This window comes from Patagioenas fasciata, chromosome 1 (genome assembly GCF_037038585.1).
Source record: "Patagioenas fasciata isolate bPatFas1 chromosome 1, bPatFas1.hap1, whole genome shotgun sequence".
Taxonomy (NCBI): Eukaryota; Metazoa; Chordata; class Aves; order Columbiformes; family Columbidae; genus Patagioenas; species Patagioenas fasciata.
Window position 1 is genome coordinate 175,818,991 of NC_092520.1, and position 64,024 is coordinate 175,883,014.

Here is a 64,024-nt window from a genome sequence, read left to right on the forward strand (position 1 = left end):
CTGTAGGAGAGGGTAGATGAGACAATGCCTTCTCCTGAATTAAAAGCAAAACTGGCACAACATGAAAGGTTTGATTTCATCAAATGACCCTAATTCTAGGCTCCAGAGCAAGATGAACAACATCAAATCCCCAGGACATAAGCTGAGAGGGACCTGCTCCATTGTGGTGATTATCTCTGCAACATTATCTTTTTTCAGTTCTATCTGAAGCATACTACATACCGATTCTCCCCTCATCAGGGGCAATATGCCCTTCCATGTACACAATGCTACCAGGGAGGAATTTTCTAGGTCTAGAGGCAGCTGATGTATTTTCTTTTCGGTTGCTGAGGTACAAAACACAGCATCTCTTCCAGCATTGTTCAGCTGTAGAGATGTTATATAAGCACTTGATGAAGGGAATAGATCTAATTAGCTCTCATCTTAGAGGCGAGGAAACTGAGTCCCAGAGAAAGAAGGTGATCCAGCCAAGATCCCCCTGCAGATGGGGTGGGAAGCCAGGTCTGCCCAGCCCCAGCTCAACACCCACACCCTGGGTCATCCTGTACCAGCACCCAGCTGGGGATCCTCTGGATATCAAATCTCATCAAATAGAACCCAAATCTGACACATCGAGGTGTGCACTGCCACGAGGAGGGTGAGGGAGGTGTTTCTCACCAAACCTCCCATCACACAGCTGTATTTTTCACTGGGATGGATGGTTTAATTTTCTGTAGAGGTGGAGTATGGGCAGAAAGGAAGATCTTGGATTATATCAACTGATCCAATGTGGCATCCTCTGTGTTTCTAACTCTTTCCAAATCCCACAGTCCTCCTGGGTATATTTTCTAAATAAGAAAGAAAATAGAAGAGACAGAAAGATACAAATTTGGAGACTAAATTTCAGCTACAGCAGTGCCTTGAGGCAGAATTAAAGAAAAAATAAACAAAGCAAACAAACAATAAAAAAGATTAAAAAATTCAGAGAACAGTTTATCGGATGCAAGGTTAGGAAGGGACAGGTGTTATGGTTAATAACAAGCCAGTTTGCTGTTCTGCTCCCAGGCTACAGACCAGTCTCCCTCTCCCCTCCCCCAGCTCCTCAATCGCTCCCATCCTGCCTCCCGCCCCCCGTCGCTCACTCTTTCTGCTCCGTCACTTCGTGTCAGGCTGGGAATTTGATGTACGGCGCCTGCCTCTTCCCATGGCTCCACACGACAGACCCAGTGGTGTCAGCACAGGCACACCTGCACCCCAGGAGCACTCGTTCCTGCCAGACACCCCACTGCAGGGTGGGCAGGGGGTGCTTGGAGCACACCAAACCTGCATGGGAAAGAGCTGCCATGGTACAGCCAGAGCGGAAGCAGACACATGGAGCCACCGTGCTCAGCCACACTAGTTTGTCCTGCTGATAGAGCTACACTGCTGGTTGTACCCAGAGAGTATCTGCAGGGTGCTGGAGGGTGCCTTATGCATCCCCAAGGGCTGCTCAGGAGGCCTGGGCAAGGAGAGCAGGGTTATTCCCAGCACAAGCAGGTTCCATGTCACCCCATCACAACCCCTCTTCCTACCCTGCCTGCAGCCCACTGAGACACATGGGGTCAGACCCAGCAATGTGCAGTGCAGGCAGGTGCTGGTGGGTTGGACAGTGAGGAAACAACTCCAGCTTTTACAACTGGGAGATGAAGAGGAGGAAGAGACTGATGTGCAACCTGTCAGAGAGGGTCCAGAGGAGGCCACCAAGATGATCTGGGGGATAGAACACCTCTTCCGTGAGGACAGGCTGAAAGAGTTGGGGTTGTTCAGCCTGGAGAGGAGAAGGCTCCGGGGAGACCCTGTTGCAACCTTTCAGTACTTAAAAGGGGCCAATAACAAAGATGGGGACAGACATTTTAGCAGGGCCTGTTATGACAGGACAAGGGGACATGGTTTTAAACTAAAGGAGGGGAGATTCAGGCTGGAGATGAGGAAGAATTTTTTTACAGTCAGGGTGGTGAAACACTGGCACAGGTTGCCCAGAGAGGTGGTAGATGCACCATCCCTGGAAACTTTCAAAGCCGGGCTGGACGGGGCTCTGAGCAACCTGATCTAGTTGAAGATCTCCCTGCTCATTGCAGGGGGTTGGACTAGATGACCTTTGAAGGTCCCTTCTAACCTAAACTATTCTATGATTCTATAAACAGCTCCCCACAACAACACACCAAGAAGAAACCCACAAAATACTCTGTCCATGGGAGGGCAGAAAAGACACGTGGCTTCTTGTCACCATCAGTACTCCAGAGCCACCATTTCAAAGAGGAGCTGCCTTGAGGTCAACTGAGGAGCAGGGTTCAGGCAACTGCCCCAGCTTGGCCACAAGCATTTCAGAAGTGCTCCCTCGCATCTGCAAATCAGGCCAACGCGATGCCAACCTCTCTGGGAAAAACGTTGTCGCACGAAGCTCCTGGGACAAGACTGCTTGTCTAAGGCACATGGCTACTAAGTGGACTGCCTGCCAAGTGAACCAGGGGTGCTACAAGCCGAACACAGATCAGTCAGAGGTTGGCACCGAGATGGGACAGAGCCATCATTTGCTGGGGAGATGCTGCAGCACAGCAGGCACAGTCCTCGTCTCCTATCCCTTCCAGCCACACTGCTGGCACCAGCTCAAATGACCCCCCACATCCTCCCTATTGGCCTCTGCGGGAGTGTGAAAAGTAGCCAGGCAGAAAGCCCAGCTGCTGTGAAAGCCACCAGGGCCAGGAGGCCTCTGTGTGTGTCTGCAAATGCCCTCCAGCGCTCGCACATCTGCCTGCTCACGCGTTAACACCCAAAACAAGGACAGCCTGTGCCCAGACATCTGCATCGTCACAGAGACAGGCCACACGTGTACACCTCCGGTGGTGGGATGTCTCTCAGGCAAACACATACAGAGACAGGCAGGACTGTCTGCTCCAGCAGAAGCATCAGGCAGGGATGAAGCTGCCTGTATTTTCCTCCCAGCTCAGGCACGGGCAGGCTGGGCAGCCCTGTGTGAGTCACCTCCCCCCTCTGCACAGAAAGGGTAACATCTCCATCTTTTTGCTGAAGTGTGTTGGAGCCCAAGGCTGAAGAGCAGCCTGGAGGAGCCGAGTGCTTAATATGTCTTAAGCACACGCTCCGTGTTTCTGCGTGCGTCATTGCATACAAGTTGAGATTTCAGCAGAGAGGGAAACAAGAACACAGGGGAGAGGGGACAGGTGCCATTTCAGCAGGACAGGTGCCATTTCAGCAGGAGCAGGAGAGGTGAAGAGGTGCAGGAAGGCAGCTCCCCAAACACGGGTGGCAGTGAGGGCTCTCGCAGCCGCTGCAGTGAGGTCACAAGGAAGCAAAGCAACAGGAGGAAAAGCAAGCAGGAAAGGAAATATTTTTAAAGGAGAGAGGGTGAATGGAAGCTACAGCAGCCAGGAGGAGAGGAAACCAAGTCTGAGGAGACTTCAGGTAGGGTGGAGCGGAGGCAGGGATACACCAAGGCAATGTCTCAGCTGTTGCAGAAGGCAGATGATAGGCAGAGCCTGCTGCCCCAAGTACTGGAGTCCTCTGTTCAGCCCTGTGGGCCACAGCATATGAAAGACAAAGACCTGCTGGAGCGAGTCCAGAGGAGCCCACAAAGATTATCAGGGGCTGGAGCAGTTTCCCTATGCAGATAGACTGGAAGAGTGGGGGTTGTTTACCCTAGAGATGAGGAGGCTCTGGGCAGACCTTATAGCAATCTTCCAGTACCTAAACGGGACCTACAAAAGAGATGGGGAGGGATTCTTTATCACGGAGGGCAGTGATAGGAGGAGGGGTGCTGGTTTTAAACTGAAAGAGGGTAGATTTAGATTAGATATTCAGAAGAAATTATTTACTGTGAGGGTGGTGAGACACTGGAACAGGTTACCCAGAGAAATTGTGGATGTTCCATCCCTGGAAGTGTTCATGGCTGGGTTGGATGAGGCTTTGAGCAACCTCATCTAGTAGAAAGTGTCCTTGCCCATGGCAGAAGAGTTGGAGTAGATGATCTTTAAGGTCCCTTCTAACCCAAACCATTCTATGATTCTGTAAGTGAGAAGAAAGAGGATCTGAAGGTTAAAGGTGAAGACAGGTCACAGGTACTGGAAGCAAATAAGAAATCAGAGAAGAATGAGTTTCTGCTAACTCATATGACAGGCAGGCTTCCCAGTCTTCTAGCTGCAGGGGATAAAAACAGGGGAAGGGCGAGAATGGCAGAATCTTGGTAAATCCTTTTCAGGCACTGTTTTGCATCCTGGAAGAAACAAAATCACAACCCCTCAGGTGTGCTGGCTGAGGGGACCTGAAGGCTGGTTTCAAAGGCAACCGCCCAGGGAAAGCTCATCTGCTTGCTGACAGCAAAACTCCCCAAGCAGCAGAGCTGGTTTCCACTGCTGAGATGGTTTTCCAAGCAGCATGGGTGCTATGCGGAACAAATTGAAAGGTTCTCCGCCCCTCAGATCAACACTACAGAGCCTTTCCAAAGGAGACACACACACACACAAAATCAGTTTTCCTTTAGACACCTTTTTGGCTCAGATCTAAGCCAAGATTCAGCTAGAATTAATTGCCTTAGCGAACAGCAATGCACTCCAATCCAATTCTTGTGAGGAAAATCTGATGAATGACTTCAGTTGTCTAGAAAAATGACACGCAGTCAAAGCCATATTTGAGGACTGAAGGATAGTGTGCGTCTCTGTACGGATGTATGGTTCCAGGGGTGATGGGGAGGTTTTCTTCCATCAGTCTAAGAGTGATGGGGGAGGAGAGCACAGCACTCCTCCAAATAGTTAGGAGAATCATGCCGCCATGATCAGAGATGCAGAAAGCATGACCTACCAGGAAGGTACTGGGCAAAATGAAGCTGTTTAGGCTACAGAAGACTGAGAAGGGGCACAGTAACAGTCTTCAAATACATACAAGTTTGCTACAAAAGGAGGAGAGTTCTCGACTCTTAGCGCCTACAGTGGACAGAAGAAGCAACAACAGGACATTTAGTGGTAAGCAGAGCAAGGTGTACAATGCAGAGACTGCTCGAGGGTGCGGGGGAATGTCCTGTACTTCAGGTCTTCAAAATCAGGTCAGTCAAAACCTCTGGGGAATGATGCATGTATTGATCATCCTGAGATGGATATGAAGTCAGTGACATCCCAAGGACCCTGCCAGGCCTTTCTTCTGTGGTTGTCTAATCCCAAATGGTTGTGGCCATCACCGCAATCAAGCATTGTTATTGTAGTGCTTTTTGTGGAGAAACAGCAGCTGTCTCTCCCCTGGCCATTCCTTCCCCAGCATTGCCCGTTTATTTTGTCTTCCCGAGAGTCTCACAGAGCCCAGCGTGTGTTTGCAACACGTTGTGAATAATAACACTCTTATATCTCCAGCAAAATAAAAAACTGGGTCAGCTAAGGCACATGTCTATGTATATCAGGGGCAGCCAATGCATCTGCCAATGAACACTACAGTGCCACAAAATCCAACCCACCAAGCACACAGGCAAGGTATTTCCATGGGGGGAAGAGGGGAGAGTTCAGATATAACTGGCAAAACACAAACATTTTGGTGACATTTCATAGGCGAAAGCATGAATAAAACAGGACCTGAGAGAGGGTTCTAACAAATTGCTCAAACTAATGTCCTGGCCGCTGGGAGAGAGAGAGTGAATGCACAATCACCCCAGCTCCACAAGCTGCCTCCAGTGCCTCCGACCTGCCTGGATGCATATCAGAAAGGGCTGGATGCAAATAAAGCAAGAGATGCATACTTACCTGCTGTAGTCTGCAGAGGGGGGGCTGAGAAGGGACATTCAAGAGGAAAAAGTGAGCCAAAAGCTCTGGCAAAGAGCAGAGACAAGATGAAAGCACAGCATGCTGCAAAACAGAGACTCTTTTAACTGTGGGGAGTTTAGAAATAAAGGAGAGCCTTGTCTCACAAGCTGGAGCAGGTTCCACAGCTGGTAGGAAGGTCTCAGGCCACCGAACCTATAGGCTCTCAACTGGTTGTAGCACATGTATACAGATGTCAAAGCAACCACACTGCATTTAAGAAAAGCCAAGCTTGGGATGCTGGCCAAGAGACCAAGATGAAGCATGTTGATTTGTCTCTCCCTAGCGAGCAGGACCTGGAGTCACCACACGTGCACTTGTGTCCACATCCCTCTGCTGGGCCAAAATCCAAACTGAAATCAGACCCTCTGTCACAGACAAAGCTGTTTGCCACAGCAAGGCAGCCAAAAGGGAGAGAGAAAAAAAGCCTCAGCAGTGGGACACACAGGCAGGAACTGCCCAGCTGTTTCATCTGGCCATTTCTCTTGCCATATTTCACAAAGGCTCAGTGACCAGCAGCAGGTTCCCTGAAAATGCTGTCCTGTGTTATCTCAGCATGAACCCATGTCCTGGCCATTAAGGTACAGCCCCCAGAAGATAGAGACCTGTCTGATGTTACCCATCACTCCTCGATCACCCCTGATCACCTCAGTGTAACAGGCCAGTTCCCCCTGAGGAGTGGATGGGAGACAGGAGAGAGCAGTTGCCAATTTTAATGTGCCCAGCAATAATCAGGCTGGCAAGGATGCACAGAGCACAAAATCAGGCAGCAGAAGTACACAGGCAGGGAGCTGGAAATAATTACCATGATACTGTAACCAGAAAACATGAGGCCAAGCTATTTACCATACTAATTACTGTTTATCCCTGTTTATGGCTCCACATGGCAGTGGGACTGGTGGCCTGATTTGAGGCGTAACTGCTTAAAGGAACAAGCTCTGGGTGCGAGAACTATATGCCAGGTGGAGGGAAAGCCTCTGCTGAGCTGAGGACAGGGATGGACGAGCCACACATCCTTCTTTTCCTCTGCTGGAGAGCTCGAGTTGGTGAAGGGAAGGCCCAGTTGGCTCTCCTGGAGCACAGTTATGGGGAAGTGCCCAGAGCCTGCTACATGCCATGTATCTGGTAATGCATCTCCATGTCTTCATCTCCCTCAGGTCTTTTTCTCCTATGCTATTTCTCTTGGATGTCACGACCAGATTAAAGATTTCCCCATAGTGTTCCTTAATGTTCCTCCTTATAAACTCCATCTGTTCCAACAAAATAAGATTTTTTCCTATATTAAAGCAGAGTTACTTTTCCGAGGCCATTTTCCCACATCCTTCCTCCCTCAACACCTTTTTCTTTTGTTTTTTATTTCCATACAGACTCAGAGCAGAGACATGGGAAAAAGGGAGGGATCTGCCACAGACTGCCCAGTTGCCACCAGCAAAGGTGAGCATTAGGATGAAGATTCAGAAGCTCATAGCAGGAGTCCCTGCTCCAAACCCTGGCCCACCACTCCCTTCTGCGCAATCTCCTGCTGGGGCATTCTGCCCAGTAGAGGCCAGGCCGCCTGTGCTGCCTCTCCTTACCACCACAAAGCTGCCTTCACAGCAGCCAGATGTATCTGAAATTCTTCCCTAACCTTTTCTTTTTTTACTTTTTTTTTTTAATACTGTAGGCTATGCTCTGGGTGCCATCCCACCCTTGCCAGTGGAAGGAAGACAGAAGCAGTAACCATGAACAGGAACTTATTATGTCATGGGGATATATGTCTCTGGAGGTGCTGCTGAATCAGAGCGTCCAGGCACGGGGCACTGTTGATCTCTCCGAAGTCTGAGTCCATCACCCCTTTGTGCAGGGCTGATTCACTCTTCCCTCACACTGCTTGTCACTCCGCAGTCTCCCCTCCAGAAGCCATGCAGCTGGTGGACCTTGTCTCTGCTCTTTGCACCTTATTCTTCACCCCAGGAATTAAAACAGCATCTACTTCTCACGAAGCTCTCTCCCAAAATAAAATCAGAAAGCTCTGTTGGTCCCAGCCTGTCCCTGTATCCTTCCTCCATGCTACATTACCAGATGCTCCCATGGAGCTGGGCATGTCCTATTTGCTTCCATCACGGATGTGATATCTGAAAACCCCTGGGAGACAATGGCTTTCCAGTCTGGAGGATTTGCCTCCCCCACTGCATCAGATGTGTCAGAACAGCATTTCATTTACCTTTTCCAGTTATTTTTATCTGTCTGGTTATTAATGAGGAAGTTTAACCCACTCGTGGGCAAATCCCAGAAAGTCAAACAGGCCACAGCGAGGGGGAACCAGTCTGTAAGGGAAACAATCATAAAATGAGACAGACTCCAAGCAGGGTCTGACCCTTCAGCAGATGAAGAATGACTCCCCCGTGGCTGCTCCTGCCCCCTACAAAGGCCCATGGGCACCCTGCCTGCCACCGGCACAGGGAGCTGAGCACCAGTCACATCGCTCTCCCCAGCTCTTCCAGTATCAAGCACCCTGCACCACTGAAATGAGAAGCCAAACCAGCTACAGCCACCACAAAACAATTTCTAAACACATCCATGACTAAGTCATCATTGCCTATCTGGGAAAGACATTTAATATCCTTCAGATAAAAATGTACTCATAAAATCCATTTGAGTCTGTTCCTCTGATAACCTGCTCCTCTCCTCAGTCCTCCTCCTCCAGGATGACATCTGTGTTTGCCCAGCACGCAGACATTCACTCCTCTCATGTATTGCCCCCACCATCACACAGAAAGATGCCACCACACACCCTTCATAACCCCAACAACTGGGAAAGTGTCATCATGAAAGCAAAATAATTTTCTTGAGGGGAAAAAAAACACCATATCAAGACCTCACTCTCACCCTCCTCCCCCTTCAAAGGAAGCTGCTCTAAGCTGTCCAAATTTCAGTGTTTCTAAACTTCCCACCCTCCATGCCCTCATCACTGTGACAGACAGAGTCATCACTCTCTACCACTACGTGAAAGGAGGTTGTAGCATGGAAGGGGTCGGTCTCTTCTTCCAAGTAGCAAGTGATAGGATGAGAGGAAATGGCCTCAAGTTGCACCAGGGGAGGTTTAAATCGGATATTGGGAAAAATTTCTTCATGGAAAGGGTTATCAGGCATTGGAACAGGTTGCCCAGGGGAAGTGGTGGTGGAGTCACCATCCCTGGAAGTGCTTAAAAAAAACCAAACATGCAAATGAGGTTTTCAGGGACATGGTTAGGTTAATGGTTGGACTCAATGATCTTGAGAGTCTCTTCTAACCAAAATGATTCTATGATTCTACTATATACCCATAGTGCTCCCTCTACACCACTGCTCTCAGCCCTTCTAACCATTGCTGCCACACTGCCAGACAATACCACAAGTACATCTGCATTTACATTTTGGCTACAGGTGGGCGTCACCCAGAGCTGCTCACACAGTTTTTATGCTGGGCCTGGACCTACCCTGCTCTCATACAACTGCATGTTGTACAACTCCGTTCCCACTAGTCTGTATGTAACTTATACTGTCATGGTGTGGCTGTTTGCCCCATGAACCATATAGGAAACTCACGTGTCCCTGTGTTGACAGGTCAAGCAGTACAGACCTATACCTTGGCTTGCAGGATGCAAGGGAACAAGGAGATTCGCACCGCCCTGTTGCTGCAACAGAGACAAGTTCCAAAAAATGTCATTTGTTCCTAATGCCTGTGCGCATCTTGCAGCTTCAACACAGTTGGCTTAATAGTCAATCTCAGCTGGGAGGCAGTTTAGGGAGAGAGAAAGAGGAGTGAAGAGGAAAGGAAGCAAAAGGAAAACAAAGTAAGGTGAACAGGAACCCACAGAACAGAAAATAACACTGCCAGGCAGAGCAGCAGCTGAATTGGCTGTGACAGGCAGACCCTCTGTGCACCTGAGATTCAAACACAAGCTTATTTTCCTGGTTTCTTCGAGAGACAATGAGTCCTGACTACCCGTCAGCGTGCACCCAGGAGATGTCACCGGCAGAAAAGGGGCCCCAGGTGCTCCCAGCCTGCATGGCTGACACAGGTATGATGGCTGAGGTCACAGGTTGCATTTTCCAGAGACGAGCAGTGATGAACAGAAGGGGAAAAAAGAAAAATTGAGCAACGGCAGAAACCAGAGACCTGAGGCAACACTCTTGTCAGGACTCCTGGAGTTTCCAGAGGATGCAGGACGGCTTTGCTGCCTGCACAGCTCCTGTCCTGCTCGTATGAGGGGCAGGGGAGAAGCCGAACGGTGTGTGCCTTCAGGCAGACATGCTTCTCCTCCAAGTCCCAGCAGACACACAATTGAAGACATTCACTGTCTTTCCTCAGCTTGCTGAGGGGCTGTGAAGGTCATACTCCCAGAGAAGTTAAGGTCAGGCAGTGCCAGTCTCCTAATAAGCAAGCTACACCCTCGGTATTCCATCAGAACAAAGGTATTCAAACCAGCTGGCCATGTTCGACCATGAGGGATCCACAGGCCATCGCCTGAAGATCAATTTCACCCTTTAGCACAGCCCCTCTTCCCCAGGACTGACAGCTGATGGGCAACCCCAAAGTTGAGGGTCCACCAGTTAATATTTTTAGTTTCCCTTCTTGGGAAGGAGCAGAGCAGGTCACGCCACATCTCCTGGGGAGGCATCCAGCCAGGAACCTGCCCCTGTGTCCTCCTGCATGTCCAGGCAAAGGTGTCACCTGTGACTTGCCTCCTCCTCCTCCTCCTCCTCCTCCTCAAACCACCTGCACACCCCTCCCCGCTGCAACAGGCCAAGTACCTGCTGCCAATTAAAAGCTGCTGTTTTCACTGATTTTTAATAAGAAAAAAGTAATTGAAATTTAATTTAGTCAATGACCGAGCGACAGGGGAGGGTGTGTGAAAATGAGCTGGCGCTGACTCAGGTTCCAGCAAGGAAGGACTTGAATGGAGTGCCGTGTGAGGGCACTGGGAGGATGCCTGGGGCAGCTGAGGGGGACCTGGACAGGAGGTTTCAAATCAGGGGCTCTCAAATCAACAGACCTCCCAAACAGATTTCTCCCCCATCCCAGCACCAGCATTACATGCAAAACCTCCAGGCACCCTCCTTCAATTATTCAGATACCCCAGTGGAAACCTCCCTTCCCACCCCATCCCTGCAGCCTGCAAGGAGCAGGACACCTCTCTCCTGCCCTCTTCCCCTCTGCCACCAGCCATGAGGACTGCTGCAACCTCAGCCCCGTCAGATTTGGCATCGACCGGCTCATCAGCACAAGCTGCTGGCAGAGAGAAAGGGAGAGAAGCAGAGGAGTCTTTGGGACCTACAAACAAGATGGGGCTTGTGAGTCATCCCCTCGGCAAGCACGATCCCACAACCCCCGCTAGCTACAGCCACACTCTGGGAAGATGCTGAATAATCAATTAAAGGGTTGTGTTTTGGTTTTTTTTCAGATCTGCTGAAAATGGCAAGGGAAACTCCACCGACAGCTTAAAAAAAAAAAAAAAAAAGAGAGAGAGAAAGATCACAATCTCATCACCACAGCCAGTCTTACATCTTTACATCTTTCCCAAGGATGTGTTAGAACAGCCAAGGGTGCGAGAGGAAAGCTGCCTGGGATCTGTTTCTGGAAGGCTGGGGGGAAGACATGGGAACGGCCATGGGAGGGAGCATGTGTTGCCATCTCCACCAGCCCGAATGGGTGCGGGTGCACAGGCAGCCTGGGTTTGCAGGTGAAGGAATAGAGCCAATGCCATACTGGGGGAAAGTATCACCTGAGTCCGACACCTCTGCAAGAGAATTTAGCATCTCTGCTGTGACTGCAGCTGGAGGACATCGTTTGGGAAAGGCGAGCCCTGATATGAGATTCTGTGATGCCAACCTGTGGGGCAAGGACAAGGCTCGCTGGCTGTTTTCACACAGTGTCGCATGAATCAGTGCAGAAGTATGAGGTGACAAGGGACTGTGTGGGGTCAGCTAGTCTGTCTGCTCTTCCGCCATTCACTAAGACAGATGCCACCTTTTGCTGATGTTAGCAAAGCAGGACTTTACTCCTTAGTTTGGAAAGCCCCTTCATGACAGCAGACACAGAGTTAAATCTCGACGGTCAGTAAAACCTCAGCTCAGTAAGAGAGGAAACCTCTGTTGCATGCCAGTGTGATGCACAGAAGGAGATGTGGCGCAAGCTTTCTGTCCCAAAGCAGAGGGCTTGGGCTGGGGAGGTGGAGGGAAGGGCAGGAGCCAGCAATTGCAGGCAGGGATGTGGGGCACAGGCTCTGAACCACCCTCATGATTATTTTTTTCTTTATGTAGAGTTGGAGTTTCCCTTGCTCCAACTTGTCTCTGCTGCCTGTTGTCCTTGGTGCACACCTCTTAGAAGAGTCCAGCTCCATTTTCTCTACAACAACCCCCCCCCATTACTTAGTGGAAAACAGTAGACAGTCGTCCATTACATTTTTCCCCTCCAGGCTAGACACAGCCAGTGCCATCAGCATCTTCTCAAATGTTATGTGCTCCAACTCCCTGACCATCTTCATAGCCCTCCACTAAACTTACTCCAGTTTGCCACTGTCTGTTGTGTACTGAGGGGGGGCAATGACTGACTCTACCTCTCCTTGCTTGGGACCTCCCTAAGCTGAACTCAAGCCTGATCTGAATGGTTCCGCTTTTCCTTATTTCACTATTAAACTGATGGTAAACAGTCTCCAGGCTACTCAAGTCAATGATATTCAACAGAAACCACAGTTTGGACCACCAGGTTCAGAAGGCTATATCTAGATTTTACTATCAGCAAATCATATTCCCAGTTCAGAGGAAAAAACAAGTCCCTGGCAACACCAGGATGATGAATCAGATGATTTTGTGAACTTCTTAATATGGGTGGGGAACCAGAAAACAGACTCAGTCCTGTCTTCCCTGGCCAGCTGTCAGTGTGGTTTGGGAATTAACTCATCACACTTTATTTATCATCAAAATTTCAGCTGACAGCCAAAAGAGAGAGGCACATTCTTCCCCTGTTAACTGTACTCAGCCATATTGCCAATCTCTTTCAGTATTTGTTTACACCCAGCATCCTAAAAGCCCTCCATTTGATTCTTAATCGGGAGGGACAGAAGCTCCAGCTGTACCTGGTAAAGGGAGGAGGAAGACATAGAGTCACATCATCTTGTCATGCAAAACAAACAGAGAAAGGAGCAGAATCCCAAGAAGGTGGTATGGGGAAAACACTACTCACTTTGCGCCAAGGATGACTGACTCACTGCTGCAGGACAATCGCCAACACAAACAGCTTGACTAGGTGTTTACCTGGAGGTGAGGGGTTTTAAAAGCACTGATGGCACTTAGATCTCCCAGTAAGTGTGGCAGCATTTAAGGGCTTCCAGGTGAAAGTCTGTGAGGTCATTAGGGACCTGTCCTTCCCCCCTGCCAGCCAGCCAGCCACTTCACAACAGGCATGGCATGGGGGGTAAAACGGGAAAGATTCACCTCCTTCTGAAAGACCTGTGCACTCGCTCTTACACTTTGCTGAGAGTCATCCAGTGACCTACACACATGGTGGTTCACCCTTTTGGAACAGCTCAGAGGAGAACTTCAGTGATGCCCCAAACTCAGTTCACTAGTGGGAAAGTGCCACAATTACCAGGGAAGCGCACTGTGATTTCGGTTACCTGGAGGTATTTGAGAGGGATTCAGAGAGAGATGCAAGGTCCCACCTATTCCAATTCCACACCCTCAAGCTCCAGTTGCCATGGCAATGGTACTGACAATTTCAATGCATAAACCCAAATTTGCATTTTAATGGAACATAATTAGAATGCTGAGATAAACGATTCTTCCTCGCTAAAAGGTAACATGAATGCCACATCTCACAAATATGCTCTTCCAGCAAGTACTGCTCATACACGCACACACACAGAGCCTATACATCACTGGGCTGTGGGAGCTGGGAACTTGCTTTCAGTTGCTTTATGCCTTACTGGGAAGTTTTATGACTGCAGCACAAAGCCACAATTTCCAGATTAAAACAACAGATTTATCAGATGTCTGCTGCAAACTGACCACATCACCTCCTGGCCGCCATTCTGCCACGCAATCCTTCGCCTCCCAGGTCCAAACAGGGCCAGGCCCCATCCCTGGAGACATTCAAGGCCGGGCCGGATGGGGTTCTCAGCAACCTGATCTAGTTGAAGATGTCCCTGCAGGGGGTTGGACTAGATGAGCTTTGAAGGGTCCTTCCAACCCAAACTATTCTATGATTCTACTGTTCTATATCTGCTGTCCCAACATTGAACCCAGAAATGTTCTGTGTGCTGGCAGCTCTCAGGGGCTTAGCAGCAGGGATGATTTCCCAAAGACAAAGAAAAACCTGTCCCACTCCAACTGTCCTGATTTTTTTTTTTTTTTTTTTTTTTGTGGCTAGATTTGTAGCAAGATGTGCTCTCGCTTGGTTACCTGCAACATGCCCAAGAGTTTATTCTCCAGCTCTTGGATCAGGAAAGGAGTACTGTGTTACCACCTGTCCCACACTTTCAGCAGAGAGGCCAAGTAGGAGAGGGCAGAAGGAGATTTTAAAAACGAAATGTTTCCAAGACTTCTTTCTTAACTTCAGCAACAGGTGGGTAGGGGGAATGGAGCAGGGAGAACCCATTCTGCAGCAAATAGGAAAGCAGAAAATTAATTTCTCCTGCCCTTGATACAAACTAAATTCAAAGCAGGCAGCTGGCATGAGTGAACAGAGACAGAAGAGAGAAAGGGAAAAAAAATAAATTAAAAAACAAAAAAGGAGATAAAGGGAGAAAAGGAAACAAGTGAATCATAAAAGCTGCAAACTGCCTGGAAATTTCATTTGGCTTTTCTCAATTGGCAAGAGATGCGATGCCTACTTGGGAGGGGGCAATGGCATCTGGGAGAGGCTGAGAGCAGCCCAGACCAGCTTCCCCGAGCCGTGCTGAACCCCGCTGGTCTTGCCAGCCCTCTGGGGACTGCAGGCAGCTCTGTGAAGAAGAGGAGAGCAAGGGATCCACCTCAACCCACCTGCCTGGAATGAGAAGGCAAAGCCACAGGTTCTGCTGAGCAGCACTGACAGGGCATCACTGACACTATCTACTATCCACCAGTGCATCAATTAAACAACATAGGCGTTGCTCCCCAGGACCTCTGTGGCCTGGATTTGCACCTTTATTCCTGCAGAGAGCTTTCCAAGGGGTCCCCTTCAAGTGCTGCAGCTTCCTGTCATCGCTGGCTAAAACCAGCAATGCCCACTCAGATCTGGGCAATTAGGCACCAGAGAGTTCAGGCAACATCCTGCTCCTTCTCCGCCATCACACTCAGCTGTAAGGCCACAGGTCAGCGGAAACCCAGTGGTGAGAAGGTCCACATCCCGCCATTCAAGCCACCTGGTCTCAGCACAGCTTTGTGTCCAACAGGCACCAGGGCATACCCCTTATGGCTACTGCTTGCGGAGGGGAGACCCTGGATACTCCTCCAGGAAGGTCTTTAAGTCCCACTCCTCTGGGCTGCACAAAAAAGAGCAAGCCTCCCCCTCGCCACTCCCACCACCCCAGCTGGCACCCCATTTAATCTCTCTGCCCTCCTTCATTTGGCAGAATCAAATATTAATTGGGCTGTGCTGTGATGGAGCGAATGTTAATACACCTTGGCACGCAATCAAATGGAGCTGGATGCAGCCTCCTGCCCAGCATGCGACTGGAAGACCACAGCAAGATGAGCCCTGTGGAGGAGTCTCTGGGGCTCCCCACTGCTTTGGCCATCCCCCAAGGCTGCATGACCTGGGGGTTCACATCAGATTTCTTTCACATCCTCTTTAGTGCTGATGCATACATGTGTGTAAATGCACATAACCAGGTCACACACAAACACAAAGCTGGTGAGGGATCTGGAGCACAAGTCCTGTGAGGAGCAGCTAAGGGAACTGGGGCTGTTTAGCCTGGAGAAAAGGAGGCTGAGGGGAGACCTTATTGTTGTCTACAACTACCTGAAAGGAGGTTGTAGCATGCAGGGTGTTGGTCTCTTCTCCCAAGTAACAAGTGATAGGACAAGAGGAAATGGCCTCAAGTTGTGCTTGGCGAAGTTTAGATTGGGTATTAGGAAAAATTTCTTCACAGAAAGGGTTGTCAGGCATTGGAACACGCTGCCCAGGGAAGTGGCTGAGTCACCATCTCTGGAGGTGTTTAAAAAAAAACATGTAAATGAGGTTCTTAGGGACATGATTTAGAGCTGGGTTTGACAGTGCTAGGTTAATGGATGGACTCGATGATCTTAAAGGTATTTTCCAATCAAAACAACTCTGTGGTCTGTCCAGAGCCATCCAAACCCCATTGTTGGGGGAACAGGCTCTACAAAATTGCATGCTGAGGAGTTCACAGATGGTACATTCCCTGGCACTGTTTCATACATGTGAATACAGCCAGGTAGAAAGTCATATGGATGCTAACACATATATAGGGTATGCTCTTATACCAATGTAAATCATGGTGTATCCAGTAAGACAGAAGGCTATATATCTATGCACAACCAAATCAAAACACTTTCCAGAAGTTCATGGCTTTCCACATAACACTTATTCCCATCTTAACTTAAGAGTAAAATCACATAATTCTCCTAAAGCCCACCTATGCCACAGATATGGTGGTTCATAGGGCATTTATTACCCAGTTCCTCTCCCTTAGGATACAGCTTACAGGTTCTGCACAGTAGCAACCTCTCAGAGGATGGAGACACAATTGCAAGGTCCAGTTCACAAACACAAAGTTTTAGGAACAAACAGCAGAGTAAGAGAGGAAGATAAGAAAGAAGAAAAGAGCTGGCCTTATAATTTAGAGAGACTCAAGTGCCAGGAGTCAAGATCAAGAGATAAAAGTTCAAGCTGAACTGTTATCCTCCAAGAAACTGGTGATCCTGGTTGGAGAAGCACAGGCCAGAAGGAGAAGGCAGTGACACAGTAACTTGCTGCACAGAGGTGTGCTGTGGCCAGGGCAGGGAGGTGGTGCAAGGCACGTATGGATGGGTGATGGTAGATGGGGACAGTGAACAGTGATCCAGGGCTGAACATTTGCAAGGGACTTATTGCCAAACCAACACCATGAGTGGCAGGAGATGAGCACTACTGAGGTGCAAGTCATGGTGGCCAACTCCAACTAAAGCCCTGATGAGCACCACATGCAGGCTGGGGTGTTCAAAGGAGGTGGTACAGAGTTGCACCCCAATATGCTCCTGCAACTTGCTGGTTCTGTGCCCAAAATTTGCCGGGGTTGGGTAAGACCTACAGCAACACAATATTTGCCCCGCAAACCTCTTCCACACCCTCCCCCTGCTCCTGGCAGGGCCCTCCTAAAGCTCAGCACCCATCTCAGCACCCGCCTCCCCTGCCCGTCATGCCTGTGGTGGGTGAAACCCAGCCTCACAGTGACATCTAGTGAGAAGAGCCCTTGTGGCACCACACACCCACACCAGAAATGGCAGCCTGGCCTCCTCTGACTTTGGAAGAGAGAGGCAGAGCAGGAGATGTGAACCGGGAGGAGAAGGCAGGTCCCCAAGCACATGTCAGTGGATTTTCAGTGTCTTCTAAAACAGTGTTTTCTACACCCTGCTGAGGGGAGCTGGACAGAAAAGGAGAGAAAGGAAGGTAAGAGAGAAGAGAGCCAGCTGTATAATTTAGAAAGGCTCAACTGCTGGGAGTCAAGAACAAATGGTAAAAGGTCAGGTTGAACTGTCACGCTCCCACAGCCTCAGAAACCGTGGATTGTGGTTGCAGTAACAAGGGCTACAAAAAGAGGCAGCAGACAATGAAACAGGGAATAAGACAAGGAAAGACAAAATACCACTATTACAGAGAGAGAGCAAAGAAAGGACAGAAAAAAAAAATGAGGGGAAAGAATGACAAAAGCAAAGTGAAGGGAGAGAGGTCTGGCACCATGCTGACAAATGCAGCATGCCAGCCACAGGACAGAGCATCTCCTGGATCTGGGCAAGCCTCACATGCTATTCTGTGTGGTTCTGAGCAACAGTGAAACAAAATCTCAGTAATTAGGAAACCACAAGGTGTGCATTCTGGCAATAAGCATCCAGCCCTCCTGCCGCTTGCAGCAAAATTCACGATGCTGCCTTGCTCTCAATTCCTACACCAGAAACAAGAGGGGAGGGGATCAGCTGAGCTGACCCACTCCTTTCCGATATGTGCTGGTGGCTGTCCCCTGTCCTGCAACACCCTCACGATCCCGTCTTTCCTCCGCTGTCCCCTGCTTTTCCTATTGTCTCCAAATTGCTCCCTCCTAAGTCTACAAGGACTAGGGCAGGGGGAACAGGAGGGGACAGGAAACATCTTTAGCCACCAAACCAGAGGACATGACAAACCTTTAGCTATGGGAAGATCGGACCAGTGTGTTGTGGTTTAACCCCAGCCAGCAACTAAACACTCACACACTCTCCCTCAGTGGGATGGAAGATAGAACCAGAAGAGTAAAAGTGAGAGAACTCATGGGCTGAGATAAAGGCAGTTTAATAGGTAAAGCAAAAGCCACATACACAAGCAAAGCAACACAAGGAATTCATTCACCACTTCCCACGGGCAGGCAGGTGTTCAGCCATCTCCAGGAATGCAGGGCTCCATCACGCGTAATGGTGACTTGGGAAGACAAAATACCATAACTCCAAACGTCCTCCCTTCCTTTTTCTTCCCCCAGCTTCATATGCTGAGCATGACGTTACATGGTGTGGAACATCCCTTTGGTCAGTTGGGGTCAGCTGTTTCAGCTGTGTCCCCTTCCAGCTTCTTGTGCACCTCCAGCCTACTTGCTGGTGGGGTGGTGTGAGAAACAGCAAAGGCCTTGACTTGCTCAGCAGTCACTAAAACATCCCTGCATTATCAGCACTGTTTCCAGCACAAATCCAAAACGCAGCCCCATATAAGCTACGGCAAAGGAAATTAACTCTGCCAGCCAACACCAGCACACGGTGTCAGCACAGGATGGCACAGGCAGGAGCTGCAGCAGCAGACAAGGCTGCCCCAGCTCCACCAGCTCCACTCTGCACCAAGCAGCAGAGGCATCCACTAACAACCCTGCCTCAGGCAACAAAAGCCCATGACAGTCCCAGCCCATCTCCTGTCTGTCTTCAAGCTCTTAATGGTTGGTGACACACATAACTAGCTACACTTTGCTGCATACAGAGCCAGCTCTGGGGCTTGTAAACATTTTAAGGCCCTGGAGCAGAGAGGCTGGGAACAAAACACAGAGCCTTCCGCCTCTTTGTCACTAGTCTGAAAGCAGCCACATTCAACAACTGACATTCCCCAATTTCAAATCGGCAGGGCATAAGGATACTTAATCACTCAGCTCTAATATAGCTTCTTCTCTGTATACTTCCAAGCTCTTTGCATGAGAAATCATTATTACCATTGTAATCAGGATAAAATACAACCTTCCTGGGAGAAATTAGACTTTTTTACATCAAAGACCACAATATTTCCAGCACTGAGAAACACTACTGCCTTTTTACAAATCCTTCTAGTTAAAGAGTGTTAGAATCTTGTCTCAAAATCCCTGTTTCAATTTTGTCCATTTTCTGTCCATTCAGCAGGGGAATATTTTTCAGGGTGAATTTCTGAGATTCTGGCATGGAATATCTATAGTTATGACTAAAACACAAAAGAAAGCTAAGAAGAACCAATCAAACAATGTAAGGAAGGAATAAAGAGTAAGTTGAAAGCCAAAGATGAAACAAAAGAAGGCAGCCAACTGCCAAGCCAGGGAGGTCAACCTGCAGTTGAAAAGACGGAGTCTAGCAAAGGAAAAAGAAAACTACAAAAGGAAAAAGAAAAGATGGGCTGAAATGCAGGGAGACGAAAATAAAAAAAAAAAAAAAAAAACCAAAACACGGAAGCCAACAGGTAACAGTCCAGCTGCTTGAAGCTGATTTGAAAAGAAAGCAAAGCTCCTGGTAGGTTTGGAGGCTCAGATGCTGGTAACTGAGGTGTAAGTCTCATCAAGCCCATCACTAACTTCCAAAGTAACAAGTGAAGATATACTGGAGAATTCTTCAAGTGCTTCCACCAAACAGCTTGTAACTCCTGGAAGTTGTGCTGATCCAGCACTGCCAGTGACACAAAATCACAAAAATTAACAAGAAGCAAGATATGGGCCTAAAGCTCTTCAATTTTTCAGTAATCCCCAGTGTGTACATACAGCAGTAGGTGTTGTCCATGCTTTACTCACCTTCCTCCAATGCATTTCATTCAGCCTGACAATATATAAAGCAAACTTGTACTCACTCCAGTCCCTCTATCAGTCTTGCCTTTACCTCCTTCCTGTGTCTACCATCTGTTACACCCGTTCAGCATTTAGCAGCTCGTGGTCCACACTTTGTTCACTCAGGCTCATCCCTGCTCCACCAAAGGATCTTCATCCTCTTTTTAGGTTTTTAGGGAAAAGGAAAAGCAACTACAGCAGGATATCTTTTGGCCTCCTAGAGTGGAGAAAACAGCGGCAGTCAGCTCTGCCACTTTCTCCCAGAGCTGATGCTCCAGGAATGATGTAGGTAGTGAAGACCCAGGAACCATCTCCATGGCCCAGGGAAAAGCCCGTCACTCTGAGCCCTGGGATCCTTCTACTATTAATACTTCATGCCCCTCCTGACACTGAAGGATAGTGGTGTGAAAGAGAGAAGGAAATTGCTCCCCTCCAACTGCAGACCTGTTTGTCTGTTCCTCTCTAGGAGGCGTCCACAAGCCGCAGATGCCCTTCTGAAGAGATTTGTCCCTTCAGGCCAAGATAGAAAGTATGAGGGCACTGGAAGTTCAGGCATTCTTGTGAGTCTGGATACAAAACTCTATTATTTCTGACCACAAAAACCTCGTGACACCAACTCTGTTTCATATGCAAAGTATTTCTTGTGAAGTGCTTTCTTCAAGTATTCTAAGCCCTGAAGAAGCACCTGTTGGTTGTGGTTTTTTTTCCAAATATAACAATTATGTTCTTAAAAATATAACCTCTCTCTACAAAGCGGGTTCTTACAGTTTCAGCAAAGCTACTGATGCTCACTCTCCTCCCATTTGGTGCCAAAAAACAGCAGGCAGAGAACAAGGGGATACGTTTTGGGCTGAGCCTCTACGTTGTCAGTTCAAAGATTTAGTTTGAGCATTCATTCTGTCTCAGCTATTTTGTGAGTTGCTTAATCTTTGTGCCTCCTTATCTCATCTGTACGAGAGGACAATAACTCTTGTCTTGTTCAGGGGCAGAGTTCATTTCTTACTACAGCATCTAGTGTGGTAGGAAGCCAATTTAATCTTAACCTGTGCCAACATTATCTGCAGAAGTGGTGCGAGGCAGAGCTAGCTTCTTGGTGACCTGGAACAGGCTGAAAAGTGCACAGATGAGGTAGGTATCTGCACTGGATTTAAAAAATAAATCACAATAAAAGACTTTCTGTCAGTCTAAAGTAACTAGACACTTATCCATGCAAGTGTATGCATCAAAGCATTGTTCAGCTCTTGTTTGAATTCAGTAGGCCAGAAAGTCAAATTGCTTTTCAGAGGCAGGTCACACAGTCAAGGGACAAAGGTTCCTATGTACTTGAGGTACAGGGCAGGCAGTGATCCACAGCTCTTTGTAGGAACAGTGATCATGACACAAATTGTTTCAAGTTGGCAAACACAGCTAAATATTAATGTCAGCAGCTTTGAATACTGCTGTTCAAGAGAAAATACAGAATACGGGATGTGGTAAAACTGGACAGCTGTCTGAAGAACAACACATTCCATAATCCACATGTGAAGAAATATGCAGAGGTGAAAATCTGTTATAAATCATCTTGAAGATTGCACTGATTCATTTTGGAAAATACATATATATGTGTGTGTCAGTGTGCACAATATCAAGTGTTCGAACAACAGGATCCCATTTCCCAAAATCATAAGGCTGTTTTTTAAAAAGCCCTCAACTAAATGAGTGCTGCTGATTGTTATATTTTAATTCTGATCTTGCCCTCAGCTTCTGTTTTCTTACATTCTTCACATTATTCCTTCAGAGTGAGATTCCTACGCAACCCCCTGAATCGAGAAGCTGGAACATACATGAAGAGCAAACAAACTGCTATCATGAACTGCGACAGACAGTGATATGATTAACCATGAATATCATAAATGTCTTTGTTAGCAGGTACTACAGAATAATAAGGTGGAATAGGCCAAATGTATGATAATCTCAGACATCTCCCAAAGTCTGGACTAATAGGGAGAATAGCCACTCCAAGATGAACCAGAAACTTTATCAACATATTCAAACAGAGAAAATTTCCATTTTTCAATGCCATAAGAAATCAAGCAGAAAGTGACCTGATAATATTCACATATGGAAGCTACTTAAACTGATCTGTATGCCGGGTTATTTGTAACTGAAAAGCCAGCTAGCTCATGGGCATCCACTGAGGCGTGAGATTTAAAGAAAGCTATAAACATGAACGTTAGTGGCAGAAAGCTTTCAAAGATATATTAACTCTCAGAAACAAAGACATTCTCCATCTGAAATGCAGCGCCTGTGGTTTTTGCCATCCAAAGTCAGATTATTCAGGCTCTACGACAGCAATTTATTTGGATGTTATACATTTAAATGAACATCGCTTGACATTCGTTCTGTCCCCAAAGTGCTTCAAAGAGCTAACTGCACTGATTTTTGAGGGATTACAAAGTGACGAAGTTTCCTTGGATGAAATTTTAATTTGAGCAGAGGCCTTAAAACAATACAATGAGATACTGATTTTTTTTTTTACTGACATAGACAAAAAGTCTTGTAACATTAAAATTTTAATAGCGCATATTAGTCTGGGAAAAGCTATTTATAGGGTCTGCTCAACTGCTTTCAACACTGATTCAGATAAAAGAAAGCAGTAGTTAAATGTGTATATCATGACAAAACAAGGAACATCCTCACTGTGAGAATAATAAAGCCACAGAAGCTCCTGCAAAGAGGAATACAGCATTTTATATGCTGTGCTCAACATAAAGCAGATTTATCGAAGATGGGTTAGTCAACTTACTTTAAGGTAAACAGAAGATATTTTACGGTTTACGATATGTAAAAGAGGAGATTATGTGATCCAAATGCCTAAATTCTAGATATATACAGGTTTAAAGGAACGTATAATACACAGGCACAGGCACAATGCAGTTCTTATTATGAGATGATCACACGTTCCTAATACGTCAATAAACCAATCTTGTTTAGCACTGCAGGGAAAATACGTAAGCATAGTTCACTACTAAAGTCAAAGAACAAGGGAAAACTCTGCACCCAGGTCTGCAGGAGGGTGACAGCTATTAGTCATGCCACAGCCACTCGGACAGAGAGACAACAGACACAAATATCACCGTGTCTGCCAAGAGCAAGCACAGCTGGAGCCAGAATGCCGTTAGGAGAAACATTAATGACCAGTAAGCCTTAACTTACTGAATTATTGGGTATACTGCTTCTTATAGAACGTGGTTAGAAATTGCTAATATAGAATTCGCTTAGCATAAGTAAGTTTGCATAGTGTAACTTCTGCACGCTGTGAACCTTTGAAACTTTCTGCTTCGTAAAGCGAAAAAAGGCCTGAGAATCTTCAAGCTAGATGATCAGGGGAGCAGCATCCCCAGAGATAAGGAACAGAACAGAACTATACCTAACAGGAGACAAAAGAAAAGGATGCTTCAGCTATTACCAATAATGTATTTTCTTCAGCTGCAGGTGCAAAATAGCAACTGAAGGTCAGAGCTTTAATTGACAGCCTGTCTGATGAAAATCAAGAGATCTAATGAAAAACAAGGAGACCCCAGACTCTAATTCTGCAACTGGCCCGGAGTGATGCATAGGGGGTGGGGCCTTGGATTGTCCAAGTTCTTTACTGCTGAGGGTCCCTCTTCAGGAGGCACCAGCTGGAGCTGCTCTACACTGTACCTTGCAAATAAATTATTTATTTTAGAATAATTTCTGGAATCCATGCATGAGTCTCTGCTACGGGAAACCTGGGAAAAAGAACTTCTCTAACAATGCCTTGAGAAAGGCTGCCAGATCCTCTTAAAAAGAGCTGAAGAAATCTAATGTATTAGTAATAGCTACATGATTTCACAAAGCGTTAAAAAACCCATGGCCCATGCTGGACCCTGATCTTTGACAACAGATCCAAACCTGGGGACCGCGTCCTGCCACAAAGAGCACATCCACTTAACTTCTTCGTGCATCAACAAGCTCCAAGAGCCTGAGCAGACCCTGCAGCAGGAGACTGTGAATGCACTTACAGAAAGAGCCTTGCCTTCCCTCCTCAGCACGGTGACCCCTGTGTGCTTGTTAAGTTTTATTCTGCAGGTAATTGCTGACTAAACTCATAGCAAGTCTGCACTCAGCCTTGCTGGTCAAAGGAGGCATTGCCTGTGTTATGGTTTCTTGCTACTGAAGGCATTTAATAAGAAGGGAGTCAGATTTTCTGAGAGACCTACATAATTGAGAGCTTTATTAATTGGCATGGCAAAAATCAAAATAGAATAGTGTCAGTACTGGTCTGCTTTTGAGGTAGAAAGGGCATTTATTTTCCATCAATAGGACAATGAATCAGTGCTGCCTGTACCAAACTAATTTGTTAAACATGTTTCATAGTGTTGGTAACAAAGATGTTTTTGTGTTAGGTGCCTTCATAAGGCACTCACGAGGTTGCACCATTTTGACAGCAAGCATGTGTAACACTTTATTAGGTGTTCCTAATAAATGACACAAATACAGTGTTTAACCAATAGAATAAGCTGTCCTCAATACACTATGCAATATGTAACCATGAGCAGCTTACAAAGAATCTGTAAATTGTATTTTAGGAGCTCAAAGAGAGCATTTGACTGATGATGTATTTTTGGAAACACTTTCCCCATGGTAAGATCATTGGCAGCTATCATTTATCTCACTCTGACCAAGATAAAGATAATCTGAGTATACAAGTAATAACAAATCTTCTGCTGACTAGAATGCTCTCTAGCGCTATCTTCAATTTCAGCCATAGGCTATTAACTCATTGTTTGTTCAGTTTCTGCTTTGCAAAATTACAATAACCTCATTGTAAGTTCGTCGGCTTTCACACAAGTGAGGGACAAACCTGGCAGTGAACTAAGAGCGGAGCGAGCTCTGCCTTTCTTCCACTAGATACTAACAGAAAACAAGAAAATGGAGAAGTGCTTTGCATTACACACCTGGTGGCTGTCCCTCCGAGTCAATTTAAAAAACAGTTCGGATTACTGTAGAAGGAAAATTGAGAAGCGACACACTGAACAAGTAGTAAATGGTTAATGCTCCCCAGCCCTGAAGCCAGGAATGAGCACTGAGTAGGTCCTGTCCAGACAAATGTATTAGCTCTATCATACCAGCAGATACAGGGAGGGATTCGGAAGTGAATGAACATTAAGACAGGCATGGAGGTGACATCTGCAGAGGCTGGAGAACAATTTCCAGAGAATGAATGCCTTTTAATGAACCAAGGTTAACTGTTATCAGAGCCCATTAGAGATCATTACTATGAGAAACAATGAGAGCTGCTTGTTATCGCTTTCTCCCTGCAGGACATGTCTGAGGGACTATAAACCTCTCTCCATCTTCCCCAGCATCACCTGCTACTGCCAGCACTGGCTATAATTGAATAAGCTCTATTCAAACGATAGCTAAATTTAGCAGATATTAGCATCATCTCTAGAGGGACAAAAACAGGGGAAGAAAGCTTTAAATAAATAGATTAAATTAACACTGAATAATAGATGTAATTCATGGCGGAGTGAACCTCTGTGCCTGAGGAGTCTAGCACAGCGTTAAGCCTGGATTTTGGGGCCTTACCGAGACAAAACGTGACATGGCTGCTGCTGTCCCCTTTCCTGCTCGCCTGTCACTATCCCTGTGAAGGCCCCTGGGGAGCCCGGGCCCCACTGCAGGTGGAACACAGCAAGCCTGCCGGGACACACACTGCCGAGGCAGGAGAGAGGGGCAATAAGTAAGGGCGACCAGCAACAGGCGGGCCCACCCGCTGTGGGCGATGCTAGCTCAGTCCGAACCTCGGACGGCCCCACGCAACACAGCGCCACAACATGGCGCACCGGCCTTCCCGCTCAATACCCGCCGCAGCGCCTTCTGCGCATGCGCGCCTGGCCGCGCATGGTGCCGGAAGTGTGGCGCTGCAGAGACGGAAGCGGCTTCACGCCCAGGCGGAAGTGTGGCGAGGAGGTGGAAGTGGGCTCCCGGTGGGGTGTGCGCGGACATGTCGGCCTCGCTGCTGCGGCGGGGACTGGAGCTGCTGGAGGCGCCGGGTGGGCCCGCGGGGGTCGAGGGACGTGGGGAGGGTGATTCCCGGCGTGCGGTCCGAGTAACCCCGTCCCTCTTCGCGCTGCAGGCCAGGGAAAGGCCCCGCCGGGACTGCGACAGGAGCGGGCCGGCCCCAGGGCGGCGGGCGCTGCGAGGCGGAGGAAGGCGGCGGCGGAGCCCCGGAGGAACAAGGCGACAGTCAAGGGCAGAGTCGTGAAGTCGGCGATAGGTGAGTCCCGGCTGGACTCCGGGAGGGCGGGAAGCAGCTTTGCCGCCGTGCTCAGCCCCCACACCATGTTGCCTTGTGCTGTCCCGCAGCCGCCCCTCCCCGTGTGGTCCTCCTGGGTGCCTGGTCCGTGTCCCTCGCTTAAACGCGGCCTGGTCTGTGGAAGCACCCCTATCCCTGGGCTGTAGCAGCGTCTCTTTCTCCCGGGGCCTTCCTGATCAATCCTTCTGTGCTGCTGATGTGTTTTGTCCCACTCTGCTCTGACCTAGAGGAGTATCATAAGAAGAAGGCCGTGAACCACCTGAGCGAAAACCTACAGTACATGCTGAAGAGACAACTTGTTGCAAACAAAGCCATCACAGAACAAGTAAGATGGTCACTTCTTTCTGTGGGGGTGTGCCTCCACTGAGGAACACGGGTGAATGGGAGTCAGCCCCAGATGTTTCAGCCGAGGTCCCGTGTGAAGGAGTCAGGTTAACTTTCTTTCTGCCCTGGCAAAACAACTTATTAAGCTTTAAACTCTTTTGAAATGTTGTCCCCTGTGATGTGCTTTTGTACTAGTTAAAATGCGCTGACAGCTATTGGCTTTTCTTAATTACCAAATGTATTTCATAGCTTCAGCTGGTAAAGAAGCCCTGGTTCAGACCTTCTCCCCACTGTCAATCAAATTGGCTTTCTCTGTAGCTGGAGGCTGTTTAGCAAAGTGCTAGATGTGCTGCCAGCTCATGTAACAGGAATTTCGTAGCATCCTGAGTGATGTTTCTCATAACCTGAGAATTTAACCAGTGGTCTTCTCCAAAAGGTGGATGGTGCATGCTAGATTTGAAGAGAATAGCTGACACTGCTAGAATATTGGACTATTTTTATGAGGTACAGGCTGTTAACTTACATGAAGAAAACAAGTGGTTTAGGCCAGTATTGCTCAGGCTGGACATTGTGAAAGGAGGTAATGGTGTATTAGAAAGTACTGAGGAAATTCCACCAACTTGTTGGTTTTTCAGGCTATCTCATGGAGAGACAGGATAAAAGAAGGTCACAGTTTCAGAAAGGCCTGAATTGAACTCAATGTTTCTATTTGTGTGACAGTTACCAGAGAGTAGTCTTCATATTTGACTCCAAATACTAAGTTGGTATTTGCTGTTGTCTGAGACATCTGCTTTGGTTAATGTCAGTGATTGCCTCTCACTTTTCTTTGGAGGCATTCTGCGATATCACAGGGTACTAGTAGAATAGCAGGGATGCTGCAGGTGAGCTTGGAAATCACTATTTTGTGGTTTGGTCTGGATAACAGTGGCTGTTGTTTTTTCCTTTTTTTTATTGTCTGAAGGTTCTTGTGCAAAACAGAGGCAGGAAGTCCAAAGATCAGCCTCCAAAGAAGGTGGCAAAGAAGAAGCCTCAGGGCACTGTCTTTACTGAGGAAGATTTCCGTAAATTTGAGAGAGAATACTTTGGGAGACCATAAACAACATGACAGCGATTCTCACCGCTCCGGTCTTTCTGCAGCTGAGTGCTCAACACGCAGGACTGACCATTTCCTCAGCATGTTTGAGACAGGACACAGGACACTTGTGTCTGTCAGCCAGAGCTTTAATGTCACACTTGCAGAGCAGCTCTGCATCTGTGCAGAACTTATTACTGGCCAGCTCGTCCCATGGAGGTTCTCTTGGCTCTGAGATGTGTTGTCTTTATAATTATCTCCCTTCAGCCAGGATGTCTTGCATTCTTAATGCAGAAGGGTGAACCAAGCCAAATATAAATCTTGTTCCCCTTCCTCAGGATGTAAGGTTTCTGCTACCTGTGTGATCTGGCAGGGAGTTTTAAAGTACTGTATCTGAATGGAGAAACATTTCAGGCCACCAGTGATAGATCATCAGAAGGGAAGGATGCTTTGAAAGACTGTTAAACCGGAGTGGCCCTGCAGTTTTTATTCTTGTTACAGCCTCCGTTGGGTTTTCAGTCATTTTGTATATGTCATTTGATTAGATAATTATTGCAGGCACTGCCTGTTTTTGCCTTTGTAATAGTCATTATGATGACAGGCTACAACTGAAGAAGACAAATGGTGTCACTGTTCTGATCCAAGCATTCCTCTCTTTAGGATGACTCAGTTGTGTGATTTACCTCTCTGATTCATGTTGACACGTGTTTAATCTTCTCCCTGATGTGCTCAGGCCTTCAAAGAGTGCAGGCTGGAACAGAGATGACTCCTGTCTTGCCTGCTCATGGTCTCACCAAGGAAGAACTCTTGCATGGATAAAGTTGTCCTTTAGATTCTTAGACCTGAGCCTTTTGCCACAGTTCAGGAGGACACTGCTGCTGGCTCCTGCCAGCTTCTGGAGCTAGGAGGGGTTGTGACCATGTGTCAGTCTCCACATGAAGTTAAAATCTTCTGAGGCAGAGGTTGTGGAGAAGTTTTTTCTACCAGCAGCTCAATTCTCTGCTGCAACAAATAGAAGGCCCAGCAGGTGGGAGTGTTGTTACAGACACTCTTCCTTGCTAAGCCACTGTAAATATGCTCCTGGAGAGCTCCCGCCACTGCCCTTTCCTGCCCGTTGCCGAAGAAGATGGGAAGTGTGTTCCCTTCGGAAAAGAGGTAAGGAGAGGGGCTAATGCTAAGCTTTACTTAGACTCAGGAGCAGATTACAAGTGGCTTGCCTAACCAGCGCGGCAGCTGGATTATATGTCAGCACTGGAGGGAATTTGGTAACCTTTCCCTGCCCTTTGACTGTAATTCTCAGTAGTGTCCTCATTAGGCTGTTCCTCCTCTGCTGTGTTTTTTCCCTCTTGTCTGCATGAGAGAGAAGGTCACCCAGAAGTACAAGGTCCAGACGGGGGAAATAGCGAATATGTGTTTTCTGGAAATTGTGTAATAGCATGTGGGAGGGGATTTCTTGTAACAGGACCAAGTTCAACTATCTGCAGCCAGAAGTGGTAAATATAGAACAGTTCAAAGACCAGTTCTCTTCTTTTTCAGCTTGTTTGTTGCTACTGAAGTTAAAAAAGGTGTTTAAAAAAGAGAATGACTGCTTCTTAAAAGAATGGAAACACTACTATTTGAAAAAGTAGTTGAGTCAAATGTGTGTGCAGCACATGCCTTCTTTAAGACATCTTCACCCTGTGCCTGCTGCAGTGCGTGAGAGCTGGTTGAACACATGCAGCTCTGTGAGGAGATGTCATGAAGACTATCTAGGGGGTGAAAAAGTTGGCAGTGCCACAGCTTGACTTGAAAGCAGGAAATTGCTGGGGTGTTACTTTGTGTCAAGCCCTCAGTGTTTGGTAGTTCCTTTGACCTTACAGAGGTCCTGGGCGTCACCCCCTGCGCCTCCTCTACCAGTTCTTCCTACGCTGCTGTTTGCAGAAAGAGAGCAAAACCATCCTTTGTTGCTCCAGGAAGGAGCACTCGGCTGATGTGGTTCCCTCTTTCTGTACAAAACCCAGCTTGTTCGCTTGCAAATGTAAGCAAACAGAAAAGCTGTTCTTACAAAGTTAACAAGGAAATTAAAAGTAAGGCCTAGAGCAATTTTCGCCTAGGATAACACACCACTCCCCCTGATCTGTGGAGTTCTCAAGTTGGATGGCAGTAATAAAGATTACAGGCTGGAAGACTGTTAGGACCAACACAAGTAATCAGCATACTTCTTGTGGCTACATCGTTGTATTGTTAACAAGGGTAAAGGTACCTGACTGGCTGGATTTTGCCATGTGAAATAAAACTTAATTGTACACTCAACAGTATCCTTAATTACATTAAGCTTGAGCTTGTGGGAGGAAACCAAGCAGAAATTAATGGGTGGCTCTAGATAAACCACCTTCTGCTGGGGCGAAGATCTGATGTGTTCTAGCCTTGATTTTCCACCTCTAGTGGAGCTGGACCTCCTAGAAAGAACAGCAGTGCCAGCTGCACACTGGGGAGATAAGGACAGGAGCTGGTTGGCCCCTGAGGTTAATGTGTTCAAGCTAGAGGGGAGAATGGATACCAGCCTGTTACATGTGCCTGATGATAAGCTAGAGCTAAGCATCTTCTCATCCTCCCAACTGTCTCTGTTACGGCCTAGTTGTGCCTAGAGCACACCAGCTCCTCAGTGGTACTGGAACCCCAAGAGTTGCCTGTCTTAGAGCAACTTGTGCCATCTCTCTGCTCCTCACAGCCAGACTTTGCCACCCCACAAAGGAGAGAAGAGGGGCTCAGGGAAGGAGCAGCTGCTGTAGCTGCTTTTCCCATTTGGCCTCCAACCCCCACGCCAGACACCGCAGCCCTCAGACCTGCCGGGTGGAATTTCTGTCCCATGCAGCTGCGAGCAGTGGTGCGGGGAGGCATCTCAAGGGCTGCGTGCTGGCTGAGCTCATCGGGCTGCTGGCACCCTGCCCAGCTCTGCGACACCGGCCGAGTGTCCTGCAGCAGAGAACAGAGGTGGCAGAGCTGGGGAAGGAGGAGGGGGTGCCATCTTACAGTGCATCCCACCCCTGGGCAGCAGCGAGTGGGAATGGGAGGTGGCAGCAGCAGCTTTAATATAAATGCAAATAAAAGATCTGGAGTGTTATTTATGCAGTAGAACCTTTCCAGGGACATGGTTTAGAAGAGGAAGAGTAACCCCCAGATGCTCAGTGTTGAGTTAGCTTTTTGTGAATAAGATTCATCAAGCCAGTTAATGCCCTATCAATTCCTCTGTTATGTGGATGGAAAGCAAATAGGAATATTTGCTTGGACAGGTACAAGCCAATGCAAACCAATGCAGCCTCTGCTGTGTCAGCAAGTCGTCTTTAGTGTGGAAAGCAACACCAGCTAATATCAGTGTTATATGGGGGGGAGGACTGCAAATGTAAACCAAGAAAACGCAGTTGCTCAGGACACTAACCAACTTTTTACCTCTGAAATGCAATAGCTGTAACAAACCTAGCTGTGAAGGAACAAAGACAGACTGTAGAACTTGCTCAGGCAAACATGACTTAATATGCTGAAAAGGCTGTGGGGGAATACTGGGAGGAGGGTCCTAAAAACCTTTGGGAACCTCAGCTTCTCGTTTCTTTTTCAGGACTGACTCCCATTTCAGTCTTACTGATGATCAGCACAGCATCAGCACTGACAACCCTGATGGGCTCCCAAATGCCTCAGGTAAAGGACTGGTTATTGTAGAAAGGTTGCACAGCAGCAGTGCCCTGAATAACTCACAAATGAAAAGTAACAGCAAAAGGAAGTTTCTCATTTTGAGACAAGGAGACCCATCAATTCAATTAAAAATGAGGACCGTAAAAGAAGACAGGCTGCCTAATGCCTGCTCAAAATATGGAACTCCAGCCAAGCCAGGCTGAAGGTTAGTAGGTTTGAGACAGATTAAAGGTTTGCATGTCTATCCATAGTTACATTAAATAGGATTAACAGTGCCAACCACTAACTGGTGGGGGCAGGAGACATGAAAAGCATGAAGGTTGCTCTGCAGCTGTCTACAGGCTTACAGGCAGCTTTTTCTGAACAAATCAGCTGTTGGCAGGGCTAACCAGTAATCCAGCCAAGCTGGTCTGTCCTGAGCTGCACCATTTGTGTGCCAACAAGTCCATTTATCTCCTTTAACAGGAGGCAAAGACCACGTCTCTTTCTCTGACTGTCCCTGTGCTGCAATGGAGATGCAGAGGAGTTCCAGAACGAGGAAATTCTCTGCCCTATATAAATTAAGCTGACATGTCTGCTGCGCTTGGAACTCATTCCCTGCCCTTTTTTGAAGGGTGCATATGTGTAAAAGGGAGGAAGAGAGCAGGTGAAGGAGAAATGAGAGGCAGCTAGCCATTACTTGGAGAACATACACCTAGGTAATAGGGAAATTGGAGCTTGTGGGTAGAGCTGGCTTCATTCGGTGCCTTGTGACACTGCATGAGTACACTGAAAATAATGCAGGGACAGCATACCTGGGATACCTGAGGAACCAAAATAGTACTGCCTAGGTTGGGGGACCAGGCTCCTCTGCTAGAGCTCACAAGCCCCAGCTAAACAACCTGAAGCGTTTCAATGGGAAAATCAGGAGAAATGAGCTTTTCTGGCCCAGCAAGGGTTATTCATGGTAAGACTCCAAGACTGTCCTTGCACTGGAAATGAAGTGTAACAGGAGCATATGTGCTGAGTTGCACAGGAAGGCTGTGAATACATCAGGAGGACAGAGGAAGGGAGGTTGTCTGCAGAAGCTACTCGAACTGTATTAAGAAAAAAATAATAGTATACACAACATGGAAATTATGCATATAGGAAAGGCAATGTAGACATATAGATCCTGTCATTTTCAAAGGCCTAAGCCTATGGAAAAATAAAGAAAACGTGTGATTCTAAACAAAAATGTGTAATTTCCCACACCAAAAAAAAACGCTTTCTGAATTAGAAACAGGTTTAGTAAGCGGAGAAGAAGGGGGGCTACACAGCGGTGAGGGTTGAAAAAGCAAGGGACATCTCAAAACAGAGAAAGTACATGGATATGCCAAGAACAAAAGCTGAACCATACCTTTAAAAAAGGTGAGGCAATGCTTGAGGTTGTAGGAAATGCAGGCAAGTCAAGGAGTATATTTTTTGCAAAAGGCACATGACTCCTCTGTGGAGAAAATGTGGCTTTGGGGGTGGGGGAAAGGGGGCTGTGACCAGACTGCCACTGTGTGAAATTGTTTCAATCAGAATAATCCACATTTTCATTCTACCAGTCCAGCTCAGCAGTGCTGAGGGAGCATTCATCTCCCAAAGGACAGCCTGTCCTTGCAGCTATTTCTGGGCTTTCTGCCAGGGCAAAAGCTATTTGGAAGATTTTATCATCATTCTTCCTCCATCCTCCAAAGCTGCAGCTGGGGATTTATTTTTGTAAGCGTGCTGCAAAGGTGCATCTGTTTCTCTGCATAGGCATGCGAAGAAGTGGTCAGCGGGGGTGGTTTCCTCTTCTCTTTTGCAAAGAGAAGTGCAAGCGCCGGGGTCTCTCTAGAGGCAGGGCAAAGAGGAAGGTGGTTGCAAATATCGTGATAACAGCAGAAACAGGCTTGTGAGAAGAGGCTGTATGTTGTCAGAGCAGCTTTGTGAGCAGTGAACCGCCAGGGGTTGTTTGGTTATGTATGGTAATATCAGACTCATGTTTACCGTGTAGCACAAAGCTCAGGAATCAGCAGCCTGAGGGTCATCCACACTGTGCGTGTGAAGTCCACTTCACTGCCCCTAATTCAGAGGAAAAATAATCGAGACAGAAATCCCTTCAGCCGTGCCAACTTCAGATTGAAACAGCACTTATATAACATATATTGGGGGAATTCTGCTGTTTCCAAATATGTAGAAGAACTGAGCTGCTGCTGGGGTAGGTAAAGTCTGTATTTCATGCACTACAATCTATTTCTGGACATGGTATCACACTGTATGCCAGCTGCAAGGACTTGATTGAAGCACATTTATTCTTAGAGGCTGTGAGAAAAAGAAGACAGCTCCTGCAGTTTGCAAAATGTAAAATCAGTCACCAGGCAGGAGGCTCTCAGACCTTTTTTTCTCCTGTGGGCTGGGGTTTGTAACGTGACCGTGTCCTCAGTGTTCTTGCAGCAGGCTCAACAAGCTGCTGGGCTGCAGAGCCAAGTGGTGTGACACCAGCTGTGCCTAGCACAAGCCGGGAGGAAAAGGCTAAATGACAAATGCAGCGGAAGAGTCAGCTCTAATCTCTAGCCAGTGTAAAATCTTAACGAAGTTACTAAGTATGGAAACGCGCTGTCATTTCAAGTAGGCGTTGCATAAGGTTGCCATATTGGCTGCCTCTGCAAAGCTGCAAGCTCAGAGCCTCAGCAAACAGTAACAATGCCAGCTGCTCCCTAAGAGCGCGTGTCTGGTTCTCCTGCAAGGAGTCCTATAAAACACACACCTGGACACGGGGCAGAGAGTGAAACAGGATGGATGCGTCATGCATTCCTTGTCTCCTTTCCCAGCTCTGATCTTCCTTTCCTGGAGTGAGTGTAATTTGGTTAACTGGAGCTACATACTCTCCAGAGGGCTGTAGAAACTAGAACCATGTATTTACTGGCCAGCACAGACGCTGCCTCATCTGCCTGCAGAGCATGAACTCAAAAGAAAAGAAATTATTTTAGTCGGGGTGGCTCGCATACAGCCCTACCATGGGATGGTGGACAAAGGTACTGACATCTTCCCAGGCTTTGGGTGAGCCGAGCAAGGGCTGCAAAAATATACCCACTACCCTCACAACACAGGCTGCTGGCAGGCTTAAGCAGAAGTTGCAATGGCTCTAAGGGAAGTAGAAGTGGTGAAAGGGGGATCAGCCTGGGGAGGAGAGGCTTGCTCTGCACAGAGAAGCCACTTGCTGATACACTCATACAGGTCACCCTGTTTTCTGTGGCTCAGCTGAGATCAAGCACATCAACAGTCACCTCAGGTGCAGATTTGACCCATCAAGGGCAAGATTGTCCTGCTCATTGGGCTTTCCTGCCGCTAGTTATCCCCGTCCCCAGCCTTGCAGGTCCAGCTGATCTGAAAGAAACCTATTAGGTTGCTTTACCTCACAAAACAGAGCAGTCCCCCATCCCCACATGCGGTGATCGATAAGCTTTGGAGAGCAAAGCAGCACTTGAAGCAGGACTGTGATGTGCTGCCAGCCTGCAGTGCTCCCCACTTACACAGTACGTGTCAGAACACTTGTCTGGGAGGTGAGAGGTGGAGCAGATGCTCCCATAAAAGCAAGGAGTCCAGGCTGAGGCTGCTGAAATAACAGGGAACTCACTGCCTCATGAAACCCAAGGTGAGGGTCCTAGTTACCCATTTTCAATTGGGCATGAGCCCTAACTCCTGAGAGGGAGTCTTTTTGCTGTAAGTGACATAGCATCCATGTCACCCAGGCCCCAGCTGTAAGCACAGGCAGGTCAAGTCACCACCAAGGGCCTGATCTGCTCAGCCTTCCCTGCCAGCAACAGGCTGTCTGCTGCCAGCAGCCACCTCCTTCATCTGCTGCTGGAGGAGACCCCAGGCAGCAGGTCCCAGAGCGCACGGCTGTTGTCCCATGTCACACACCAGCTAATGGCTTGGGCAACAAATAGGGTTGGAGGACTGCAGCCATAGCTTGAGGACACAAGGAGCTTAAGTGTCAGAAACACAGACCCTCCTTCCCCACCCCAAACAAGGCTGCAATCAGACAAATTATTTTCGGTTTTAAATACCATTAGAGGCCTTTTTGCTCCCTGCTCTGGTGCTGGCTGGAGCCCAGATCTGGCCAAGGCCAGTCCTGAAGCCACCACACTGTGTGTGAGCGCCAGCCAGATGGGGACGTGCAGGTACCTGAGCTGGGCAGCTTACTGGGTTGTGTCAGGGCAAGTGAGAAGGAATCTTAACTCCTCGGGGAAGGATGTGCATGTCCACATGCCAAAGCTGGCTCCAGCAGGCCAAGCAGGAATTAGGTACTGCTAAATCTGGGTATCAGTGGCCAAAAAAAAAAAAAAAAAAAATTGGAATGTCCCAAATCCTGAAGCTTCTATCAGCAGAGTGTGGCAATGCTGGATGTGGAACTTTACTGACATTAAGAACCTCACAGAACTAGAACCAGCCTCAAACAATTTCATTGCACTGAGTGTTTAGACTGTAAACTTACTCTGTAATAGAAGGGCACTAATTAAAATCTACAGGCAGAAACCAACCTGCTACACAGGCTCTTGCCTGTCATCTTTGCATCCAAGTTCTCTTCAGTGTGTAATAGACACCATCACGGTAGGGTTGTGTTTTATTTTTTCCCCATTGCATCTTTTCTGTTGCCACGCTCTGGCACCAGAGTTAACTTGCCTACCATGGCCCCACTGAGCAATGCAAACCCCAGGAGCCAGGCTGCAGCTGTCAACAACCCCCACCCATGTCCCCAGCACACACGCTGCTCCAGCTCACTCACCAGCCCCAGGGCTGCCTCACAGTAGAGCTGATCTAGCTTTATAGACCAATCCATCTGTTCCCTTGGCAGATTTAAATTTATGTTTACACCTTCCAATTGGACACTACTCTGGCTGTCAGAAGCCTCCAAGTCTTTCACACATGAATGTCTTCTATTGTTAAGAGCACTAAGAGTAACCCCACCCATCCAGCCCAGTTGACTTACCACAGTGTGAGAGCTGCCCCTACTTCCCCCCACCAGCTTGGGCCAGGAAACACACCTCCTGCCCATGTTTTGGACATATTTGGGGAACCACGTGGAGATGAGAAACCAGAAGAACCAGTTTGACACTGCCATGACTCACTCTGGAGTATCTCCAAGTGAGCTACTCATTTCTTCCCATTTATGTTCACAACCATTTTTTTCATGTTTCATACTAGTTTCCCTCCTTCAGAAATTATGACCCTCCCACCAGAATCTTTAGCTTATCTTGTACAAAGACCTTACACAGACTCTCAGTGAAATGGAAGGCTTTTGCTACTGGAGAAATGGGTGCACACTACTTTGACACCCCTCACTTCACTTTATGTATCTGATGTAAAATGCTGAAATGTATGTAAACTGGAGGTGACAAGCCACTGGAGTCACTGTATCACTTGTACAGACCAACAGCACTTCCCAGGCACTTGCAAGGCACCCATTACCCATGAGAACAGCATTCTCCTCTGAAGACATCAATACACCCTTACAGCTTAGTGTTTGTATTTACACCTAGGTGTGGTGCAAGTTGTGCTTGTTTTACAGGTACCCAGATATCACACCAGAATTGCAACTTTACTATAAAATAATTTATTAGACAGCAATACACAGCTTCAGCAGCAAGCTTATATACATGCACATGAACACTACTCACTACCCTACTCAGGGACTCTAGCTCTTTTGCCCTTGGCCTGGCGGACCTCTTCAATCAGATCTTTTAAGTATTGGATTTCCTTACTAAGTGAATCTGCTTTCTCCTTCAGGGCCTGATTCTTTTGCTCTAGCTCTCTGCACTCCCCAGACAGCGCCTCCTGTTCCGCCCTCTTCTTCTGCCGGTATCGCGTGGCAGCCGTCTTATTCTGCTCCATCTTTTTCAGTTTCTTATCTATTTTCTTTTCTCCTTTTATCTTTGCTGGCACAACCTTCTCTGCAGGGTAATCATACGGTTTGGACCGCACAGAGCCACAGGTGGCATCTGTAGGGAACTGGTGGTCATGGGGGGACCCAAGTGAATGGGTAGGGCTGTGCTGGGGTGTTCCCACATAGGAGTCTGGGCTCATGCATATCCCACTGTCATCTGAATGGTTCTCCTCCTCTTTCTCGGACTTGGTGATCACTACCACGTAGGTGGGGCCCTCCTGTTTTCTTTCTCCTTCCAGAACATCCACTTCACTACCTAGGTCTAAACTAAATGAATGGTCTGGAGTGGAAGTCAGAGACCCTGGGGAGAGGGGAAAGGACCAAAGGGAAGCAAATGGGGCCATTGGATCTGCTCCCATGGGAGATTCGGGGAGATGGGTGATTAGGTCAGTTATCAGTGGAGGCTCTTTGTTGTGAAATTCCTGGATGGTAGGGTTAAATAGGAGATCACACGTGTCTTCCAACGTGGCCATCAGCTCGTCTGGTGAGGTGGCTTCCAGATGTTCCATACCTAACAGGGCATCAAAATCAAATTCCTTCAGATCCATCTTCTCCACCATCCACTCCATGCCAGAAAAGGCATCCTCTGTACAAGAAAAAAATTACTATTTCAGTAAAACAGCTACCAATGCAATTTAAGCAGCTGAAAATAATCTAGAAATTCATCTAAACATCTTCCCTCTGTATTGGTATGAAAAAATCCTGCCATTTAGCTACATAAGACTGCAGGGTACCATGGAAGCCATCAGCTGTTCTGACATTCCTTCCCCCTTACTCCAAGACCAGAAGAATTCAGGGCTATTTGAAACACACAGCTTGCTTCTTGTGACCTCTGCCAAGGAACAGCACCACAGCAGCTGGTATGTTATTAAAAGGGCAACAGAAGTGTCATTTTACCATACAGCAGTCCAGTAACCAGCAAGTCTGTATTGTGCAAGCAGTGTGGTATACATGGCTTCCAAGCAGAGGTATGCATGTGAGGTTGCCTTAATATTTATGAAAACTTACCAGTTTCAACATTTTTAATTGTAATGTTACTCAATATATTATGTGCCACTGTGATTGATGCAAATGATTTACTTACCCTGGCTGCTATCTATGGTGTTGCCTAAACTGTCCACAGCAAGCCAATTGGAGGAGACTGCCTTAGCCTTGTCGCTGGAGAACCCATGCGAACCGAGGGGCTCGGCCACCTCCAGGTAGTCATCTAGGAGTCCCAGACTTTCCTCAGCCACCGAACACGGCTGGCTGAAGGGGGATAATGAATCCCCCAACAGCATCTCGTTGTTCAAGAGGCTCATTTTCTTCAGTTTTTAATGCTTTGATGTCAAAGGATGTAGACAAGGAGAAGATCTTTTCGTCAACTACAGCAATGCTGCTGTGTGGTGCTTTGAAAAACCTGTAAATAAAACTTTAATTCATCAGTACTTGTTCGACCAGCATAGCAGCTTTTCAAAAGCAAGGCCACTTCAGAGGTGTGGCAGCACTCTACAGGCTCGTCTAACTTCTCCATTTGCGGGACTTCTGTTTGCCTAAAACGTAACATTTTATGCTTTTAACTTTCCACTAAAGGCTCGCCAGAGCCGGCAGCAGGTGCGAGTTTTCCCCTCGGCTCCATCCTGCCCAGAAGCGGCAGGGCCCCGCCCCGCCGGCAGCGCAGCCATTTCGCGATCCCGCCGCGTCCGTCTCTCTCCCCGCCCAGGCACCGCCGCCATTTTGTGTCCTGCCACGTTTCCAGCGCCGGCTCCCCGGGGCCCAACACCCAGGGAACAGGGCGGACAAGGGCAACGGGACCGTCCTGGCATCAACCTGCTCACGGCACAGGGCTTCTGTCTGAGATACCAAATCGAGTGACACACGCACCGTCCACTTTTTTTTCCCCCCACTCGAGTTTCCAGAGAGCTATGAAACCCCTCCGCATCACCAGGGCAGAACGAACGCTGCAGCGCTGAAGGATTACAGCTCCACTGCCCGTTCATACCAACAGCCCCCGGTTGTCTTCGGACGATACACCCAGTAACACTTACACTCAGAACTCCAGTCCCCCGTTTCCCCCATACAGCAGCATCCCCCACGCGGGGTAAAGATCCCCCCGCCCGCATTAAAGTGCTACTCTTACTCCCACGGCAACCCCATGAAACGGGAAAAAATCCCACGCTGGCGGGAAATGGGTTTTCTTGAACGATATAAGACACTAGAATTCGTTCTGATTTGTTCTGAAGTGTCATTTCCTGCCCTTTCTGACACCCGCCGCCCCCGGGGTGGTTGAGCCCACACAAAGATGCCCCCTCCTCCCGTCCTATTGCCCATATACTTCCCCTCTCTCCCCCCTGGGAGATACCACCCCATACTCTACGGGCGATGAACCCAGCTCCAAAGCCCACTTAAAAGGGGAGACAAATACCCCTAGCAGCACACAGGTGACAGAATTCCCGTCTCTCCCACACGATACTCACGCCATGGTTGCAGATGCCGGGGGTGTGCTGAGGCCGCCGCCGCTGCTGCTGCCCCTGCTGCACTGGCCGATGCCGCCGCTGGCCCTGCCGCCCTTAAAGAGCCATGGCGGCCAGGGGAGGGGAGACTGCTCCGGTCCGCGCCGCGCGGGAGGCTGCTGCGCGCACAGACACTTACACCTCCCCCACTTACAGCTACTGAGACACAATGAGGTGGCAGCGCCCGCGCGCCGCCTTTATATATGAGCGGAATTATGCAAAAACAAGATCCGGCCGTGAGGTGTCCTTCCGCAGCGTCACCTGGATTTCGCCAGTGCCCGCCGGCCTGTAGCCTATCTTTGGACTTCTCTCCTTCCTTTGTACTATGGGTTAAACGCAGGAGACGGCGACTAGAGCTACCGCTACACGATGGGGGAGGGATGGAGGGACTATATTGTGCATGGCCGAACCGCTCGTCTCCGCGGCAGGCGCGGACGCATCACGTGACCGGAGCAGCTGAGGACGTTTCCCCCTCCTCTCGGGGAGCGTTGAGGCGGGGGGGAGGGGGATGTTCAACCGCCAACAAAGACTGGGCGCTCGCATGGGAGGCATCACGCAATTCGCCACGTGGGAAACAGGGCGCTGATTGGCCGGAGGGGGCTTGTTCACCGTCGCTGTGAGCTGCTATTGGCCAGGGCCCGACGGCGGCCAGATGCTGAGGGAAGGGGGAGTCGGGCAAGCGGCAGCACCGGGCAGGGAAATGGCGCCGGGGGGCGGGGGGGGGGAGGCAGTGGGAGCTGGAGCCGTGTTTGTCACCGCAGCCCGGTGCCTGCGCTGATCTGCCCCTGTCGAAGCGGCATGTGTTCCCCGCTTTAACATACAGCGTCCCGTTTTGTTCTGCACATGAAGTCCTGCTGAGGTCAGGCCGGAGCTGGCACGGCTCCCCTGTGGTGCTGAGGCAATGCCGCCATGGCCTCCTGCTCCCTCAGATAACGCTCAGCCCAGGGCAGCGTCAGCCCAAGGCAGCCTTCCCTCCCTGCCGGCCCCACGCATGCAGAGCTCAGATTATGGCTGTTTGGGGACACGGGCTGTGTGTTTGTGTGCGTGATGGCGCCCATGTCTCTGACCTGAGCCCACCAGCCTCGCAGCAGCCATGGCACAGTATTAACCTGGAGTGGTTCACATGGAGCTTGGTTGGAGAGCCGTGCTGCTGAGCAGCCGGGAGCACAGGCCTAATTAGTGCCTTTGTGCAGGAGCTGGAAATGAAGCTGGTTATTCCCCAGCTGTGAAATGAGAACTCCTGTTGTGCAGCTTCATGCTGACGGTTGCTTCTCTCTGCAGACATTACTCAGGCTGGTGTGCACATTAATGGATCACTTAGATTGCCTTACAGTTGTAAAGGACAGTGTCACCTTGGAAAGCATTTAAAATGCAGTTTCACCTGATGTTTGATCTAAATCAATTTACCAGGAAAGAAAGCAGCCCTCTTCCCTCACCCTGCTCCTGGTGATACAGTCCAGCCAGCCCAGCTGCCCCTCAAGGAGCCAGTGCAGCCAGCAAACCCAGAGGAAACTCACAGGGCTCAACAGTTTTCTCCTGGTTTCAGTCCCTTCATCCTTTCACTGGGGTCAGACAAGCACCAGTGGGCTGGGAGGATGGATACCTGTGTGCTTCCTCACCATGCCAGAGCTATCTGGCTTCAAATGGTTGCTTCTCCACACTGTCAACCTTGCAGCATGCCATCAGCTCTGAGAGCCACAGTGGGTCCTTGCTTGTTCAAACATCATCGTCCTGCAGGTCAAATTGCTCTTGGCTACTTCTGCAGAAGGCTCCACTGTTTTCTAGTTAGTATTTGTGCAAAGCTGTGGCCTTCACTGAGTTTGCTCAGGTGTAACTGCCTGGAACTTATTAAACAGTTTGACTGGCAGTTTGTGAGGGCAGCCATGACCTAATTTCTACTTTCAGCAGTCTGATATTACCATCATCACTACAAACCAAAATATGTCACTCTGCATCTGTGAACTGAATGCTAGCTGCTTAATGAAAAATGTAGTTTTTCCTCCGTGTTGGTTTGTTGGGTTTGTTTTGGTTTGTTTGTGGTTTGGGTTTTTTAAGGCTAGAAGCAAGCACAGATTTTGGAATGACTCATTAAAATGGAGGAGGCAGAGAAAAACGCCCTCCGACAGCAGAAAACGACACAATAGCAGTTGAATGATCTAAGATGATTTTGAGCAATCTAAGATGACTATTCTGTTAAATACACCACGGAGCAGGCAGATCTTGCTTCAAACCAAAATCTGAGGATGCAGCGGCTTTTGAGGGAGCCCAGGGGGTGATTGGCTGGGTGGGCAGCGTCTCCGTGTCCTCACTGGCTAAGGGAGAGCTCTCACAGCCCGTCGTGCCTGCTTGCCCCTCCTTTAAGTGAAAAGAAAAGGGCGATTGTACGCCCATAATCATAGCTAAATAAACAGAAATGCCACGCACACCCAATCCTTCATCTTGAAAAGATAATTACAGATTTCTCCAAAAGGACTCTGGGTATGTGTGAGCAAGAATCACGCAAGCAAAAATGAAATGCACAATGAGGAATTTAACCCAGATCTGCCTGTTTCCTAGCTGCCTGGTTTCCATTTTGTGGGTAAATCTATGTGGAAATTTGTCTGCACTATGAACTCCAGACAGAAATTTTTTAACAATCCCCAATCCAAAATGTGAAATCAGGTAAGCAGAAGCCAGCTGTTTAGTGAACAGCATGTTTTTCTCTGTTCCCTGAAGGACTGCAGAATTACTGTCATTACATAATGTCATGAGCTACGTCCCCAATTCTTTTATAAATCATCTCTCTGCATTTGCACGTTATGTCAGAGGTTTCTCCTTTGTGGCTAGAGTTTTTTGTCTGAGGTAAAAGATACCCCTTTAAGCCCAAGAAATGATTTATTGTACAAAGAAAATGGCGAGTATTTACTAAGCAGAAGAACTACCAGCTACCTGCTACAAACTCAAGTGTGTCTAAAAGCCTTCCTTTCCACCATTAGTGTCTCCACGATTGTGGAGAGAAGTCTGGCAGCTCTGAAGAAAATTGAATTTGCAGTGCAAAAAGGTGGCACATGAATGAAGATTGATTTGTGCCCATGGTTAATGAACTCCTGCTGGGATGTTAACAGCTTTAGCCCCCTGGATGTTGTTTTCCTGCCCTGGGTACCACCTCAGCACAGAGAGCTGCAGTCAGTAGGATCCATCCTGGAGCCAGGCACAGGTGGATGGAGCTGCTCAGCACAGAGCTCGCTGCAGAGCAGTGGCCAAAGTGACCTTGCTGGGGAGTGATAAACTGCCCTGATAAATACAGCACTGCAGAAAGCCACCTCTGGCCAAACAGCAGCACGAGGAGGTGGAAAACTAATACTCTTCCGACCACCCTCCTTCTTTATTAAGATGGAAGGACAATATATGGGTTTAGTTGTTTTGTTTTTTGTTTTTGTTTTGTTTTGTTTTTTTTTAAGTTAACGTTGCAAAAGAAAAAGAGGTTTTCTTTTACCAGCAAGTATACAGGAGATAAACATGCTGAGCGCTACTTTGTTAAATGCACAAAAGACAGGGAGGACGTAGATGTTTCCATAGTAACATCTCACACAGTCTAGCTGGTCTCTGTAGGATGTTCTCAGGGACAGTTGGTGGGGGGGAAGTTCCTGTGGGCTTCTGTAGAAGGGCAGCAAAGCGGGGGGACATATGGCCTTGGCCAGGGCGGTGACTGGTGAACGTAACGGCAATGGTGATGTTTGCTCTTTCCTGGGGCGCTGGGAGAGCCACGGCCAGGGAGAAGCAGCCGCTGCATCAGGCAGGTGCGTGACCCCCACAGTGGCACTGGGCAGGCAGCTTTGGGACCCCACAGAGCCCCAGTGCCCTGTGGAAGGGACAGATGGGCTTTTGGCCGGCCCTGGGCCCTGCTGAGGTGGCTAAGAAGGAGGGGGCATTGCCCGCTGGGCAGAAGGATGAGTGTGAGGGCAAGTCCCCAAGGGGATTCTCGTGATAATTTCTGTCCTTTGAACCTTCCATCAGAAGAGGCAGGAGGCCTGACCCTGCACTTCCACAAGCAAAGCGTTTCCAGAGGCCATCAGGAATTTTTCCTGGAGACAGAGTGCCGAGGGAAGCACAACAGAGGAATGAGGCAAAGCAGCTGGACATTCTGAGCAATTTTGAGGGAGAGTTACCTACAACCTCTACAACGCAGGCTAATTCGCAGTGCTTAGTTGCTTCTCTCCTCATGCGGCACAAATAGATATGTGAAGGATTTTTCTTGCCAGCTTCTCATTGTAAGCTCTTTAGGGATTGCTATGTAGACGTTCCATTTTAAAACTAGATTGAAAAGCAAATATATGTGATTAAAGATCAGGCTGGGAGGTATTAGCGTCCATCTTTTATTACATACAAACAGAAAATAAGTTAGCCGTATGCTCTGCCTCGTTTGTTTTGGACTAGTACAGCAAATGGAATCTTTAATAAATCATTCATTGCTTACCCACCCCCTCACTGTCTTCTGTTTCCATCCTGTTATGTAAATACCACTGACACTTGAAATGAGACTAATAAAAAAAAAAAAGGATTAAATCTGCAATTTACATTTGCAACTTACAGTTCAATTATTTTAGACGGACGTGGAAACAATCCTGGTTGTCCACCTACATATTTCTTACTGAACAAATGTGGGCATGCCAAGCACGCGCTGATAGCTCACAAAATATGGCTCTCCAGAGGCTTAGTTACTCAGAATCAGCCAGGCTGTGGCCAGCTGCCACAAGTAAAAACATTGTGCAGATCTGCTAAGAGGGAGGTGAGTTTTAACTTGTAACTTGCCCAAGCATGAATTTCCTGAGCAAAGCTACAACTGGTTGAAAATTATGTTTAGCAAAAAAATATGTGTGAAGAGGGGGAGGATGAGGGAGCCCTGGGTTTTGTTCAGACCATCAGGGGATTTTTTCTTTTTTGCTGTTTTCTTCTCATACAGACTTGTTTTATGATGATGAAAGGTCTTGGGGGTCAAGAATAATCCCTCATGTGTATTAGCACATGTGGGAGCAGTTTAGTACACAGACAAAAAGCCTTCCAGTTGTCCAAGCAATAAAGGAACAGAAACGTATCTCATGGCAACTGTTGTTCTTCACAAGGCTGTAGTTAACGTGTCCCCCAGTGCAGACTGAATTCACTGCCCATCAAAATGTATGTATTTTTACGTTATCAGCATCTGCTAGAGTCGCACACCTTCCAAGTTCCTTACACCTTCTGTGCACGTTCCTTTTTTTCCTTGCAGTGCAAAGTTAGCAGGAGCCATGGCCTGACAAACAGGTGTGGATTATGCGACTGCAGTGTCTCAGACAGCTACAGACACCAGTGGGTGAATGAACACCCTGTTGCCACGTCCGTGGATTTGTCTTTTGCTGTCTCAGTGCCCCTTAGACCTGTCAGAATGAGGACAACGTGCTGTATGGCTCCAACAGCAATTATGCCGCTCCCCTGAACCTGACATGTGAACTAGCGGCTTGGGCTGAAACATGTGGAGAAGTCATTTGAACTTGAGTTATTCCAGCCTCTCTGGTCAGTGGCAGGGGATGCACAAAGAAAGGTTGATAACACCAGCCGACACTCTGCATGCTTCATCTGGGGATTTGTTTTTAACTTCACAGAAGTTTAGAGTGTCTTGATAAGGCTGGGATGTCCCCTTAATGAAATAAACCAGGATCCTGGGGATATTATGTATGTGTGTGATATCTCTTTGATGCTGGCAGGTGGCTTCTGCAGGAACACAGACAAACCAGGTAGTTCAGATGAAGCTCTGAAACTCATTTGGGGATAAATCACCATTGAGGCTGCAGGTCCCTATGTCCCTCAGGAGGAACACTGCAGATGTTATTTGGGAATATTTTATTCTTTGTGGGCAGCAGCTGCTCAGTGGCTGGAATTTACCAGCAGACTTCCATCTGTTTTAATATATACTTGTTGACAGGGAAGGAGAGAGAAGTTCCTGGCGGATGTTGACGCAGTCGGGATATCATTTGGTATATAGCTCTTTCCTGAATGACTGTCATTTTCCCTCCTGAGGTCTCTGTGTTAAGAGATCTGGCAAAGGCTGCCAGAATGAAGATTCTTTCAGAAGACTTTGAGACTGCTCTGCTCCCCGTACTTGCACATGGTCTTGTGGGTGGCCACCCCAGGTGCATTACAGGGGGACTGGCTATGGGCAAGCTGGATAATAGCCCCTAAATATGACTTTGTGGCCAAAGTATCATATTGACTACATGCTCTGTGGCTTCTCAACCTGCTGTCCCTCTTCCTTGTACCGCTGTGGTGCTGGGGGAGGGAGGTTTGCAGTTCTTTTAGCAGGAGGAGGTTTCTGTGCTGGAGCATGGAGGGAGCTCGTTTGAGACTGAAGCCAGGTCTGTCTGAAGAACCAGCCACAGCAACTCACCTCTGCTGGGGAGGTGCTGCTGGCCTGCTCTTCTGGCACTCAGCGTGAGACTTTGGTGAGACCTTGTCCTGGGATTGCAATGATGGTAGACACCTCCTCGGGGTCTGAGCAACATAGGCACTGTTCAGAAAGGTAACATTTGAGCCCTCCATCTTAGTCATGCAGTCTCAATGAGACTGATTTGGGTGCAGAACACTTGTCAGAAATATGGGTCTCCCTGAGGCAGGACAGGCTCTGTCTGAGCACGAAAGGGTGGACTCTCCCAGACCACAAGGTCTGCGAGTCCAGTCTGCTGGTGGCACCAAGTATCTTCCTTTGCAGTGCAAAGTGGTGGACTGAAGATGGGTCTCTCTATTTTTACTAACCTTACATAAGAAAGAAATAAAAAAAAAAAAAAAAAAGAGAAGGGCTCCTAATCCAAATCACTGCTGATTACTCAAGAAAAGGCACTGAACTAGATGGTTGCTACTGTCTCTCTCATGGCCACAGGCAGCGATTTAGAAAAGAGAAGGTTTGTGCCTTGGTCACGCGCTTGCCTCAGCAGAACCCCCAACCTCCACTTGAATGCCAGGAAGCTGGGACCTTTGCCAACATCTCTCTAACAAGCAACGTGGGAGCTGCAGCTCCGTAGCCTGTGGGATTTCTGACTCTTGTACTACCTTTGCTTCAGCGTATCTCGGGCTCTCTGACAGCATATCACCGCTGCTACAAACAACCAGGAGTTGGACATAATTCAAATTGTATTATCTATATAAGTGGCAGTAGTTATTATATCCAAGGCCGTCAACTATCCTCTGTGCTAAATAAATTCAGGAGTTTGAAGGCAAATATGTCTTTCTGCCATACTGCTCACAGGAGTGATTGTTTCCTGCCTTTCAAAGTGAATACGGAGCCTGCCAGGATGAGTTTTGAAGTAATGTCTGTCATGGGACAGGTAAAGAGCCAACATGCTCCATCATTTGCCATCTACACCTTGTGTCTATTGCCTGTTAGGTCTCTGTCCTTTCCAGGGCTGAGCAGAATGAGACCAGGAGAATCTTACAGGACTGGGATCATTGCAGTGGGATGCCCAATGGGACTGTGTATCACCCCTGCCATTGCCTCTGCAAAATGGTAATTCTGCCACAGTGGGAGGCAGGGGACGGGGTGGGCTTGTGCTGAACCGAGGAAACTGTTGCCTAAAAATAGAAAATCTAAAACAAAACTGAAAACTCAAGCAAGCAACTTTTGCCCATTATTTGTATAGAGAAGGCTTTGCATGAAGAATGTGGTTAGAATTGATATATATATTTCCCCTAAGAAGCTTAGCACCAAGTGTTAATAGACAGATCAAAGAGCTACTTAGCCACTGGAGCCAGGAAAATTGAACCAGGGCAGCAAAATAAAAATCAATCCAACTTTTAGTGTGTTTAAAGTGATTTTGTTCAGAACTGAGTTCTGAGTAAGCACACAGGAAAGCTTAAAATCATGAAAAGTTTGAGGTCCATGAGCCAAATTATGTCTCTCACTCTCCTGCTATTCATAAAATGGCAGTAACACTTTTTGTGTATGGAATTATTTTAGATCTCCCCTGCCTTGCCCATTGCTCTGACCACCCTCTTTCATCTTACCGTTAGCAAGATTATTCCCCAGGATCACGTACTCTAAAGATATTATCGGCCTGCTCATTTCTGGCTCCATGATTTGTGAATACCACTGTCCTTCTCAGAGCATGCTAGCAAAACTTTTACACTGTGCTATCCCTGATTGTGTAGGGGACACACTTGTTATATGAGAGCTATTTTAAGGTTTTGAATCTTAGAAAAAAGGGAGGATATTTCTTGAATACCTCAGATCATAAAACTCAGGCTGACAAGGATAAAGATAAAATCCAGATACCTCAAACAGTTCCCCAAGCGTCCAGACTGCAGCAGTCCTGCAAGGGCTGGAAGCCAATGCTGGGTTTCACTGGTAGGAGGGAGAATCTCCCATTTCTTGCCTGCTGCATCTGTGGGTAAAGCTCAACGTTTCAAGACACAGTCCCAGATTCACTGAGCCATGCCGGAGCCATTGAATCATACCTAGTGCAGGTAGTGGGCCAATATATTTTATCTTATCTGGAAGAGAAACTCCTCGTTTGGAAGAGGCTCCTTTTTTTTCCATGAGACTAAATTTAAAAAGCACCAGCTGTTTGCAGCTTTGCTGGAGTTTGGAATATTAAAATAAACCTTAAAAAAAACAGAGTTGGTTAAGAATTTGGGGGAAAAAAGAAACATTCAACATACAGTTCAACACTTCAGCATGATAAATCTCAAATTTGGGGTACATTCACTTTCTCCAAGCCTAAGATTAGCTACAGAATAGTCAGGCTGGAATTTATTTATTTTCATAATGAAGACATGTGAAAATAAATAAGTAAAATGTGACCTCAGCTACATTAATTTCCAGGACATGACTGTGGTTACACAACAAAATGTGCAAAATATTTTGCTTTTTCCAAAATTCACTCTCCTCCTAAGCTGTTTGTTCCTTAGGCTAAAAACAAAAGAAATGCTGAGTCTTTGCAGCCTAAAGAACCATTTATGTTCTTCTTTGTAGCAACCTTTTGCATACTTGAAATAATTATCCTCACTCCCCTCAATTATTTCTTCTCTCCATTAAACAAACCCTATCTTTTGATCTTTCTTCTCTATTCATGCCGGGACAGCTTTTATGCAAAGGTGCATTAACATTAAACATGTATTACAAGCTCTAGGCTTTCCAGGGGTATTAACTTGGGGGGGTAATACCTGGTACAGATTCCACAGAGCAGCTTGCTTTAGCTGTTCCCATAAAACTTATGACTTGAAATGTGCTTGATCTCATCTGATCTGTTTCTACCACAGAACAGATTAAAGGAAAAACAAAATAAAAGCAAACCAAAACAACACTGACCTAGAGTATCAGGGAAAAAAATGTTAAGAGATGTAGACTCCCTTTCTTTCGTAAACACATCCTCTAAAATAGTTAAATGTTAATTGCAGAGTCCTCATTAAAACAGGTCTCACAAGTGAATGTTGTCACCATAAGGTCCAACACTTCTGCCCCGCCTTCCCAAGCAGGCACATAAACTGAGTCTTACTGAGAAGAGCTTCAATACACCGTGCACAGGCCAGTGGCCCACCAGCCTCCTCATCTCCCCCAGACTGATACTTGGATAAAAGAGAAGGGCATTTGGGGCGGGTGGGGAGAGAAGAGAGAACTGGCACCTAGAAATCAGCGTGTGACTGAGCAAGGGCGGGGGAGCCTGCACAGAAAGCTTTAATATTAAAGAGGCACAGAAGCCTGTGAAGTCTGGGGAGCCACATGAAAGGCAGGTGCCTGTCCGGGCACGCAGGGTATCAGGGAAAGGAGGGGAGGCACAGCACCGTAACTGCGCATCATCTTATGACTCGTGCAAACGCTGCCAGGAGCCAGCACGCGGCGGTACCCAGGTGATTGCTCTCTCGAGGCAAGTTGCAGAGCTGCAAAGGGAAAGCAAGTGAATCAGCAAGGGGCATGTTGGTCCCCAAGCACTGGTGTGGTGCAGAATTATGTCAGCATAAAGGGGATGCACAGAGACAAAAGCAGAGATGCAGCTTTGTTTATAAACACACCAGAGACAACAAGGTTACTGTGGAAAGTCATTTTATTTCAGAATTTCACGCATTCTGTCACAGACCATGCACTTAAGACTTTCCCCTTTGCAAATCCACAGCCTCCAGGCCTGGGAAAGAGGGACAACCTCTCTTTGCTTCACACTGTGAATACCCACATGCTAAGAGCAAGGGCCCTGATGGCAGCTTGCAAGGAGGCACAAAGCAGCCTCTTGTTTCCACAATTGCTTTTAAACACTGGAACAGAAATTCATCTGACTTAAAGGATTAGCTGTGTAACTCAGCAGCAGTGAAACCCCACTACTGAACAAGTTGGTCCTTGCCCTGCAGTAACAGGAACAAGACTACAATCTCACGGGAAGCTCAGGTGAGCTAAGCTATAGCAGGACTCACCAAGGCATTCTTGGAGCCCAGGCAGCAAACAATAAAAGACACACACTGGGCTTTCTTACAATCAATTTGTCTCTGAGCTCCTCTGCCAGGAAGGTGGCTGGGAGCTGCCCTTTTCACATTCAGCTTTAGGTCCTCCTGCTCTGTGCTACAGCTTTGACTCAGAAGGAGCTGACCTCTAGGTAAGACAGCCCGCTGGGCTGTACGTCAACACGTGTACTGCATTTAATACTGAAAGGTGCCAGTTTGAAAGAGCCTGCAACAGTGTGACCCACAGGCTGGGTACAACATTATTCTAAGTTTCCTGCAGACTTACCCTGCTCCTTCTTCCCTGCCTCTGTTGCCCCTTACGCTTGACCCTGCTCTTGAAATACTCCTAGTTGCGGTGTCTCTGTGACCCATTACATCTTTGGCCTTTGCTGAGACTGCCACTGCCAGGGCAGCTGTTGTCTGCTGTGGTGGCTGCCTGTGGGAAGTGAGCATCTGCCTCCTCTGCTAGCTTGGAGGAGGGAAAAAACTGAAGGGAAGAAATGATGGAAGTGAGTCAAAGTGGAGTACAGTCTACAGAAGAGGCAAAAGACAGCTTCAGTCTCCATTTGATACACCAATTGAACTCAATAGCAGCAAGAAATGGCCACAAAATATTAATTCATTAGGTTGCCAGGAAGAAAAAGCATTCATGTAAAAAAAAAAAAAACCACCAAACATCTATGTACAGATATGTATGTGACAAGTGCTCTCAAGCCACCTCAAACAGTGGCTTCCTGCTTACGTCCCACCTTTTTCGTATCTACAGTTTTGATCATTCCAAACCATGTTGCTGCTCAGTTCTATGTGAAGACCATGGTATTGGAGTCAGCACCAAGTAAGGGTGAGATCACACTGAAGGAATGAACTTACGGGGAACTCCTGACAACCCTGATATTTTAATATTTTTTGTTGACCTTCAAGTAATTAGAAGACAGGGGAATTTTCCCCAATAGTGTGTAGGCTCCAAGTCTCATCTGTCTGCTTTCAGGGTAGGAAGGCTGACATCAGAAAGGCAGTGGAAGACAGGGAAAGGAAGAGGGGTAAAAATCTGGGAACCAGAGTGTAGCGCAATCAACAGCTGACCAACACTGACTGCTGCAAAACTTACAAAACACAAAATCATACAAACGGAATTTCTGTTTTATAGACTACAGTCTTTATATACACACACAAACCTCAAAGTACGCATCTGGCAGTCTAGAAAATACCAGTACCCTAATGATTAAATAATTTAAAATGCAATGTTGCGTTATCACTGTATATGGAATACTATCTGACACATTGGCTAAAATGGATGGATTGTCTGAGAAAGATGCTCCCTCCATCATCTCACCAGCACTGCCTCTAAAAAGAAAAGAAGGGCTATAGACTCCCCTCAGTGTTCTGCTCCTGAAACTCACCTTGAAAGTTCTCTGTCAAAGAGAAGTAAGTCCTGAGAGGAAGGAAAGAGAAAAGGATTCTTGCTGCCTCCAAACTCTGCTGCCGCAGTACCCCTCTCCATTGTCCAGGAAGGCTGGACAGCAAGGGGAAAAAAATAAAAGGTGCTAAAACTGGAGAAAGGCAAGTATCTGTAACGAGACTGGTCTTTGGAGAGAGACACAGCGCCAGACTCAGGACGGCCCCCTCCCTCCCCTGTTGTGACCACAGAGGCCAGAAGGCTAAATGCAGAATAGTATGCAGAGTCCACGTGGCTGGTGTAGGAGACAGGAACAGTGCAGGAGCTGCCCCCCAAAACCTGGACCGCAGTCCAAGTAGCAGATGGGAGGGCAGCCAGGGGAGAAGGGCTTGACAGCAGCCATAAACCAGCATGGGCAGAACTGCAGTACCAACACATCCAAACAGACTGAGTGGGAAGGTGTGCCCTCATCAGCTTTCTAAGAGTCACTGTAAACTGGGAGCACTGGAAAGTCAGCCCATGGGTATGAGGAAGAGGACAGACAGGCTCAGTCTGAGGTGGCTGGGGAGGGGACTAAAACACACACTGAGAACAGATGGCAACGCCAACATATCTCTGAATGCCAGCTCTGCATAGGTACCCTAACATCAGTGTATGGGACAGAACCTTGCTGATGACATCAGGTCAGTCCTATCACCTTCACAGACCTATAGCTGATGAGAATCTGGCTAACATGTGCTTACTGCAAAGCCCTTTGAGGCACAGACTTGCTTCTACCTCCTATAAACCAGAACAGCCATAAGCTCTTGGGGAAAAGATGAAAAAAAATAAAGGCAAAAAAAAAAAAGCCCGTTCCCATGTGTCTCTCCCACCCCTCCCCTATAATCAGCCTCTCTTCCTCCAGGCCAGAGAGAGACATCCAAGGAGCCGCCCTGTTCCCCATTCCCAGGGCCATTCCCACCAGCAATACCCAGCAGATCTGGCTGGGCAGGAATGGCAAGCCCTGCTCCTTCGGCCTCATCACACCACCAGACCACAAAGGTATCTTCTTCCCCTATGACAGCTTCAGTCAGAATTGCCCACGCTGCAGGTTGTGTTGCAGCAAACTGGACAAACCTCAGTCCTCATTCCTGAAGGCAGCTTGCAAAGGATGAGAAGGCTCCACCGGGGAAGGAGCCATGGGCATTCTCCTCTTCCAGGCTCTATGACCCTAAATACTGCCAGTGTAATCATTAACCACTCAGAAAGACGACAAACAGTTCTATCCAAAACACCTCAGTCTGCCCTGCATGACTGGATCAAAGGGACAAAAAAGCAGAGGAAAAAAAAAGGAAGAGAGTGTGGTACAGCAGAGAAGAAGAAACATGGGGCAAAGACGGACTGAAGGAAAGGACCTCAATGAAAATCTGCTAAAATTGTCACTGAATTTACCAGCCCAGTTCCACCTTCTTTGGACCGAAATATACTCACTGCAGTAAGTGTACTACAGGAGAAAGAAGTGCATAGTTTTGGTTCATTTTTCTGATAGACTCTTAAACATCAGCAGAATTTATGCAAAAAATCTTAAAGCTGCTGTTTTAGCTTCTTTTCCCTAGCCAATGGGTACCAGGTGGGGCAGAGATGGTGGAAATGGACCGGTAGCACCAAAAAATTCAGTGGGAGCACCGACTCCACAGCAGGAAACAATAACCGAAAGGAGACAAGACAGAGAAAAGTGGAGGAGACATATTTCGCAGAAATCCAAGTCCACCTTGGCTAAACCCTATCAAGACTTCCTTAGGTAAGGCCTCATTACGTCTGCAGCAAAACCTCTGGTTCTGACAGAGAGCTGTAGAGGGTATAGCCCAACTCATCCACTTCTTCAGGGGTGAGCTCTGAAAATAAGTTCACCTTGGGGTTCAGAGCACTAGGGAGGACGCCTGCCTCCAGGTAGTGGATCAACCCCTTCAGTGCCTGCAAGAAGCGATCAGCCAGCATGTCCTGGGACCAGTTGGACTCCTCCTGGGAGAGGTGCAGGATGACATTGGTCAGCTGGCTGGCAGTGAGGTGGCCCAGGGCTGGGTTGGACTTGCATATTGCTTTGAAGATTTTCAGGCACAAGCAGCGACAGCCAGAATCACACTGGTCCAGGGCTCGCAGCCGAGCCGTTTCTGCTGGCCGCAGGCTCAGTCTCCACAGATTGTCATTCTGGGCCAGTCGATGGGGTTTGGCCACAAGGATGATGTCACCCAGTGTCAGGGATGGTAGGAAGTCAATAAAAAGATGCCGTTCTGGATCATACTGGACTTCTAGTGTCAAATCTGCTGGGGGAGCTGCTGGACGGATCACATAATCCAAGAGAGTCCCAATTGCTGGCCAATTGATGGAGCCAGCTACAACTTTCTCAAAGGTGTCTGCTACAGCTTTGGGGGAAAGGTAACCTCCCACCACACAGCGGTCCCAGTAGCTGCTCCCACGGGGAAAGTACTCTGGGTTTTCCCGACGCACCAAGTAGAAGCCAGGAATGTTCATGATGGTTTCCTCCCCAGGGATGCACGACCACAGGTTCTGCTCCAGCATCAGAGGCACAATGAGCTGGATGTGGTCAGCTGTGACTACCTTTCACAAGAGAGAAAAGTCGGTAAGGACAAGCCTTCCCCCTTCACATGCAGTTTTATTCACCACCTTTAGATAGCCTTCCTTTTGGAATAAGGATTCAGCTGTCTCAATCTCCTCTCTGTGTGGGATTCATAGCCTCCCTTTGCAAAAAACATTCTGAGGGATTCTTTCCCATAGTCAGTGGGAAAATTCTAGGGTATAACCCAAGCTAGTCCTTATACAGTATGTGCTATTTAGAGATCTTTAAATACTTCAGGACCTGACATGAACTGCATGCAGATGAATCATTTTGCCTCCTATTGCTCTGAGTCCACTCCTTGGAAGTGAGATGCAGCTGGCCCAGGGCACAGCAACACTACACAATAATTTAAAACAGGAGACAAAGTATTAAGTTTCTAGACAGGGTTAAGTTGCCATGGTTTAATCATCCCAGGCTACAACTAGGTACTGCCCTCACTCGGTCTGCCACGTTATTTGGAAAAAGGTCATTAAAGATCCCTTTTCACCAAAGTCATTAAGACCCCACATCTAAGTTTCACTGGACACTCGACACTCCATTCCAGAGCTCTGACTCAAACAAAAAAGTGTGCCTCTGAATCACTCACTATAGCCATGGGCATCTTGCCATCAGGGAGATATGCAGCAGGGACTGCTGTCCAATCCAGGTCTGTCATGCATTAATAAAAAAAAAAAAAAAAAAAAGAGTAGGGAAGAACCTAGGAGTTCTAAGGGAATATCATGCATTTGGAAGGAGACAGAAGGGACAGAGAGAAAACAGAGGACTACCAGAGAAACTGCAAGAACAACACAGCTAAAAGGAGAGACAGAGGGAAAGGAATGAAGGGCTGAGATAATCTGGAGAAATAAAACAGCAAAAAGCAAATGCTTTGCAGACAAGACCAGAGCAGCCCGGTCAAGCCTGTTCAAACAGTGTTGCAGAAACCAAGACATGGCTCCATGATGGGAAAGGTGACACCAGGAGCCTTCCCATTAGAGAGGAATGTTGTGCTGAGCCAGCACTGCCAACAGGGAAGCCCAAAATGTCCCTGCCTAGTCAGCCTTCTGAATAATGACCCGTCACGTGGCCCCAAGAATTACCTGCAGGTCATCGTACAGGCTGCCGCTGAGGTACATGTCACGCAGGGGCATGTCCGGCAGCTTGGCACGTAAGAAGCTGCGCAGCTCAGCACAGATATCCACCGCTGCCTGCTTGGCCCGGGCCTGCTCCTCCGCTGGGATGGCCACCTTCCTCCGGTAATAAGCAAAGAGCTTTTCTTGCAGAGACAGACGAAGGCGGGATTTTTTCAGCTCCACTTGGCTCCTCTTGGCAGATGGCTTCAGCTTTGTGGGTCGGAAAAAGTCTGCAAGACAGAAGGAAAACTGTTGATCGTCTGAAGTGCTTCACTGTGAACTGATCCACAGAAGAAAATAGGCACCGTGGAAGCACAGACTCCTCGGTCTCAAGAAGCTTTCAGCAGACATTTCTGCATGCATTACACATGTACCAGTCGAAAGGGAGGTGTTGAGAAACTTTAAAAGCTACAAGAATCAAACCAGATGAAAACAAGTTACTAGATTTGGAATTTTGCCGGAACAAGACTAATGTCATGTACAAGGAAGTAATTTTAATGACTACATGGGCAGTATCTCAGTTCAATTTCATAAAAAATTCAGCACCATTACCATTTGGGCTTTTAACATGATGCCAAAGCGGTGGATAAAACACTCTTGAACAACCATTCCTATCTCCTTAAGTTTTTAACATTATAATGGATTTTTACAAATTATCAGCAAACTCCAGTCCTGACTAGAGTACAAGATCTGAGAAGATCATGCCACTTGGAAGTGAAATAGTTGTCAGAACTCTGATCATCACTTATCAGGACACTGAGCTGACAGATCTTGGGCCAGCAGAACTCAGGCAATCAGAGCCCCAATGAAAACTTACCTCAAACTTTCACTGACTGAAGAGGAGAGAGCACACTCTCAGGCACATATCAGCAATACAGTGCTCTACACTGCTGGCTGACTTATTAAGTGATGTCAAATGTGCAGAGATTCTCTAAGCCCCTTTTTCTCTCACAGGTTGCCTAAAGAAATAAGTCAATGCTTCCCATCTATCTTTCAGACTTCTTGTAACATGGAACAGGAGCTTCAGAAGTTATCAACAAGAATTAAGGAAGAATGTAAGAGGTTTTTGGAAGGGCTGTGGTACTGAACAGGTGCAGGAGAAACCCCCAAGTCAGTGGCCTCACTAAGACAATCAGCTGTTGTGCATTTATTTGGCAACAGGCATTTGGCCATGCAGCACATGCAGAATGGCTGACCAAGCCATACACAGACCCATCTCGCTCAACCCCAGCAGTTGCTGTCTCTTGTCCCATGGGGTCTTTTGGACAGATTTGAGGGTTTGTGTGAAAAGGAAATGGCCTGAAAAATCATAAGGAACCAGACTTCATTGTCTGTTCGTGAAAAAGCGCTTTTTTTTTTCTCAGTCTTAAGTTTAGATTTATTTTTAAGTCAAGAGTGCAAGACACCATCATCAATTGTTTTACTGCTCAATCTTAGTCTTTTGGGACTCCAATCAAATTATCTAGGCCCCATTTAACACAGCTATCTAGTTATTTAACATTTCCTCGACAAAAAACCCATTGCCATCCTGAAACTGACTTTCTTGCAGAGAATCTGGAAATCAAGTTTAAAACTTGGTCCTGATTTTCATTTTAAATCTCTACATGTAAATCTCCCAAAATGACCAGGACTAGAAAGTGAAATTTGGTGAGAGAAAACCAACGAAACACTGATGGACTCTAAATTACTTATTATCCCACTGGGAAAGATGACTACAGGTCACTTTTTACAGCTTGATGAATTCAGTGATAAGCAGCACTAAACAAGCAAACAGCATTAAAGAATTTATTTTAAAAAATGGTAGAAATAATATAGGAAATACTGTTATAAATTGCTACTACATTCACAATTTGAATATTCTCCTCTTAAAAGGACACAAACCAACCAGAATGTTCCAAGGAAAGGCAACAAATACCTTCAAAAGAATGGAATGGCTTTTTCTGAGGACCGAAGGTAAGTATTCAGCTAGAAAGATAAAAGACTGAGGAAGAATAAAGCTTAAGACCATGAAGTCGTGAGGGGAATAAAGAACGCAAATAGATTACTATTATTCACTAGTTCCCCATCTGATTTCTAATTCTTGAAGTTACTAATAGACCTGCTTAAAAGAAAAACATCAAAATCCTGGCCTAGACAGAGTATTTTTTTTCCTGTGTTCCTTTAAATGAATACAGGGTTTACGGGTCTGGATGATTTGGCAATGCAGGAGCATCATCCTGCTCCTCACCTGTGTCTGCGGAAGAAGGGTCGGTGGGAAGGGTCTGCAGGGAGCGGCTGAGGTTACTCTTCATGTCCTGGGCCAGCAGGCGTGAGGAGGAGCCCAGCCAGTTTGGCTCTTCCCAGCTTCTCTTTCCCGACTGGCTCAAGCGCGTGGGGCTGCTGGGAGCGCTGATCGCCCGGTCGTACATCTAAAGCAACACCACCAGGCACAGTCTGAGTTGCTAAGGGCCGAACAGTTGCATTTTACCCACCATCCCGGGTCTTTTTGTTCCACTCTCCTTCTTCCCAGCGCCCCCGTGCCCGGGTGCCGCCCCGCTGAACCACAGGCTCACCCGTTTGACAGCCAGTGTGGCAATGCCCAGCATGGCGGCTCCACCCACACCCAGCACCAGCCGGGCATTGGACAGCACGAAGTCGATGGCTGTGCCGATGCCGTTGTCATCTTTCTTCCCTTTGCGCTGCCCAGCGCCTGCCATCGCACCTGGGAGGAGTGGGTGCATGAAACAAATGGATAAAAACACGCAACTCAAACAGTTCAGCCCCCTTCTCCTCCACCCCACACTCAGAGCTCTTGGGGTTTCAGCACAGATCCATAGGGTGGGACCACCTACCCCTGCAGCTTCTTTAATTATCTTCCCTCAAGCCGGTGCTTATTCCCCAACATGCCAGAACAGCACTGACCAAACTCTGCAGTGATGGCATTTCTTTGCTTCCAACTCTGTTTATCACCTGAAGAAAAAGATTCCAAATTTGATGTGGCCTCTCATAATTTAAGCAAGTTTAATTGTGCAATCACCTAATGCTTTTTTAAAAATAAATTAAGGTTTACTTCAGTAATATTTTGCAATAAAATCCTGTACATTATATAAAACTGTATGAACAGCCTTTTTAATTCATGCTTCTCAACCAAAGCATCACATTTTTTACGCCAATTTATTTTACTATTCTCAGTCTAATGTGCATAATTTTGCATCCAGATAAGGCAACGCAGGGATTGTCAACTGCCTGTCCATAACAAATCAGAATCTTCCCAAGAGTTGGCAGGAAGTCTCAGAGCATCCACTCCCAGACTCATTTTTGGACAACAGCTGGTCCCAGATACTTCAAAAAACCCCAAGAATCAGCAGCAGAGACCACAACACACCACAAAGGAAGCAACTCCCTTGCTTTCACCTGACGTTTATTCCTGCCCTCAAGGCTGCAGGGTTTGATTCTCATACAAATCATGTATAACAGGAAAATTAATATCTTCTTACACATGTACTTCTGTTTCCTTCAATTCCCCAATCTTGGTATTTAAATTGAAAGGGTTTCCTTGGTCAAATACACATAGGTGGATCCTCAGTGAACCTACATGAAAACACCAGCAACCTCTTCCAGCCCGACTACAGGTCAGTTTTCTAAGTCAGTTTCAAAGGTTTAGAGCCTGCCTTACTTGCCTGGTTTAAAATTGCCCTTAGGTTCTTCTAAGGCCAAGCTACAATATAAGGAGGAATGTTCCTGCCTTGATGAACCAGAAATACAGTCACTCTTAATCCTCAGGTAGAAATAACGCACTCTTACAAAGTTAACTGTAATACTGGCATAAAAAGCATGGTTATACCATCATAAGTGACCTACCTGTGACCTAATGCATTTGTAAAGAGAACAGGAGAGCCCTCCTGGTGTGCCTGTAGAAGCACCTTCTGTTTTCTTCAAGACAGCGGTGGACAGGAGGTATTAATCATCTCTTTAGGTAGATGAAAGGATTTTGGAAAGAAGAGGGAAATAAGTGGGGTCAAAAGGCTTTACAGGGTCTCTCTAAACCAGGCCCCCGAGTTTACTCTGCAGGAAAGCTTGTCCCTTCTCCAGCTGCCTTTCTTTGTCTTCCAGCTGCTGCAGCCCCTGGTTCTTGCGGAACTCCCGGCGGATGAAAGCGAGGTAGAAATCTCGGTCAGTGTAGCGCAGCCCCCGGCCCTGGCGCAGCAAAGCCCGGTAGAGGGTCAGGACGGCCTCCCGAGACCAGGCGGCCATGGGGGTCGGTGTGCAGAAGGGCGACCTAGAGAGAGGTGACCAAGCAAGGGACCCGAGTCAGCGCTGCCCTTCCCGAGGGTGGCACCGGCTGCCCCCACGGCCTGGCCCCAGACACTGCCCGGGAAGGACGGGTCAGCCGGGGAGAACGGCGCGCCCGAGGGCTCAAGGCCGCACGCCCTGTTGCGGGGAAGCCGGCGGCCCCGCGGCCCGGCCCGGCCCGGCCCTGCCCTGCCCACGGGCACCCGCTCACCACCGAGGTCCCGGGCCGGGGTCGAGCCCACAGACGCCCCGCGGCGACCGACCGCCCCACACTCACCGGGCAAGTCCGCTGGGAGAAAGGGAGATGCTCCGGGCCCCTCACGGCAGCCGCGACCCTCGGGCGGGCCCCGCCGCTTCCCGCCCGGCACCGCTCCCAGGGGCGCCCGGCAACATGGCCGATCCGCTTCCGGGTCGTGACCTCGGCAGCCAATCATAGCGCTCTCTCGCCGGGCCCCAAACCGTCCCTACCGGCGCAGTGACTTCCGGCCGGCGGGCTCCCGAGCGGGGACGGTGGCGCGGCGATGTCTCCCCCTGGCGGCGGGGCGCTGCCGCACGGCGAGCGGGAAGCAGGAGGGGACGCTCCGCCTCGCCCCGCCCTCCCGCCCCGCGAGGCCGCCTCCTGCCGGCGGGGAAGGGAACTGCCGCCGCCAGTTGCTCCCGGTTGGGGCCGGGCCGGGTCGGAGCGGGGCGGGCTAGGCTGGTGCTGGGCTGGTTTGGGGCAGAGCCCCTTGGAGGGTGATGAGGCTGCTTCCTCAGCCGGGACAGCTGTGGGGAAGAGGCTGGGGCGGGGTGGGGGCCGGGAGCTCCCTGAGAGGCGGCAGGTAGGGGCTGAGGGGAGCAGGGCGCGAGTGACCCCTGTGGTGCAGCCTGGAGGGACCCGGCTGGGCCTGGACGGCTTGGGGTGGAGCAGCCGCTGCCCACTGGGGCCTGGGCTGTCAGCACAGGGGTGACGGGGTCTCCCCTTCCCCCTGGGACCTGCAGCTGCCCTGCATGGAGCCAACCTCAGGGTGCTGGGCCTGCTCCACCATGGGCGGTCACATGCGCAACCTGGGCCTGTGTGCTGTGGTGAAACTGGCCTGGCTGTTGGCCTTGGTGTCCCTGTGTGCCTGCAAGGGTGCTCCCCACAACCCAGGACAGCTGGAATAATAATGGGTACTTCCTTCTGTCGCTCAGTCTTTGACAGGCCTAAATGCCGTCAAAGGGCCTCATGTGAGAAAGGCGGAAGGTCAGGACGCTGCAGTGATTTGACTTCCACAGCACAGGCTGTTACGGCTGTCTCCAGCTGTCTGTGCTGGCTGCCATGGGTGATGCAGGGTAAATGGAGAAGGTTTCTTTGGTGCTTCAGGGCAGGCAGAGAACAGTGGGTTAATGCTACGTGTCTGTAGGTACCTCCAACTACTCTGATGCTTTTTACAGAATAACTTACCAAATCCAAGCTCCTTATCTTTATCTCCAAGGAACCCTGGGGTCTGGAACTCTCAAGGGCTCTGGGAGAACGGCAGCAGCTCTCAGCCTCCCCTCCTCTGCCTGAGGAGCTGGCAAGAGCCTCCTGAAGCCAGGACCTTCCACCCTTGTCCAGGTGCAAATCCCCCTTTTCCTTTCTTGCCTTCTTTACTAAATGCCTAGTCTGGGGAGCAATCGTTACTTCTTCGCCATCTCCTCCTCACCAGATCCTACCAAAATATAAAACATAACCGCATGTGCCATGCCTCCCATGGGGGAGAGGGTGAGAGAAAGAACAAGCCCTGCGTGACAGAGGAGGGCCACTTCACGTACTATTCAGCAACATCAGATATGACAGTGATAGAACTGAGCAGGAAGAAAACCAGAAGCTTTGTGCTGGCTCGCTCCGTGCCAATCTCCTCTTGTTCGTTTCCCTTCTGAGATAAACAAACCGAATCGTTTTGATCTCTCTTTGTGAGTGAGTTTGCCATGCCCCTAATCAGCCCTTTCTGAGAAAGGCTTACTTGAACTGCAGACAGTATTCCCAGAGAGGCCACGCTACTGATTTACATAATAGCATTATAATATTTTCCATATTATTCTCCCTTTCTTCCTTCTGCATGCTAATATTTTGTGTGCCTCTTTTTTTTTTTTTTTTAACCTGCATCTACTCAGAACGACAGGGTTTGTGTGTCATCCAGATCCTTTTCTGAGTTGCTAGAGACCATCTGGAGCTTTGTAATTCTTATGTGCAGTTCGTTTTATCTTTTCTGACTTTGCACGTGCTCAGTTAAACCATGGCAAATGTGTGTTATTGCCCATTTGCCACACTTCCATTTTACTTACAGTCTTTTCTGATCTCCTCAAGAGTCAATAGCTTTGAGTCATCTCTTAAAAATGTTTGGTATATTGCTCATCTTTGTTTCCAGATCACTGGTTCACATACTGAGCTATGTGGGACCTCAGAGGCAGCATTCACATTCCTGACCCTTAACTTGCTGCCAGAATGAAAATCGATCTTTGAACCTTCCTCCCAGCTTCCTGCCTCCTCCTTGAGTTGTTGATCCACAGAAACGTTTCACTCCTCACAACAGGGCTCTGTCGCCTCTGGGCAGGTGCACTAATGACCCCAGTCCCCAAAACTACCAAATCTGGATCAAAACTTGCACCACTATGTGTGGCAAACCCCTGATGCACTATGAATGGGATCTGCTGGATTGGGCTGCGCAACAATGGGCTTTCCTTGCTGCCCTCCCGCCATGGCAGCCACAGACCAAGGTGGCCTCCACAAGCACCCCCTCCCCAGACCGGCCCCCTTGGGTTGTGCCTGTTTCAGTGTTTCTTTCTGTTTTTTTCTCGCCCCTGGGCCAGCCGCCAGCTCCTGGGCCCCTCGCCAGCAGCTGCGTGTGCGTGTTGTGAGCTCCTCCGGCCCTGCCACGCTATGTGTCCCCAAACTGCCCTGGCCCCACTGGGGAGGCCACTCAGGAGCTCACCGTGCCCGCTGCCAGCGATGGGGTCCCCATGCTCGTGCCATGTGGGCAAGGGTGTTCAACGTCCCCTTCTTTCTTGCAAAGAGAAGGGTGAGCGCAATGGCAGAGTGACCTGTGACCGGCGCCGTCCCTGCTGCCGTGCAAGCCATGGACCTCTGGTGATGTGTCAGGCATTGTAAACTTGAACTCTGCCTTAAGAGAGTGAAGCAACATCCTCCCTCTCTCCAGTGTTTCCCAACCCGGCCAGCTCCTGTGCTGACCCACAGCCAGTGGGGACCCACCCAGCAGCCCCACAGACTTGTGCTGCCCTGGTGGGGTGCTGACCCCATTGCCTGCACAGCCCTGTTGCCTGGTGACTTCCTTCTTCCTGCAGCCAAGGGGAATGGGTTCCCCCTGTGCCTCCAGGCTGCGTCCCTACCAGAAAGGAAATTTACTCGCCCTGTTGGGGTGAGGTGCAGGAGGAGAGGAGGGAGCACACCTTAGCTGTGCACCTGGAGAACAATAATGGCCTTTGTTTGCCCAAACGACTAAGTGAGGTTGTGGAATATCAAAGGTGGCCTGGGTGACAGGGCACAATAACCCATGCTGTTATCTGGAAAAAGGCACAGACATCCTCTCTATCCCCTCCTTCCTGGAAGCCTCCGGAGCTGCCATTCCCCTGCTGGTCTTCTCATGCTTGAAGCTGGTCCTCTCACTCAAGTGGCCACTGCCACAGGGTCTGTTGGCCACTCAAAGCAGCAAACCACTGCCTCTCAGCCTGGCTTGGAGCCTCTGCTCCTGGGAGTCAAGTGCTATTCCTAGACACAAGGAAGACATTTTTTAGAATGAGGGTAGTGAAGCACTGACGCAGGTTGCCCAGAGAGGTGGTAGATGCCCCATCCCCGGAGACATTCAAGGCCAGGCTGGATGGGGCTTTGACCAACCTGATCTAATTGAAGATGTCCCTGCTCATTGCAGGGTGGTGGACTAGATGAGCTTTGAAGGTCCCTTCCAACCCAAACTCTTCTATGATTCTATCATCCCCAGAACTTCCATCACCCATTTCAGAAGGGCAGGACCATTCCCAGCCAGGGAGACATCCAGCAAGTTGTCCCCAGGCAGCAGGGAGGTGAACATGACGTGCAGAGGTGCAAATGGCATCTATTTTCATCTGTGCTTGGAAACAGAAGGCTGGCCTTGCACAGGAGCCAGAAAGCAAATCCAAAATGCAAGAGGGAAGATGGGTAGTGACCCACGAATGCCATCTGAGCTTGGGCTTAATATCCTTAACATCTTCAAGCAAATGGACCTTGCAAGAGGCCTTTCAGCAGTCTAACTCCATTCAACAGCTTTCTCATTGCAGACCTATGTATTTACTTTTCTCGAGCAATCACAAGGAATTTGGGCTCCTGCT

General features: G+C 48.2%; 4 protein-coding genes across 4 annotated transcripts; 1 reads left to right on the plus strand and 3 right to left on the minus strand.

Annotated features, from left to right (window-relative positions):
* The first annotated feature begins 25,993 nt into the window (after positions 1–25,993).
* RPS19BP1 (ribosomal protein S19 binding protein 1) lies at positions 25,994–30,063 on the plus strand. The gene is made up of 4 exons (XM_065853031.2): positions 25,994–26,112; positions 26,196–26,336; positions 26,603–26,700; positions 27,661–30,063. The coding sequence occupies exons 1-4, from the start codon at positions 26,064–26,066 to the stop codon at positions 27,793–27,795; spliced, it is 423 nt and encodes a 140-aa protein (XP_065709103.1). The 5' UTR covers positions 25,994–26,063; the 3' UTR covers positions 27,796–30,063.
* A 6,959-nt stretch (positions 30,064–37,022) lies between these two features.
* On the minus strand, positions 37,023–40,050 carry ATF4 (activating transcription factor 4). Its single transcript, XM_065850909.2, has 3 exons — positions 39,832–40,050; positions 38,460–38,774; positions 37,023–37,961 (listed from the first exon to the last, which is right to left on the minus strand). The coding sequence occupies exons 2-3, from the start codon at positions 38,674–38,676 to the stop codon at positions 37,114–37,116; spliced, it is 1,065 nt and encodes a 354-aa protein (XP_065706981.1). The 5' UTR covers positions 38,677–38,774; positions 39,832–40,050; the 3' UTR covers positions 37,023–37,113.
* A 9,845-nt stretch (positions 40,051–49,895) lies between these two features.
* MIEF1 (mitochondrial elongation factor 1) lies at positions 49,896–59,356 on the minus strand. Its single transcript, XM_065846096.2, has 5 exons — positions 59,267–59,356; positions 57,979–58,127; positions 57,654–57,834; positions 55,394–55,656; positions 49,896–54,295 (listed from the first exon to the last, which is right to left on the minus strand). Exons 2-5 carry the CDS (start codon positions 58,120–58,122, stop codon positions 53,489–53,491), a joined length of 1,395 nt encoding a protein of 464 aa, XP_065702168.1. The 5' UTR covers positions 58,123–58,127; positions 59,267–59,356; the 3' UTR covers positions 49,896–53,488.
* A 90-nt stretch (positions 59,357–59,446) lies between these two features.
* MIURF (mitochondrial elongation factor 1 upstream open reading frame) lies at positions 59,447–60,114 on the minus strand. The gene is made up of 2 exons (XM_065846108.2): positions 59,976–60,114; positions 59,447–59,684 (listed from the first exon to the last, which is right to left on the minus strand). Exon 2 carries the CDS (start codon positions 59,657–59,659, stop codon positions 59,447–59,449), a length of 213 nt encoding a protein of 70 aa, XP_065702180.1. The 5' UTR covers positions 59,660–59,684; positions 59,976–60,114.
* Between the last annotated feature and the right edge of the window lie 3,910 nt (positions 60,115–64,024).

Coding starts and splice junctions, on each gene's coding strand:
- RPS19BP1 (XM_065853031.2), top strand. CDS start 26,064: ATGTCGGCCTCGCTGCTGCGGCGGGGACTGGAGCTGCTGGAGGCGCCG. Junction 26,113..26,195: donor GGAGCTGCTGGAGGCGCCGG/GTGGGCCCGCGG, acceptor TTCGCGCTGCAG/GCCAGGGAAAGGCCCCGCCG. Junction 26,701..27,660: donor ACAAAGCCATCACAGAACAA/GTAAGATGGTCA, acceptor TATTGTCTGAAG/GTTCTTGTGCAAAACAGAGG.
- ATF4 (XM_065850909.2), bottom strand. CDS start 38,676: ATGAGCCTCTTGAACAACGAGATGCTGTTGGGGGATTCATTATCCCCC. Junction 37,962..38,459: donor CACCATAGATAGCAGCCAGG/GTAAGTAAATCA, acceptor TTTCTTGTACAG/AGGATGCCTTTTCTGGCATG.
- MIEF1 (XM_065846096.2), bottom strand. CDS start 58,122: ATGGCAGGCGCTGGGCAGCGCAAAGGGAAGAAAGATGACAACGGCATC. Junction 57,835..57,978: donor CCACACTGGCTGTCAAACGG/GTGAGCCTGTGG, acceptor GTGTTGCTTTAG/ATGTACGACCGGGCGATCAG. Junction 54,296..55,393: donor GCCTGTACGATGACCTGCAG/GTAATTCTTGGG, acceptor CTCTTGTGAAAG/GTAGTCACAGCTGACCACAT.
- MIURF (XM_065846108.2), bottom strand. CDS start 59,659: ATGGCCGCCTGGTCTCGGGAGGCCGTCCTGACCCTCTACCGGGCTTTG.